Source organism: Sciurus carolinensis, chromosome 3, assembly GCF_902686445.1.
Source record: "Sciurus carolinensis chromosome 3, mSciCar1.2, whole genome shotgun sequence".
Taxonomy (NCBI): domain Eukaryota; kingdom Metazoa; phylum Chordata; class Mammalia; order Rodentia; family Sciuridae; genus Sciurus; species Sciurus carolinensis.
In genome coordinates, this window is record NC_062215.1 from 175257784 (window position 1) to 175329356 (window position 71573).

At 46.0% G+C, this 71573-nt stretch overlaps 1 protein-coding gene and 3 non-coding genes across 4 annotated transcripts; all 4 read right to left on the reverse strand.

Moving 5' to 3' along the window:
* Positions 1–19182: 19182 nt before the first annotated feature.
* On the reverse strand, positions 19183–28977 carry Ncl (nucleolin). The gene is made up of 14 exons (XM_047547319.1): positions 28794–28977; positions 27539–27655; positions 25827–26307; positions 25375–25572; positions 25195–25281; positions 24859–25000; positions 23988–24112; positions 22936–23059; positions 22052–22209; positions 21486–21609; positions 21029–21162; positions 20401–20527; positions 19804–20027; positions 19183–19654 (listed from the first exon to the last, which is right to left on the reverse strand). Exons 1-14 carry the CDS (start codon positions 28809–28811, stop codon positions 19578–19580), a joined length of 2136 nt encoding a protein of 711 aa, XP_047403275.1. The 5' UTR covers positions 28812–28977; the 3' UTR covers positions 19183–19577.
* Positions 20193–20328, reverse strand: LOC124981519 (small nucleolar RNA SNORA75). Its single transcript, XR_007108031.1, has one exon. It is a non-coding gene; the product is annotated as a small nucleolar RNA SNORA75 (small nucleolar RNA).
* Positions 20811–20890, reverse strand: LOC124981531 (small nucleolar RNA SNORD20). The gene has a single exon (XR_007108041.1). It is a non-coding gene; the product is annotated as a small nucleolar RNA SNORD20 (small nucleolar RNA).
* Positions 25077–25148, reverse strand: LOC124981529 (small nucleolar RNA SNORD82). Its single transcript, XR_007108039.1, has one exon. It is a non-coding gene; the product is annotated as a small nucleolar RNA SNORD82 (small nucleolar RNA).
* Positions 28978–71573: the final 42596 nt, after the last annotated feature.

The window sequence follows — 71573 nt, forward strand, 5'->3', positions numbered from 1 at the left end:
GGGGGCAGATCATTCAGGGACGGAACCTTAGCAGCCCAGGCCTGAAGCAAGGTCAGAGGCCGAAGTAGGGAAGATGTTGAGGCCAGAGGGTCTGGTAAAGCTGAAATCCACGAGGGACTGAGGTCAGCTTGGCCAGGAACAAACATTGTGCCAGTGTAGCTGTCCTGTGAAGCTCAGTTCTTGTCCACAAAATAGGACAAAACTCCTATGTTAAGACGGGAGGAGCAGGGCCAATGGAAGGGAACACCATTGAAGGTAAAACGTGAGCTCAGACAGGAAGGGTCAAGGCCAGCCTCATGGTCCAAGGAGGAGGAAGTCCTCTTGCCCCAGAACCTTGAGCTGAAGGCCACTCAGTGTGGTGGCATGGCCAAGAGAGTACACTGGGGTTCTCAGCTCACCTTTGGAGATGGACTTGACCAAGCAGACCAGTCTCATTCTCTGGGATGGTCTGGTGGTCTGAGTGTACTGCCAGAGGGTCATCCCAGATCTACTAAATCAGGGCGTTACTTTGTTTAAAAAAAGGCAGCTGGGTGCTCTGGTGCGTGTCTGCAATCCCAGTCACTTGGGAAACTGAGTCGGGAGGATCACAAGTTTGAGCCAGCTCAGGCAACTTAGAGAGTTTCAAAATAAAGAAAAAGAATGACTGAGGATGTAGCTCAGTGGTAGAGCACCCCTGGGTTCAAGTCCTGCAAAAAATTTAAAAAGGAGTGGGGAGCTGGGGATGGTGCTTATCTAGCAAGTGCAAGGCCTTCATTCCTCAGTGCTGGAAAAAAAAAAAAAGTAAGTTTTTGCAGACAGGAAGAGGGGTTTAAATCACAGGTAGAATAATAAATGAGAAGTATAGAATTACCTAGCCCCTGGCGTATTTGTTCTCCAGAGAAATGGAACCAAGAGAAGGTACAAAATGAGGGGATTTGTTGGATTGGCTCACACCATCACAGAGGCTGGACAGTTCCACCGTGGCCACCTGGAAGACTGAGGATGAGAGACTGACAATGGCGTCCTCAGTCCAAGGCTAAAGGCCCAAGAGAGGCTGCTGGGGCAAGTCCCCGAGTCCAAAGGCTGAAGAACCTGGAGTCTGATGTCTGAGGCCAGCAGAGGCAGAAAACTCATCTTTCCAGAAGGAGGAGCCAGAGAGTGTTTCCTGCCTCTTCCATTTACTGTTCCAGCCAGGTCGCCAGCCAATTGACTGGTGCTACTCGTGTTGAAGGTATAATCTGTGGACCCTGAGGCCAATCTTCTCTGGAAATACCCTCACAGGCACACCTAGAAGTAATGGTCTGCCCATTCTCTAGGCACCTCGATCCAGTCAGGTTGACACTCAAAGTTAACCCCACCCCTGCTCACCTGAGTTGCATCTTCTGAGTTTAGCACAGGGAGAGGGAGGGACCTTGGAGCTACTGGGCAACCCCTCCAAAATGCCTGTTGGCAACCGTTGTGCTTGGATGGATCAGGCTGGGGGACAACTTCAGCTTGAGGAATAGCTACAGGCCATCCTGTTGGGCTGGCTCAGGGCTCTTGGGCCTCCTCACTCTCCTCCAGCCTCTACCACCTGCTCACCAGACGGAGTTCACAAGGGCCCAAGGGGTCCATAGAGAGAATTCAGGGGATCCATAAACTTAGATACACTTGCACTTTATTTTTTTCACAAATCCTTAACTTTCATTCAAATATAAATGTAGGTAACATACCAGAGTGTGTAAGTAGTCTGTGACTTTGTCACGGAATCAGTCTGGGTTCAAGCAGAGAACACAACCAGTGGCAGATACAGTCAATGCCCCTTAGCCGTGGAGCTAGTCATGATCTATAAAGTCACTGGGAACACTGAATTAGCCAACACAGAAGCAATGCTTCTAGGCAAGCACAAGGTTCGGTGCCCACAAGCCTCCGGAGAAAGGAGTTTCATCAACTGATTTATACCCGACCTTTTTTTCAATTTTAATTTTTTTTTTTTTTTTTTTAGTTGTAGATGGAAACTGAAAGCACCCAGAAACCACTCCGGACACAGGAACTCACGCAAGAGATTTTATTAAGCAAATAGGCAGAGTGTCTGCCCACAGGGTGAGAGACAGAGAAGATGAGAGAGAGAGAGAGAGAGAGAGAGAGAGAGAGAGAGAGAGAGAGAGAGAGAGAGAGAGAGAGAATATGTGTAAAAACAAGAGCAAGGGAGGGAGAGAGAGAGTGGTGGTGGAGCTGTTCTTAAGTAGTCAAACTTCACGGGCTAATAATCAACCAATGACAGCCAAGAATGTTCACAAGCTGACCATCTGGACCAATGACTGCCAAGAATGTTCACAGGCTGACGAGCAGACCAATAACTGGCTGGGATGTTCACAGACTGACAATCTGGGTTGTAAAATGATGTGGGGCTGGGGCAGAATACTGGCAGCTAGCTGAGCCAATATTCCTCCCTTTTTGTTTTTATAGACACCGGGGGTGGGACAATGATCTTTCTTCTGTAGCTTCTTCCTGCTGATTAGGGGCAAAGAGTCTCATTCCTGTAAAAAAGAGGATCAGGGAGGGCTTTAGGTGGGAGCAGAGTTTGGGAGGTGGAAGTGTCAATAGTGAATCGAAGGTATCGGCTTTGGGTGTCAAGGGTGGCTGTTAGTCTTGAAGGAGAAGTGGTTGATTGACTGATTGGTTGGAACTTGTGTGTGTCTGTCAGGTCTCGAACTTGTGTATCTGATCTTGTAGGAACTTCTATAGGCAATTTAGGAGGCATGTCCTGTTTAGGAAGATCTGTAGACCTTAAAACGACCAAAAATTTAAGAATCTCTTCTGTAGCCTCCAATCTTTTGTGTGTGTGTGTGTGTGTGTGTGTGTGTGTGTGTGTTCTGGGGATCGAACCCAGGGTCTTGTGCTTACAAGGCAAGGACTCTACTGACTGAGTTATCTCCCCAGCCCCTGAAGCCTCCAATCTTACTTATTCTTGGGGCTAACACAAGTGTAGATCTTAAGTTCCAATAAAGGAACTATTATCTTTCCTTTTAAACCCAGTTATGGCTGTATTGTGGTTATAACTGTTTTTGCTAGGTGTTCAAGACCAAGTTGGTCAAATTGACCTTGTTCCTGTCTGCTGTTAAGGGTCAGTTGAGTTTCCACAGAGGTTACTCATGGGGAACTTAAGAGCAGCTTCTTAGCTCCTTTAGTGCCATTTGCTAGGTAGGGTCTCCCTTTCTCAATGACCGTCATCTTTGCAGCAGATGCACTGATCAGCTTCTCATCCTCTAGTATTCTCATTAATCTCCCTGATCAGGAGATCATGTGGCCCAGAGTTGCAAAGCTCCTTAGAGAAACTCTCCCATTCCCTGGGTTCAGGCTGACTCAGAGGACAAGAGTCAAATAGTGGTTTTCTTGGCCCCTGTATTTTAATCTCAATCTCTAAATTTGATCTTAAACATTCAGCAAGCCAGTCCCACCAGTCATAAAGTAAGAGCTTTATACCATTTACTGGGCTTTATACCGTTATTTACCACCATTTATTTAATCAGGGCCTATATTATCTTATCTGTCCTATAGGTGATGGCTTATTATCTCTAATTTAGGTCATTTGTTCTTGAAGTAGTACTTCTGCAAAACATTAATCAGGCAACAGTTATGGAGTTTACAAGGAAAATACAGAATGGAATTACCAACAATAAAACATTTAGTTTGTGTAATAGCTATCTTGAATTTTGGTTGAGTTATACATTATATCCCCTGCTTGAGATCACAGTAATTTTATGACAAAAAACAATCTTTTGAATATAACTTTAAATAAGCTGAAGTCTGGCTTATTTTGGAGCCATTCTGACATGCAGCAGGGTGGGAGGCAGAGCCTTATCGCAGGTAAGACAGGGCTCTTTACAAATCTTAGGTAAAGTGTTCTAATTCTGAAGTTGATCTTTGCCTCTTTCTTAAATGTCATTTTAAGAAGTTAACATATATTGTTTCCTGAATCTATGTGAATGTTAACACAATGACATTATATCCAAAACATAAATCAAGGAATGGCTCAGAGAGCTTTTAACTTTCCTTTTGTTTGGCAAAGTGGCAAAATGCTTTCATGTTTCAGTCTCTAACAGATCCTGTTATAGAGCATTAAATGATATATATAAATCCCCAATACTATTCTTATTGACACAAAGAGAGGTGAGAGCAAAAAGAAGAGAAGGTTTGAACACAGGGAATCTCTATCCACTTGCTGCTGCAGTGACAGAAGTTGTATAAGTCCCATTCTCCAGCCAAGAGGAGTTCAACTTATATTGGGGCCAGACTGTGTTGCAATGGAAAATGAGCCTGCGAGGTTTGAGATCTGGAGTCAAATGGAGAGGCTGAATGTTTTTGAGGAGACAGCCAAGGGGGTGGGGGTCACAGAGAATTTTAGATTGGGCAGAGCCCATGGCTAAGAGTTCTCAGGAGCCCGGAGAAGGGAAACAGGAGAGGAAAGGTTGCCCCCACAATCTTTTCTCACGCAGAAGCAGGCCATCAGTGAGGGCCATCACTATCCCTGACAGGTCCATGGCCAAAGCTGAAGGAGACCCTGACCCAGCATTGGGGTTTTTGGAGAAAGAGAGAGAGTGAGTTCAGGGCCACTATAGAAGAGCTCTGAGGACTCACTGCCAGTAGAGGGAAGGCTGTCTGGTGTTGAATTCTGTGGTGACCGAGGAGGTCAGCAACAGTAAGAGGCAGAAACACCCTGTGGTGGATCTTGGCTAGGGAGGAGGGGGCATGGTCAGGGCATCTCAGATCCCCATGAGGGGAGAGCCAGCAGGCAATGACCATGGATCCCATCCCAGGATTCATCACAGAAAGACTTTCCTACCCAGAAACATTTTCTTCTCCCTTCTGCCTAATCCAAAGTAACTGTCTTTGAGTGAATGTGTAATGATTTCACAGAAGAGCTACATTCTGAAAAAAAATTTTTTTCTGTAAATAGAGAAAAAGGTAACTTCTACATGTTTTACATTTTAAAGACAGAATTAAGTTTGACCTCATGTTTGAAGCGACATACTAAAATTAGCTTAGGTTTAAATTCTCGATGAACTTGTACACACGCGTCCATTTGGAGTCTCAGGGGAGAGCCAGGAAAGTCTTAAGGCTTTACGGGAACATGCTTTTTTCTTGACAGGTGCTTGATACTAAAGAAAAACATCTTTTTCCCCTTCTATTAAATACATTTTTGTACCTAGAACCCTTTATTTTTTTTTGTTCATATTTTGAAACAAATCTTATGAAATTTAAGAATTTAGATAAATTAAGATGAAATATTTTATTATATACAGTACTCTGAAACACAGTTGAAATTTTTGGATCCCTTTGCATATAGTCCTGTTAGAACTGAAGTCTTAGTAACCTTGTTTTTAGTGATGACACAAAGCAATTTTTTAAGGAGTTAGCATTTTAACTTTGTAAATTAATCAGATGTCTCTAACAAACACATTTGAGTAATCCCATACATGTCAAATCTAACTAAAAAACCAAGATATCAGACAAGTGTATTGAACAGTATCTGCCATCTCTTTCCTGTTGAAGAAAACTCCTAGAAACAATTGATATTAGACATTTTATAGACATATTTTATGAATTTGAGCACCTGGACACTTGTGAGGTAAGTAATTTCAAAGACATGTCACCTTAATTTGTTTACCCAATTTTAAATGACCCTTTTAAAATCACATGATTTAAAGGTATATGGATCCATTTTTTAATTTTAATTCATGAGCACTATATTTGGACACATATATATAGACAGATAACACCATATCAGACAGCAGGATATACACATAACATAAAAGCAAAGGTCTTGTAGCTTTTTATAGGTGACTCTCCACTGCAATGTAACAGATGTTCAAAAATAACTCTAGAGTTGAATAAAAATAGAACTGATTAAAAACCCATTAACCTAGTTATGTAGGATCAAAATTGTGAACTTGGAAAATATAGCATTTAAGAAAAACAAAACAAAACAAGAGTCCTAGAAGAAAAAATGATAATGGCCATTAATTATAGCATGAGAGAACGAGAAAGAAAGAGGCAGGGAGTGGGGTGAGAGGGAGAGAGAGAGGGAGAGTTCTGTGTTGCAGCCCATGAAATTTAAAACGGACACTTTTTTCAGTCTCAGGTTGTTCCCTCGCTGAGCCTGCTAGAGTCTACATTCCAATGCAGGCTTCGGCAAGGCTAGGCAGGGGAAATTGCCGAGGGCTTTTTCACCCTTTTTCCGGTTGGGAATCAGGTATTTTGGATGCAGAAAATTATGAAACATTATCTCCCACTGCTTTTGAGGAATGGGGCTGCTATATCATACTCCTTACTGCGACATGCCACTGGCTGTTGAGCTGGTTAGGGTTACTTCCTCCACACCAGTCACCTCCCATAGTGGGGCTGGAATATGTGCACGGGACCTCCTGGCAGGAGGACTGGGTGGGCTGGGCAGGGGAATGGAAGCAGAAACAGAACAGGGCAAAGGAGATGGAGGAGCAGGGGCCAGAGGGGCCTCTGCTGCAGGGGACTAGTATGGGGGTGGTTTGTTAGCTGAGTTGAAGTCAGAGGAAGAGGAGGGATTAAGAGGGGGAGAAGAGGGCTGGGGATATAACTCAGTTGGTAGAGCACTTGCCTAGCAAGCACAAGGCCCTGGGTTCAATCCCCAGCACCACCAAAAAAAAAAAAAAAAAAAAAAAAAGAGGGGAAGAAGAAACTAAAAGGAGGTGTTTGGGTTTGCAGGAAGAGCAAAGATCAGGTTTAGTGTGCAAGAAAGAGAAAGCTTGAAGATCAGGAATTCCTTTCCATCTGCCCACTGGCGCACAGAAGTTGTATGCCATTGTGTGGCCATTTTGGATTGATTATCTAAAAGATAAGTTTTGGTGGTTTTAGGCTGCGGGTCAGATTGTCTAGTAGATACCCCAGGGGTGAATCTGGCAGAATGGAGGACCCAGATCCCATGGTGGAGACTGATACAGCCGAGTCAGTGTCCAAGGCATGCCGAGGTCACAGATCAGTTGGCTGGAGACAAGAAGGCAGCACAGTGATGGGGTGGTTACCCGACCATCAGTGTGTGCCGGGCAAAAGCCAAGAGAGTTGAGGACCTGACATCAGGATTTTAGAGAGTGAGCGCAAAGAGGAGCCTCAACCCTGAGAGAGAATCTCCATCATAAAGATCAGGGACCCACCCGTCAGATAAGGTCAACTAAGGGGACCAGCTGTTCATGGCTGGGGGAACCCCCACTCCTCAGCTTCCTCAAGGGCACCACACAATCAACGGTCACATCTTGGGTCAGCAGAGGAGTGTTGAAGCCGACCTAGGGGAAAACTCACCAATCAGAAGCCAGTGGTGGATGTGGAAGAGAGCGAGCGTTCAGGCAAATGGAAGGTGAACCCAACATCTGAGGCTCTGGGGTGACAGATGGGATTCCACCCGCCTAAGTGGCAGTAGAAGAGCCCATGCAAGTCACGGCACCAATGAAAGTACCCAGAAACCACTCCGGATGCAGGAACTCACGCAAGAGATTTTATTAAGCGGACAGGCAGTGTCTGCCCACAGGGTGAGAGAGAGAGAGAGAGAGAGAGAGAGAGAGAGAGAGAGAGGTGGTGGAGCCATTCTTAAGTAGTCAAGTTTCACAGGCGGTCCAGTGACTGACAAGAATGTTCACAACTGGCAATCTGGACCAATAACTGCTGAGAATGTTCGCAGGCTGGCGAATGGACCAATAGCTGGCTGGGATGTTCACAGACTGACAATCTGGGTTGTAAAATGGTGTAGGGCTGGGGCCAAATACTGGCAGCTAGCTGAGCCAATACATACAATACCTTTATTTTATGTTTTTAATGTGGTTTTGAGAATGGAACCCAGGGCCTCACACGTGCTAAGTGAGCACTCTGCCACTGAGTCACAACCCCAGCCCCTAACCTTGTTTTATGTGTGATTCTGTTTAAACTCACCTTAGTATATGATTGATTTATTAACCTCGAACTCATGGTTGACAGCAATAAATCTAACGCCTGAGTAAAGATTCTCTAATACATAATTTCTCCAAAATACATATCACAGGAAACCAGCTGCTCTCCAGCATGACATGTGGGGTGTACATTAAGCAGGGGAATCAACAAAAAAATAATAATGCAGGAACTAGAGCTAAAAAGGACACTTATAGGATGAGAGCTGGAAAGGGATGGTAGAGTCATCTTTATCAGACCAAATTTTTTTGCCACTCTACATGCCCCTGAATGACCACAAAAGTGATATGAGTATTAATTTTGGATTATAAAATAAGTTTTTGCAAGTGAATTTGCAAATATGAAATCCATGAATACTGAGGAATATATATAATTAAATTATATATAAAAAATTAAAAGTTTTATATATATATATATATCACTTTTAATTTTTTGGTAGTGCTGGGGATTGAACCCAGGGCCGTGTGCTTGCCAGGCAAGTGCTCTACCATTGAGCCCTGGTGCCTCAACTATATCTGGCATTTTTTGCAAGATATTGGCTTACATGATTATGAGGGTTGGTATGTCCAAAATCCATGCAGGTTGGCTGGAACTCTCTGCAGGACCTAAGTTCACTGGCAGGATTTCTTCAGGGAATCTTCACTCTGCTTGTGAGACCTTCCTGCTGATTGACTCGGGACTTCCGGTTATCTAGGTTAATCTCCTCTATTCAAGTAACTGACTTTGGACTTTCATCTCATCACTGCATGGCTGGATTCATGTTTGATTGAGGAGCTGGGGCCGGGTAGAAAGGCCATCACAGTCACAGAAAGAAATCTTGGCTACCATTACACCACCTTACAGACTGAAGGACAAGAAGTGTGAAGACCTCATCCTAGCCAGTTCTGCCTTTGATAAGTGACATAACAGGACACAAAGGTCAAGTGTTTTGTGCTTAAGAATTCCCTCAATAAAAGGATGAAACCAGCAAAACTGAGAGGACTCCTCTTGCAAATGCATTTAAGGATGCAGGGTGTTTTGTGTAAGGAAAGTTCACTTTAAAAAACCTGGAACACTTGCTTTGCTATTTCATAATGAGCTTTTGTTGAAGCATAATAATGAGCTTTTTTGAAGTGCTGAAGAGAGTGCCAGACAAAAACTTCCTCCCTGAGAGTGAGACAGGAGAGGGGCAAGGGCACATGCGTGGGAGTTATCGAGCTTCTTTTGGGACAGGATCAGAAGAAAACACGAGAAGTTGCTTGTCTAACAATGTGGAATGTTCTAGAACAGGGACATTTAACATTGCGAGGCAGCTTGTGGAAAGGAGTGGAAGCCCCTGCCTGGTGCTGCCCTAGAGCGAGCAGCTGGATGAAGCCACAGACTGTGCTCAAGTGGGCACCACCTTGCTCTTCACTGCGCATGTGCGACGCCATCGAGGAATTCTTGCTTTGAGAGGCGCCTTTGCACACCACAAAGGCTGTGGACATTCGGGAAGGGATTACAGGCCTGTGCTCTCATGAATGTTGACTGCTGAACGTTGATGAATGCTTTTCTACTTTTATTAGGATGATAGTATCATTTTTCTCCTTGCTTCTACAGTGCATAGAAAATACATTGATTTTCACATTAACCAACCTTGAATTGAGGATACGCTTCACTTGGTCAGGATGAATCATCACTCCCATATACTTCTAGACTGATTTGCTTTTTTTCCCCCAGGGTTGGGGATGGAATATGGGGGCTCCCCTGCACGGCCTCCTGCATGCTAGACAAGGGCTCCACCATGGAACTACATTCCTAACCCAGTTAGCTAATATTTTAGACTTCTTTTTCTTGAGAGACCTTCTTGACAGCAGACAGGAATCCGAGGGGTTCCTGCCAAAGAAGAGAAAGAGAATGAGACTTCAGCTCAGCCAGGTGGGTTCTTGACTTTTGCCATTGAAAAGAACTCCAGGATGCGTGAAAAGCAAGGCCCAAGCAAAGCTTTACTTGAGGACGGCGAAGGTGCACGCCCAAGTCCTTGCCTCTGGAGAACCAAAAAGGAAGCACACACCCAGGGTTCAACTCTCCACACCTGTGATATTCCTGAGAAGAAATGTGCAGGTTCTCAGCCAAACCTCTTTGAAAACCAGGTCCCATGACAATCATTCTATATTCGAGGTTGAGAACGGTTCTCTTTGGTCAGTCTAGCCATAAGTCATCAGTCATACGTTGTGTAAGTCTTTGAATCTGGTGATATTGGAATTAGTTATGTTTTGTCCTAGTTGCTGTTACAAGCCTACCATGGAGGTTTCATTTACCTATTTGGCTGAACAAGCATGACATACTTGTAGACCCAGGACTCCAGGCTCAGGGGCTCCTTTTCGCTCTTCCCAAGAGCCCAGCTATCTCAGGTCTTGCTAAATTGCTGAAACTGTCCTTTTTTTTTTACTCCTGAGTCACATCTCTAGCCCTTTTTATTTTTTGAGCTGCGGCCTCACTAAGTTGCCATCCTCCTGCCTTAGCCTCCCAGATGGTTGGGACTACAGGTGTGCTTAACCATGCCCAGTGAGTTTGCTAATATTTTAATGGTATTTTTATGTTTATATTCATGACGAATATCAGTGCTTTTTTCTTGTAACATCCTTATATTTTGGTACCAGCTTTCATAAAACCAATTGGAATATGTTCTCTCCTCTATTTTCTGAAATAGTTTTTGTAAGATTGGTATTATTTCTTCCTTAAACACTTGACAGAGTTCACTCATAAAGCCTTAGGGCTCTAGAGTCGTCTTTGTGGGTTTTTGTTGTTTTTTTAAGGGGTTACCAGGGATCTAACCCAGGGCCTTACACATGCTAGATCAGAAAGCTATCTATCCCATTTTTAAAGTACGAATTAAACCTTGAATTCCATCCAATATGAATTTCATCAGTGCATGCAGTGTTCTTCAGATCCTCCATTTCTTCTACTTTTTTTCTTTTTGTACTGGGGATTGAACCAAAGGGCACATAAGCACTGAGCCACATTCCCCACCCTTTTTTGTATTTCATTTAGAGACAGGGCTTCTTCACTAAAGCTGAGGCTGGCTTTGAACTCACGATCCTCCTGCCTCAGCCTCCTGAGCTGCCGGGATTACAGGAATGCACCACCATGCCCAGGCCCTTTTCTTCTTGTGTCAGTTTTTGAAACTTATTTTTTTTTAAAGAGCAACTCATTTCATGTAAGTTGTTAATTTTTTAACAGCCGGGCACGGTAGCACATGCTGCAATGCCAGCACCTTGGCAGGCTGAGGTGGGAGAGTCACAAGTTCTGGCCAGCCTCAGCCACTTAGTGAGACAAGAACCCAAGGTGTAGTTCAGTGTAGAGCACCCTGGGTTAATCCCCTGTATCACACATGAAGTCGTTCGTGATGTTTTCTCACATCTAACATCTGTGGTATCTTTCACTTCTACTATTTGCTTTTCCTTCAGTCTTGCTAAGGAAGGCGCTATTACAGAAATCCTTGGAGTCCTTTTTGTTTCCTACTGGGAACTGAGCCCAGGGCCTTGCGCATGCTACGCAGGAGCTACACCCCAGCCCTCCCTGCAGTTCTTTCAATGAACCAACTTTTGCCTTTATTTTTAATATCAATTTTCATGCAGTTATCATTTCCTTATTCTACTTATTTTGAGAAAATTTCTTTTCCCTCTTTTACCTGCGTAAGCTGGTAACCTAAATCATTATTATTATTTTTCTTTTCTCAAGCATTTTGTTATGAATTTCTAAGGATGACTTAACCTGTGCCTCAAAATGTGTTTTCATTATCATTCATTTTGAAATATTATCTAATTTCTCTGAGTTCGGATAGAAGGAATAAGAATTGGTAGAAATGAGACTATCAGGGAAAGGAAAAGAAACTAACTTTAAAGCTAAGAACTGCAACGAGCATCTTCCTTTCCACTCCTCATGCCTCTGGGACTGAATGTTGAAAAGACCCACAGTGCTTAGAGTATTCCGTGGTTATTTTTTTTTTTTGGGTGCTGGGGATCGAACCCAGGGCCTTGTACTTACAAGGCAAGCACTCTACCGACTGAGCTACCTCCCCAACCCCTAGAGTATTCCGAATACAATTAATGCCGATCTATATTGCCAGCTTACACATTTTTTTTTTTTTTTTTTTGGTACTCGGGATTGAATCCAGGGTTGCTCCACCACTGAGTGACATCCCCAGTCCTTTTTTGTTTTTCATTTTGAGACAGGGTCTCACCAAATTGCCCAGGTTGGCCTTGAACTTGTGATCCTGCTTCCTCCTGAGTCACTGGGATTACACACCTGGCTCACAATGTGTTTTCTTTGGATTAAATAAAGCCAAAGGGAAAATACTGTTAGAGACCCACCATGTGCCTACATTTCAAATACTGTCTGCTGGGCCTGGGGTACAGCTCAGCGGCAGAGCACTTCCCTAGCACGTGGGAGTCCCCAAGTTCAATTCCCAGTTTTGCGAAAACAAACCAAATACTAGAATCTACACAGCGTCCATCTAGCCATCCCACAAAGAACCAAACCACCATGACCCATTCTATGCTCTAAAATTCAACATTCCCCCATACATCTTATGCTAGTGAACTTTGTGTTCATGAAGTTTCCTGTAAAAGTAGAGGAGGTGGAGGGCGGCCCCGGGAGGAAGCCGACCAGGAAAGTTCCCCTGTGCACAGGCCTTGGCTGCTGGGATGTAGAGGCAGAGGGATGACCAAGTGAAGAACCCAGAGTGAGGTGGAGGGAGGCAAGAATGCTGTGACCCAGAGCGTGGAGCAGATCCTGGCACACGGGCCAGCCTCAAACCGTCTCCACAAGGAGAGGGCCTGGAAGCCAGGGTGGAGCACTTCCAGATCACACCCTGGGTGGTGGCGGAATGTGCCATGACTGTCCTCCCCTTCGTGGCTGTTCATCTTCACCCTCCTCATGCTCCTCGGTTTTGGCGCCAGGTGTCCCCACTGTGCAGCCCACCTCCTCCACAGGAATGCTTCTGTCCCCAAGGCCCCTCAGCCACCCCCAGGAGCACCTTGATGCCCGGGAAGGACAGAGCTGGGCTGGTTCCTAGAGTTGAAGACCCAGAGGACCCTGCATGTGGCTGAGAAACCGAGTGGTTATGAGCAGTAAAGACCTTTCAATGTCACAGACAAAAAAAAGTGAGAGGCTGAAGCCAGACCTGGTGGTGCCCACCTATGTTCCCAGCAGTTGGGAGGTGGCGAGAGGAGGATCACAGGTTTGAGACCCACCTGGACAACTTAGTGAGACTCTGTCTCAAAACAAAAATAAAAAGGAATGGGGATGTAGCTCAGTGGTAGAGCACCCCTGGATTCAATCCCTGGTATCACAGAAATAAAAATAAGAGCCCAAGACCCCAAAAGTGCATCTCACTCTCAAGATAGCCCACACTGTCCCTTCAAGTGTGTATTCCTTGCTTTCCTAAGTAAGTCCCTGAGTGTCTCTGAAATTCTTTTCTGTGGTGTGTATCAAGAATCTAAGAGCTGGCCACGCACGGTGGTGCATGCCTGAAATCCCAGCAGCTCGGGAGCTTGAGGTAGGATGGAGTTCAAAGCCAGCCTCAACCACATAGCAAGGTCCTAAGCAACTCAGTGAGACCCTGTCGCTAAATAAAATAAGACTGTGTAAATAAGATGCAAAAATAGGACTGGGGATGTGGCTCAGTGGTTAAGTGCCTCTGGGTTCAGTCCCTGGTACCAAGAAAAAAAAGAAGAATCTAAGAACCAGGTTGAGGTTCCCTTCTCTCCTCTGGAGGACCTCCTTGGATCCCTATCCAGTGACATTTTGAGGCATTCATAAGTGGTTTTCAGATGTAAACTTAATGCATAAATCCTTAGGGATTTTTTGATGTTGTTAATGTTTAGGGATTTTCTATTGTTAATGGTTTTTAATTTATTTCTGACAGAATATACCACATACATATTTTCCTTTTTTTTTTTTTGTTACTGGGTACTGAAGCCAGGGGTGATTTCCCACTGAGCCACATTTCCAGTTCTTAGTATTTTTTATGGAGATACATTGCTGAGGCTGGCCTTGAATGTGCACCCCTCCTGCCTCAGCCTCTGAGGCCTCAAACGAGCACCACCCCAGCCTTGGCTCTTTTTTTCCAACTTTTTTTTTTTTTTTTTTTTTTTTTTTTGTGGTTCTGAGGATCAAACTCAGGGCCTTGTGCTTGTGAGGCAAGCACTCTACCAGCTGAGTTATCTCCCCAGCCCTTTTTTCAATTTTTTAAAATTTCATAGCACACCTTTACTTTTATTCCTCAGATCTGCTGGTGGTGGTATTCGGAGTAAAGTCAACAAAACTTAACTGGTAATTTCTGGTGACTCAACCTCAAATCCTGGCTCAGTACCAAGGACCAGCTAACAGTCAGTGCTTGGCCGTGCGGCCTCATCTGGAAGCCATCCTGTGACACCTTCACCATGAAGTCTTTTCCTGGAGTGAGCCTTCTTTGGGTGAGCATCCAAAGGAGACTCACTTCGGCTCTTTCTCTTTGCTCCTGACAGCCTGCACACACCCTCAACAGGGATTCCACGTTGTGGTCACTCAGGATGATCCTAATTGCACATCACTGCCTGTGGTCCGACAGGGCCTTCCCAGTCTTTGAAAGGTATAGCTTCCTGACTGACCTGTTCCTTGGTGAGAGCAGACACCGGAGGAAGGAACAGTTTACAGAACCAAGCCCTGCAGCACCACAGGGCATCCCTCCAGGGCCCAACTTTCTTGAGGTTAGTTCTGTGGCGGAGCACTTTGGTGACTGTTCCGTGTGTGTTGAGAAGACTGTCTTCAGCTGAGGTCTAACTGACCCAGTTTTTAATTCACCTATATTGTTACTGATTTGTCTACCTGCACGCATGTAATCATAGTGACTTGGGAGACTTAAGTGGGAAGATTACAAGTTGAAGGCTAGTTTCTACAACTTTGGTAAGACCTTATCTCAAAATTTTAAAAAATGAACAAGGCCTGGGGCTGTGACTCAAGGGTAGAGCACCCCTGGGCTCCACCCCCAATACCACAGAGGGGGGAAAAATAAGTTCCTTTGCATGTAATAGGCCTTTTTGCTTTCAAGTCTTTTCTTTTGGGATGAGGGAGTGCCTGGGAGTGCAGAGACACTCAACCACTGAGCCACATCCCCAGTCCTATTTTTGCATCTTATTTACACAGTCTAAATAAGCACACCTTGCTTTCGCTGAGGCTGGCTTTGAACTCTTGATCCTCCTGAGCCACTGGGATTACAGATGCACAACACTGTGTTGTTCAAGTTTTTAATCTTGGTTTTCAACAATTCAGATGTGCTGAGGTGTGGGCTTTTTTTTTTTTTTTTTTTTGCATCTGTAGGTGATCAAATTTGAGAAATTCCTTATCCACTGTTTTTCAAATAATTTTCTACCATCTGTTGTCTCCTTCCTTCAGGGACTCAACTATACACGTTAAACATTTTGAAAGCCATTGAGACTCAGTTCACTTTTTCCTAATCTTTTCTCATTGAGCTTCAGTTTGGATTATCTGTTGATCATCTTCTGGTTCACTGATCTCTAAGCCCTTCTAGTAAACTTTTCAAGTATTCCACTCTGCAGCTTTAGAATATATTTGGTTGTTTCCCCATCTCTCTAGAAACCCCCTATCTTCATTAAACTTTTTCCTGTTACTTCCTTTATGTATCTTTAATCGTTAAAAGTCCCTGTGTGCAAATTTCCTTACAGTGCCAGGGACTGAACTCAGGTGCTCTACCACCAAACTACATCTCCAGCCCCTTTTGAAACAGGGTCTTGCCAAGCTACCCAGGCAGGGCTCAAACTTGTTCTCTTGCTTCAGCCTCTCTAGTAACTGGGATTACAGTCATGAGCCAACCCAGCCCAGTCCTTGTGCACAAATTGCAACGTTTGCCCTCGTTCAAATTTTCCTTAGTTGTGTGTCTAAAACTAGACATACATTTTATTTGACTAGATTTGTCTTGATACTCTTCCTGTCACTATTTCATTCTAACAAGCAATTTTACTGTGTGGAGGTGTTGGTTTTAGGCTTGCTGGGGCAAGATCACTTTACCATTGATTTTTAAACCTTGATTGTGGTTCTTTCTTCTAACATACGATCCTTAAGTGAAGAGGTTGGTGTTAAAGTACCTCCAACTGGGCAGAACCTCAGCTCCAAACTCTATGGCAGCAGATGGCTGCTGAAATCTTTGACTTAGCTCCTTAACTTTTTCAGCTGTGGTTTTTCTGGGGCTCAATGTAATCTTGCCATGCATGGACAATGTGGGAATAGCCATGAATTTGAACACAGTCATTGTTTTCTCCTAGGTCTCATATTCACACATTCCCCTGAACTTCCAGACTCAGGAAGCTAAGGCAGGAGGATCAAAGTTCAAAGACAGCCTCAGTACTTAAGACAGACCCCTGTCTCAAAATAAAATAAAAAGGGCTGGGGACGTGTTTCCAGTGCATCTGGGTTCTGCTGCAGGTCCCCTGCTTCCCACCAGCCTCCCACTGCTCAGGTAATTGTGGGGAGCTGCCCCAGCATCCTTTCTGAGCTTATGGGATAGCAGAGACTAACAGGAACATTGTTTTTCTCCAAACTGAGGGGTCAATCTCGAGGCATCCCCTCCAGCAACTCACCCCTCTGTACTGCATTGCTAGACTGGCAGAAACAGCCATTGGTTCACTTATTAAAAGGCTAATTCAACTGGATGCAATGGAACACACCTGTAATCTGTTACTTGGGAGGCTGAGGAAGGCAAATCACAAGTTCCAGGCAAGTCAGAGCAGCTTAGTGACCCCGATCTCAAAATAACAGGTTGGGGATGTAACCAAGTGGTAGAGCTTGCTGGGTTTGTAGGAAAGATGAGATGGGTAAAGGACAGGCCCTAATTCTTGGGGATTTGTTCTTTTCCATCCTCTTCACTTGTCCCTGTTACAGAGCTACCCCACTAGTGTCTGCATAACTTTTAAGGTTTGAGGCATTTCAGGAAGGAGTCTCTCAAATGCTAAACAGGTAAACCAAGGCATGATGGACTGTTGGATTTGGCAGTCTCTAGTCAGAGACTTTTAGCACAAAAAGGAAATTGAATCACAAAAGCCATACTGCTGGGAGGCTAAAGCATGGTCAACAGGCAGAGCAGTAGAGTCAGAGTGAGAAAGGGTGAGAAAAGCTTCACGATTTCTTCAGGCTGATGGAGACTACATGGAGATAAAGGGAAAACACTGGAGAACAGGCATGGAACAGGCACACAGGAAGCTGGCCCTCTAACTCACTTGGAATCGAACTCTCCAGGGTGCTGAGCAGGCTTCCTGCAGACTCGTGACTATCCTTTAGCTCAGGGTGAGTTTGGAGTTGGGAGATTCAATGGGCTAAAAAGTCAGATGGTTTTCCCCATTACCTCAGAATACTTCCTAGAAGCTTCCTTATCCTGTCTGTGGACTTACACTGCCACCTGCTGGAAGGTGACAAAAGTGGTGACAACCATTTGCTGTAGGCAACTGACAGCTTTTCTAAAATGGCAGCAAAACCCACCAAATTGAAAAACCAAGGCAGACACCCAGGAGACCTGATTGCAGTTGCAGGATTTTGATCTGTAATTGCAAACCCTGGCATCTTTTTGGTCTTGCAGGATAATCATCTTCTATGCTCATCCCACAGCAAGGTAGCACATGCCTGATGGGAACCACTAGGGCTGGACCATTTCTGTCCTTTACTTAAGGAATGGGATAAACACAGCAGTTAGAAGATTCCTGTCTATGCCTCAGTTTTAGGGGTTGATGTAAATGTCCAACACACACTTTACAGTCAGCAACTTAGTTGTTAAGTAGCAACCATAATAGTTCAGACATGTAAAATCCTTAAAATGTAAGCCATCACTCAGAATGGAAGATATGGTTTCCTGTGCAGTTGGGCTGGCACCTAAGTCAAATCCAAGCCCTTCCCTCGCCACAGCAAAGGAACCCACCAAGACAGTAGCAGTCCTAATTCACAATTCTAGATGGGCAAATTACTTTTAAGACTTAGGCCAACCAAGGGCCTACAGAAGAGCAGTCATAGCACACACCAACATGAGAGGCTTCAGGCTAAGGGAGGGGTCATAATGTAGTCCTCTGACAAATTCCAGATCTTTAAGTGTTTCCTGGAAAGGCATTTTGGACACCAATGCACGGCCATTAGATTACTAAGTTCATACACATTCATTCCATTCTTACCCCTGCTGTATTTAATGGCAGACTTTCATCTATGCTTTTAAAGACTTCAATTTTCATGCCTTCTAACTTCTACACTAATATAACCCTAAAATTCCCTTCTGTTCTTAAGTTTACCTGATCAGAGACCTTCCTGCCTTTTCTTTCAGTTGCACCCCACTTCCCTTGATATATACAGGACACAGCCGCCTATATTTGCCCCCCATTTTGCAGGAGCTGGAACAAGACCAGCAAGTGGTGGGTGGTAAACATTTCCTTTTCCCAACAGTGAAAAAAAATCAAGGCAAACCCAAGTAGTCATTTGTATTATTTGGGCTGCCTTCTGAATACCAACTTCCCCCACAATATCCCATTTCATTGAGTTGGTACCTTTAATAGTCTGATCAGGTTTTTGGACTTGGCTGCTTAGGTTCCTATTAAAGCTATCACTATGTTCACCATCCCCTGACCTGACATGGCTTTTGACTTCTACTAAAAGCAGAAATGGGTTGGGGTTTAGCAGTGTGCACCTGTAACCCCAGATACTTAGGAGCTGAGGTGGGAAAATCGTGAGTCCATGGTCAGCCTAGGCAATGTATCAATCAAGACTCTGCCCGTTGTTGGAGAGAGGAGGAGACGGCAGCAAGCAGTGCTTACTAAAACCAGTGCCTGAGCAATATAATATGCACAGTACCAGAATGAGGGTTAGGTTAGTGTAACATGTTGGCAGTTTTGCCCCACCCTGAGTTCTGAAGTCTACTGGTCCACTTGTCTAACAAGAACTCATCAGTTACGGCCAAATCCAGAACTGATGCTCTCAACTGCTGATCTTAGGAGATCTGAACAATGAATGTACTCTTGCACTTCTTTCCAAAGAACTTACTCAGAACACGATACTCCGCCTGGGACAACTGGAAGAAGCCACTGCAGTCTTGGAACAAACCTCGCATGTCAGCACTCAAGAGCTGCAGAAGCTGGTTACCTCCAGTCACTTTATCCACCTCTGTGGTGGGATACTTGAAAGCACAGAGCCTTTGTTACCAGGCTCTTCAGTGACGTTTCAAGAGAAACATGATTTTAGGAAGTACAAGTCTGGAACCAGAGTTTAGGACTTTTAATTTGTCCTAAAGTCACTGAAGCAAAACTCATAAAACATTCTGCTTTCCTTTATACCCCCCAACGCAAACAAAACAAAAAACTATTTGTAGGAAAAAAAACAGTTTTGTACATGGGATGAAACAATATAAATTCAAAACTTACAGATAAGGGTTAGCTCTATCACTCATCTCTTTAAAAAGTTTATATGAATATCCAGTCAAAACCAACAGGGTATCTCCTTTGAAATGTCACCTATACGATTTCCAAGTAGACCACAGGACCATATACTGTCTTGGAATGTCCTCAGAAGGCTCTGTCATTGAACAGGTAACAGAGTTTAAAAACCCCAGAGTCCTTTCTTTCAAATGGAAGAGGGAAAGACAGGGACAGAAGAAACTATTCAAACTTCGTCTTCTTTCCTTGTGGCTTGTGGTCTCCTCCTCCCCCTCTGCCTCCTCGGAAGCCTCCTCGCCCTGCAGGAAGGCAAAACACGGTGAAAGGATGGGGCAAAGATGCCCAGAGTCCTCCCCACAGTGACCAGAAACCCAACACAGCACAGGTTCAGCAGTCTGTGTGCCATGTGGGGAATCAATACAGGCACAGGCAGCCCCATCTACTTTACCTCCAAAGCCTCCCCGGCCTCTGCCGCCAAATCCACCTCTGCCTCCTCGGCCGCCACCTCTGCCTCCAAAGCCTCCTCTTCCTCCACCACGACCCCCAAAGCCACCTTCCCCTTTAGGCTTGGCCCAGTCCAAGGTAACTTTGTTTCCATCAATTTCACCATCTTCCATGGCCTCTTTGGCAGCTTTGGCATCTTCCTCACTGTTGAAGTCTACAAAACCAAACCTAAAACACCAAAAGAAATCACCCATTATAAAGCAAATACATACTGAATAAGTGGCCAGCCATCCTCATAGGTCACCCCACAGAAAAGTAGCCTTGTTCAACTGAAAAGATCTGAGTTCCCTGAAGAAACTCCTAACTCATTTAAGCCAGTTTAAATCTTCAGATGTCTGTCTCACAGAACAACCAAATACACCTCTGTAGAAACAGAAGGTAAAGTAATGCTGTTCTGTGAAATGTCTCTTCTTCTCGTGCGAATCCATAAACTGCCACCAGTTGACAGAAAGGAGCTCAATGAGAAGACATCAAAAAATTCTCCAACCAGGACATATTTATTGGAGAACAGAAGCAATGCTGTCCATTTCCCATGCCTTACCCTTTGGAGGATCCGGTTTCCCGGTCAGTGACTATCCTTGCACGGACAGAGCCGTCAAATGATTCTTTTAAGGTTTCTTCGGTGGTATCTTCAGACAGACCTTTGACAAACAGAGTTTTTGATGGCTCTGTGGAAGAAAGTGTTCAATCTGAAGTCACATTCATAATGACACTAATTTTGCACACTATCCAGTCTGCTTGTTTTAGTACAAAAGGCGGATAAAAGCAGTTTAGCCAACTAATGTTTAATTTAAGGTTCATATCAAGTTTGTTTTGTACTACTTATGCGTAGTCAAGTTTCTGCCTCAGGTCTTTTATGGAAATCAGAAGTAAATTAAACAAGTGTGTACAGCCCACCAGGCAGAGCAGTCAGTCAACCAAAGGCAAATTTGCTGTTCTGAGTTGACATAGCTGGATCAGAACTTGACTATCTAGAGGAATTTTCTTGACATTTCATCAATTATTTCTCAGGTAATCAGTCATCATATCCAGCTGTCATTCACTCAGTAATAAAAGAAAAATAGGATCATCTCCAGATGTGTGAGAAAAGTAAACAGTGGCATTAAGTTCATGCAAAGCACCAAGAAGACACCATTGTCTAGCCATACCACCCTGTCAAAAGGACTTACGGCTTCTTGCGTTAGGCGATCCCCTGGGTCCTTGCAACTCCAGCCTGATTGCTCTGCCCTCAATTTCCCTTTTATTACAGGAATTTAAAGCTTCTTTTGCATCTTCAAATGAAGCAAACTCTATAAAGGCATACCTGAGAACGGAGAGTCAATACTTAGAAAGCTAGCATTTACATTGCTCCTCTGCTATCAGACAATGCCACTGAGTCTTATCCCTTAAGTGGGTACTTCATTTTATACTCATTTGTGCAGCTAAAACCCATTCAGTTTCTCTGCTGACAAGCTACCTTATTTTTTTATACCTAAATAAAGACACTCTTATAGCTTACTCCTGACAACATACTTTTTTCTTTGTGGTGCTGGAGGCTAAACTCAGGGCCCCATGTGTTCTAGGCAAGTGCTGTATCACTGAGCTACACCCCTAGGCCCCAAGCCTAACAACATAAAGACATTTTACCCTTTAGATTTGCCATTTTGGTTCTGGGGTACTTTGATAAAAGTTGCCTTCTCAAATACTTCCTGAAGAGTTTCTTCTGTTGCATTGTAAGAGAGGTTGCTTAAAACCAGAGTTTTTGATTCACCTGCAAATAGAGATGCCACATTCTTAAAGTAAAAGTGGTTCCCAGCTAAAATAGCCTTGTTTCTGAGGAGCAACACTTAGGAGTGAATGCACCAATGCTAATGCAAGTGTACCCAGCATTCATTGTCTATGGTAATACCCTGCTCTAGTACATCCATTGTTATTTCACATCTGCATAAAATAGTGATATTTTTGTAATACACAGGCTTAAATTATTTGAAGCACAAAATATACATAACAAAAGAAGCTAGATTGGCCTACCATGTTTCAATGGAAAATTATTTCAGAGTTCTCAGTGGTTTAATGAATAATAATTAGTATTACAAATAGCAATATATTTGCTTGATCTTCACTTATATCTAATTATGCAATATTTATAAATTTACTAGAAAATGCAAATCATTTCCTACCCTTGATTCTATAATAAACCTATAAATCCTTACCACTCCAAGTGCTATTTTTTCCACCTCTGTAGTCTTGATTTTGACCTTTCTCTCCAGTGTAGTAGAGGGAAACAGATCGCCCATCAATCTCTGTTCCCTGCTTTTCTTCAAAGGTTTTCTCTGCATCAGCTTCTGTCTTAAATTCAATATAAGCAATCCTGCAAGGAATTGAATAGGGGACATTATTAACACATTATGCCCTCAGCAACACAGACCTTCCCCTTCAGATCTGAGTGGTAATGTCATTTCTTAATTAGTGACACACTGAGAAATGCATTAAGGTGATTATCTGGCAAATACCAGAGCATACACAGAATCACAACAAGCAATTTTAAGGGACCACTGTCACATGTAGCTCACATGCTCTTGAGGACCTCAATACTTAGATCCATACCAGTGTCAATACATCGTTATGTGGCACATGACTGCACTTAACACAGAATAATAAATTAGGAGCACTTCTTACTCCTTTGTATATATATTACCTCACCTTTGAAAACTGCTACAAACTAAGTATGTTATTCTTACTTTATAGACAAGAAATTGACCCATGTTTGTAGGTTAAGCTTGCTCAAGATCACACATTTACCAAACTGGACCAAGACTGATTTAAGCAGGGAGGTGTCTTCTTTTTGGTACTGGGGATTGAACCCAGGGGAACTTAACCACCAAGCCACATTCCCAGTCCACTGTTAATATTTTATTTAGATACAGGGTCTTGCTGAGGTGCTTAGGGCCTCACGAAATTGCTGAGGCTGGCTCTGAGCTCATGATCCTCCTGCCGCAGTCTCCCAAGTTGCTAGGATTACAGGTGTGTACCACCGCACCCAGCTGAAATGTCAATGTTAAAAAAACTTTTAACATTCTAAGAGACACAAACTTACCCTTTACTCTTCCCATCCTTGCTGACTAATCTGATCTCCATGGCATCTTCAAACACTTCTTTTAGTTCATCCTGAGTGACTTTGTAAGGGAGATTTTTGGCCAAAAGTGTTCTTGCATCTCGATCTATTTTAAGAAGAAACCATAAAAATAAACTGTATGACCTAACAGATCACAGGAGAAAAAAACAAAACAGAAATAACAAAAAGAAAACAACAAAACAGAAAAAAATAAAAGTTTGTTGCATACAACAAACTGAGATATTATTATAGAAAGTATTGTTCTGAGTATTAATGTGCTTCTGTGGCAAAATACAAATCCCTCCATGCTATCACAGCTGACGGTTATCTACTAAAATATTTAGAATACTAAACCTAGTTACATGCTCACTCTTTAAACTAAAATTTATGAACAATCTATAACACATCCAATCCATAAAGAAAAAACAATTTACAAAGAAAATAAGAACCTAATATAGTTAAGGTCCTTACATCTACTATAGGTTGAGCACCCCTAAATGAAAAAACTAAAATGTCCCTCAAATCTAATTTTATGAATGTTGACATGCTGCCAAAGTACAGAATACACTTGACCTCATGATGAGTCAGTCAAAATTTAAGTGCACTAAAAATTACCTTTTTAATTCATCCTGAGTGACTGACTCTGTAAGGGAGATTTTTGGCCAAAAGTGTTCTTGCATCTTGTAAAGGTGTATATGAAACATAAGTGAATCTTGTGTTTTGAGACTTGAATCGCACCCCTCTACCAGACAATATGACCCCTCCCTTCTGAAACACTTCTAGGTCCCAAGCATTTCAGATACGGGACACTCAAGTGTAATTCTTTTCTGAGTTCATCTTGCCTAAGTCAGGAAGGCTTAACACCAAAGGAAGTGTACTACGCACACTTGTCAACACTCAACACATTTAATTCTCACATTAGAAAGAATTTAAGGGAAAAGGGGGGGACCTTTCCCCCTGGCAGTCTAGTTCCTGAATCTACATTTGACTTCCTAGATACATTTGGAGAATATCATCTCCAAAGCCTTACATACCTTTCTTACTGTCTTTTCCTTTTGGTTTCTCTAGTTTAATTTCATTGCCAAAAAGTTTTAAACCAGTGAGTTCCAAGGCTTTTTCCAGATCTTCAGCAGATTCAAAATCCACATAGCCAAACTTCCTTTTAAAGTAAAAAACAAAATTTCAAGTGAAGAGAGGGAAAAATAAACCACACACATGTGGATACCAACATTATATAAAGCACCTACAGTGTTAACAAAATAAAGTGAAGGCTCTGCAAATTTCAGCTACAGAACAAGGTCTAAATGCAATTCACCTTTCACGTCTCCCTAATGGGTTACACTTATTTATTACAACACACACAGTATTAGCTGACAAAGCAACCCACTGAACACTAAGTTTGGAGAAGCCTATCTGGTTAAAAGCATTCAGCGACAATTAGTCAGGTCTAATATTTTTTTAGGCATTTCCAAGAACATAAACATCAAATATCCAGTACTATTCTTAAAAATTATTTTGAAGCAAGGTATGGCAGCACATGCCTATAACCCCAGATATCCAGGAGGCTGAGGCAAGAAGATAGCAAGTTCAAGACCGGCCTGGTCAATTTATTGAGACCCTGTTTCAAAATAAAAAATAAAAAAGGGTTGGAGACATAGCTCAGTGGTAGAGTATCCTTAGGCTCAATCCCTAGCACTACAATAAATGAAAAATTTCAAAAAATTTTTCTTAAAACTCATGACTCATGACTTAGTCAATTTGTAGACTTCAAACTTGGGGTTCTATAATTGGATGATCTAATGGTTTAGTTCGTTAAAAGTATACTTTTAAGATATTTACTAAGAGTACTAGGCTAAAGTAACTGCGAAAAATCATCCATGTGTAACATTCTTATGTAGCATTTACCTAGTCGTTCCAATTCTGACATCCACAGCAGCCAGATCATTTTTTGCAAAAAGTTCACTGATACCAATTTTTAGTTCAGGAGCAGATTTGTTAGAATTCAGGTTTCCAACGAAGAGATTAAACGATGTAGTTGGTTCTGTGCCTATACAGAAAATGAACTCTTATTAGACTACAAAGTCTGATACAAATCAATTTCCAGCACAAAATTTCTGCATAGAGCACATCAGCATATTGCAAGCTAACATCAGGTGTTTCAGTATTAAGTCCCTTTATTGTTCATCATTTGTGCTATTACTACTTCCTCTCCCCCGCTCCCTCCTTGTTCTGGTCAATTACCTTCCACTTTCTGTTTCTTGGCTTCAGGGGCTGCCTTCTGTTTGGCCATTTCCTTCTTTCGTTTTCCAGGCGCTTCTTTGACAGGCTCTGGACAAGATTCCAAACAACATGCCACATACACTTAAGTACTTTCTTTAAACATAGCTCAGGTCAATGTACTTCAGAACCTAATTTGATTACCTTCTTCTTCCTCCTCCTCTTCCTCCTCCTCATCATCTTCATCTTCCTCGTCCTCATCCTCTTCATCATCATCATCTTCGTCCTCATCTTCCTCCTCTTCATCCTCCTCAGCCACACTCTTGGCTTTCACTGGTGCGGCTTTTGCAGCAGCTTTCTTTCCTTTGGCTGGTGTGATCTCCATAGCTTCTTCTTCAGAGTCTGAAAGAGAAAGAAACCAGTCAGAAACTCTGGAAACCCCCCACACCATGAGTTCTGGAAAAGTGAAGGAAAGGAAGTGCTACCTTGCCACCATGCTTAGTTCATAGTTATGGCAAGAATTAAGAGCCCAAAGAGAGTACCCAAGATTCAACAGAATCCCTAGGTAGTCATGGAAATAGCATGCACTTTTGCTTTCAGCACCTCATGTCAAGGTATTCTACAACAGAACCCCAGAAACTAGAAAAAGCACGTACCATCTTCCTCCTCCTCATCCTCGTCCTCATCATCTTCGTCGTCATCCTCATCATCATCCTCATCCTCTGAGGCAGGGGCAGCAGCTGCTGCTTTCATCACTGCTGGTTCAAATTCATCTTCATCCTCATCCTCATCATCTTCATCATCATCTTCCTCGCTGTCATCATCCTCCTCCTCATCGCTGTCTTCCTTCTTGGCATTCTTGCCATTTTTTGCCCCCTTGGCTGGGGCAACAGCTCCCTTCTTACCAGGGGCTGCTACCAATGCTTTACCCAGAGTGGCTCCCTTCTTGCCAGGTGTTGTAACTGCTTTGGCTGGTGTAACTGTCTTCTTGGCTGGTGTGGCTGCTGCCTTTTTGCCTGAAGCGACAGCTGCTTTCTTGGCAGGTGTGGCAATTGCCACCTTTTTTGTTGGGGAAACTACCACCTTCTTTGCTGGAGTTGCAGTAGCCTTCTTGCCTTTCTTCTGAGGAATGACCACCTTAACAATAAACAAAACACTAAATATTTCCGTACATCCAAACAGCCATGGTCCTGAGGAGTGTTGTTAGATCCTGGTACTGCTTATGGTTCAAGATCATACCCACGCTAAACTTTACAGTCAGGTTAAATGCGTTATATTCCTGTGATGTTAAAGTCCTAATCATCAGGTAAGATACTCAAGCATAAAGAAACCTTCCTAAAACTTGAAATATTCCTGAACCAGTCTAATTTCTGCATCTTGTCTTTTAAATCTGAAACTTCTCATTTGTAAAGGGTAATGTAAACCATAGTGGATGTTTTTAAGGATTATGGATGAATACACCCAATCATTCAAAACATTACCCACAAGAGATCGTTAATAAACTGTTTATTAACTTAGTCATTTGGGACTCCCATAGTGGGTGGTGGTAATATAGAGCTTAATTAATGAAAAGTCTAATTCCTAAGGTCACAGATAAATGACAGACTGAATAACCCTTGTAAATTATAGCACAGCGAGCAAACTATCATTTATCTAGTCTTACAAGATGCTTTTTGTTAGTTTTAGCAGGTAATTTGAATGAGTACTTTTATTAAATTCCAAACAAAAATGGAAGCATAACTGTAGGTCAGTTTTCTATACAGTGAGCAAATAGGCTTAAGAGTTGAAGAGGACCAACTGTTAAGACAAAGGGAGGTGGTTACCCTCCACCCAGAGATACTTAGTGGTTGTCACAAAGTTTATACATAATGGGATAGACCACTTATTCTTGCTTGAAGGCTGGGAATCTGGAAAAGTTATCCTCAGATATGAATTTAATGTTCAGTTTGACCACTTTCAGGATATTTTCCCTCATTTTAGCATGTGATGCCAAGATACCACATTAAAACTGGAAAGTAATGATTTAACATAACATGCCACACAAAACCCTGAAGAGGGAACTTAAAAGAAGCCCCTCCCAGATAGTCTCAAATTTGCATTCATATACATACCCAAATGACAACATGCCAATGAGGAGCTTGTGGCTCTGCAAATTCTTCTATTTGCCAATAACTTCAGATATCCACCACCACCTGCTTTAACTGTTCAATTTTATGCAATTATCTTTTTGAGACAGTACCTAAGTTGCCCAGGCTGACCTCTAGCTCAGGATCCTCTTGCCTCAGCCTCCCAGGTAGGTGGGATTATAGGAGTGTGCCACTGCAGCCTTTAAGTTTACACTGTTCTGTATTATGCTGGACACAATTACCTCCTCTCCACTGCTGTCATCTTCTTCATCTTCTGACATTTCCTCATCTTCACTATCTTCTTCTACCTCCTTTGGTGGAGGAGCCATTTTCTTGGGGTCACCTTGATTTTTACCGGCCTAGAAATTAAAACATTACACCTCCAGTCACATTTCAAACGGACACTTACTGGAGATTGAGCCCAGGAGGTCTACTTGCTAAGCTACAACTCCAGCCCATCTGGATTTTTTGAGACAGGGTCTTGCTAGGTTGCTGAGGTTAGCCTCAAAATTGCAATCCTCCTGGTCCTCAGCCTCCCCAGTCGCTGGGATTACAGGCCTGAGCCACCCACCCTGCTTCAAGTCATTCCTATTTTTGCCATCCTACTCCACAGTATTGCAACCAGCTCCTCCCTTAGAACCCACTTTCCATGCTGCAGAAGTTCACACTTAAGACTAGCACCGCTGGCAGTGCACTTTTCCTGTCAGGTATGCAAACGGAAAACCAATCGAAGCTAGAAAGGCAACTGGAAGAAGTCTTTCTTCCTTTTACCTTAGTTAAGCCCATTTGTTTTAAAAAGTCAACTAGTTATGCATAGTCTTTCGGTAATTCTGAACTTAATTAAATTTTATTTTGAATTAAGATGTGAAGGCATCTTGGGGGAGGGAACCTCCCTTTAACGTAACAACTTGGGTCTTCTCATAAACTTTTCCTTTCCCAGACCAAGCGGGACCACGTGGGTGTACAAGCCACGCCACCATGTGCCCGCAGCCCAGCGCCTCCTGGTGCCCACCACGTGTCGGCCCGCCCGGCCCAGGCGGAGAGATGCGAAGGCCGCCGAGCCTCCCACCAAGGCCAGTCCTGCTGTTGCCCGCCCCAGGGCCCCGGCCCCCCTGAAGACTCGGGGCCCACGCGGCGCGGCCCACGTGGCGGGCCGCGAGCCGGGACACGTGCGCCAGGAGGCGGGGCCCCGCTCGCTGCCGTCGCAGGAGTTTAGCTTCATCCCCACGCGCCGAGACCCAGCGCCCCCGCCCCACGCTCCGCCGAGGCGTTCCGCCGCCAGTCAGTAGCCTCCCGCACCTGCCTAAGCTCTTCACCTCGCCACCCAGTAGCCAAAAGCCGCGAGACCTCCGACCAGTCGCGCGAGACTTCCCGCAGCATGGCGCCCTCGAACGCGCCCGGGACTGCGCGCAGGCCCTCCTCCCCGCGGTGCCGCGCGCGCGCGTTCTTCGGAAAGCAGGCCGCGAGACGTCGCTGTTCCTGCGACAGGCCTCTTACCTTTGCGAGCTTCACCATGATGGCGGGTTATGACGGCGGAGTGTGTGGCGGGCGAGTGGCGCAGATGAACCTAGAGGAACTGAAGCGACGTCGATGGCGGCCCTCGGGTACTGAAGATGCCGGAGCACGTACGCCTGGCGGCCAGCTACAGCTAGAGACTGAGGCGAAAGACTGAGCCTGCCCAGTAATCGCCCCTGGAAAGGCGACGACGGCGCCCTCGTGACTCCGCCTCGACCAACCACCACTCGCGCCTGTCCTGTGACCCAATCGCGAGCCTCTAACCCAGGACAGCGCGGGGCGGGGCGCGGGCGGAGTGGGCGGGCCGAGGCGGTCAGGGAGGGGGAGGAGTTTGGAGGGGGCGCTCTGGGGGCGGAACCCGCTTTGTGCAAGGCCAGCGCTGATTGGCCGGTGGACGCGCGGGTCCCAGAGTGTTCCTGCGCGGCCTGCTCTTGCGGCGCCTGCGCCCTGGGACAGGAGTTTTTGGCGCCTGCTGGGCCCAGAGAGCGGGGGCGACGGAATCGCGCGGTCTTCTGTTCCCGGATGCGGCCAGGTCCTATAGGCTCCGTCGCCTTTGGCGTTCACGCGGACCCCATGCGCGGCCCCAGCCTGCGCTCCACGCTGGCCTCCCGGAGGCCCCGGAGAAAGGAGTTCGCACTGTGCCTGCTGATGAGCCCGAGAGCGCCGGAAGTTTAAGGGCCTGCAGAGTTCTCATTGGCCTTTTGGGGGGCCCTCCCCAGCCCTGCCCGCGGATGAGCTGGGGGCCTGAAACAGCCCCCGGCTGCAGGTGATTCCCTCCCGGGCCTCGCGCCTGAGCTGCGTCCTGATAGCCGTTAATAAAGGCGGCAGTGTCTGTTTAGGAGCCGTGCACAAGCAGCCCATTTCATACCACCGTAACCCGTGCGGTGGGTTTTCTCCCGATGGGAACAAACTCCAGGAGAACTTTGTGGAGGTGACAGAGCGATTGGGGCGGGAAGAGTGACGGGCGGACTGACCACAGTGTAGCCTTCGGCCACTCACACGTTCCCTCTTAGTCATTTGGATTAATGCACCCACTAAAATACTGTGACTGCAAAGTCATTAAGTCAAAAAATCCAAAGGAACGGTTCGCTGGATGGAGGGGACACAGACGATTGTCTTCTGAGTTGTGCTTTTGCGGGTTGCACAGATAGGCTACCTTTGGGAAACAGCAAACCAGAGCACTTCCTTCCATTTCTAGATTATTTCCTGGGCATCTGATACCTATTTGTCCCCTCCGAACCAGGATACCTACAGCTATGATGGTATTGGTTAAAAATCGCCTCTGGAGGACTAGGGGTGTAGACCAATGATAAGCACTTGCCTAGCATGCGGGAGACTTTGGGTTCAGTCCCCAACATTGAAAACAAAACATCTCTGGAGATCTTCATTCAAAAGGGCTGTGTTGGGTTCTTTGATTTTGTATTTTAACAAGGACCCATGGGGATTCTTAAGAGCAATTAAGTTATTTTGCAATTTCTACTAGCACACTCCTGAGACTGTATAGGAAACCCATAGCTACCCACTGGGATTTCTAATGGGGGCTTGAGACTGGGACCAGTTCTGTGGGTCTACACCCTATCTTCTGATGGTCTGTGGAGAACCGGGGAGGAAGTTCACACTTCGAGCTCTGTGGAATAGGGGCCAAGGGAATATTGCAGGTCTGGGGAGGTAGTGGGGTGGGGGGGACAGAGAATGTCTTGAGTCAAAATGTGGAATAAGACCATCAGTATTTCCAAGCTGAGCAGGCTCAGGGCACTGTCGGAAAGAGGCAGGCGAGATGAGCAGTGGGCATGAGGAAGGGTTGGGGGTGATCTAGCAACACAGGCTTGGCTGACTCCTAAGTCATCCAGAGCTCAGTTTACATCGCCTCCTGAGGGGCCTTCTGCAGCCCTCAGTGAAGAATGCTGCCAGGAGACTCACTATCACACCAAAATTGAAATCTCTTAGGTACTTATGACTTACCTAATATTTTCTTTGTTGTTTGTTTGCCCCTCCCCCTGGTGAAAACTCTGTTCTCTGCTATATTCCTGGTGGCTAAAGCATTGCCCAGCACATAGTCATGTTGAAAACCGCTTGCTAAATGCACGAGTGAAGTAGGTAGAACAGCAGGGAGAGCCCTACAGCTTGGAGTCAAGTCCAGTGTCGAGTGAGTGTGGGGCATCAAGATAGCAATACCTAACACTTACATAGTGCTTGCAAGTGCCAGGCTGTGTCCTAGCTCTTCAGAAATTATGAATTTAGGGCTAGGACTGTAGCACAGTGGCAGAACACTTGCCTAGCATATGTGAGGCACTGGGTTCAATCCTCAGCACCACATAAAAATAAATAAAGGCATGTTGTCCATATACAACTACAAAACAAACATAAATTTCAAAAAATTATGAATTTACAATTTATTATTCAAAACAACCTGAAAATGTTATCACTGTTTTACAGAAACCAGGACATAGAAAGGTAAATTAACTTAGTCCGGGGTCACATATCTAGTAAGTGGAAGAGATAGGACTTAGATCAAGACCCTGATAAAGCAAAAGAATAATAAAACTTCTAGATCAGTTTCCCTTCATGAAAGTTCCTGCCCTTATGACATTCTTTTGTTTACCTCTGTTGTCACAGCACCTGGTACAGTACTGAACACACAACAGATCTCTGCAAGTATTAGTTGAAAAGTCAGTTACAGATATACCACATAAGACTTAAAAAAAATAAAAATAAAACCAACTGAGACACTGCTCTGTCGTACCAGTTTCCTTGTCTATAATGGGGTGATAGCGGTGCTGGGCTCTCAGGTTGTGATGAGTGTTAAGTGCTTGCTTTTGCTGGTACTGGGGATTGAACTAGGCTCTTTACCACTAATCCGCACCCCCAGCCCTTTTTATTTTTTTTTATTTTGAGACAGGGTCTTCTAAGTTGCCCAGGCTGGCTTTGAACTTGAGATCCTGCCTTAGCCCCAGAGTAGCTGGGATTACAGGCATGTACCACCTTACCCAGTTGTGTTTTATTTTTTCATAGCATACAATTTGTTTATTTCTTTCAGTTGGTGCTTTTTAAAAATCTTTACACAATTTTTAAACTTTTATTTGTTCTTTTTAGATAAACATAACAGTAGAGTGCATTTTGACATTTATACAAACGTGGAGTCTATCATATTCTAATTAGAACAATTTATTTCAATCCACTTTTTTTTTTTTTTTTGAGAGCACATAATAAGCGCAGAGGGAAGATTATTGTAGCCTGTGGGAAAGGAAGGAGGGTTTGAGAGAGAAGAAATGAGAGAAACTTGAGTGAGGAAGATTTCCTGAATGAGGGGTCTCCCTGTCCCAGGCCAATTCTAGAATAAGGGTCAAGGTGGACAGTGCCCGTAGGTTCTGGAGAGCAGGCTTCTTGTCTGGCTCTGCCAGTGTGCAGGTGTGCAATGAATGGGGTGCACAGGTGAAAACTGAGGAAATGCCCGTCTGCTCTGCTGGTCTCTGGTGCAAGAGTAGGCTTTCTTCCAAGGGAAAGGGAAAGAAGGCTGGATAGGAGTTCAATGGGCAGAGGCAGGAGAGGAGGAAGGGGCAGTCTCAAACTCCAGAGGGTTGAATTGTTAAGTAAACAGCAGACAGGAGTTGCCTTCAGCAAGAATCAGGATGCACGACTGGCTGCTTTGAACATGAGAATGCCTTTGGGGTGGGCCTTCCTTATAGGGTCCACAGCCTCCATCCTTGGATGAGTGGAGATTGTAAGATAGGAACCTGCTTGGCCTAAATGAGCGAGCAGAAGTCAAATACTACCTCCTTCCACGTGACCTTGGACCTCAGACTTTCATCTTTTAAGTAAAGGTAGTAACTGCTTCTCCTCTCTGCCTAGGCACTACGAGGGAGGCAAAGACGATCTGGCCCACATCCTTAGATTCTAACTCCCAGAGCTGAGATCCTGGAAAGGAAACCATCACTGGGCTGCTCAAATGCCCAGAAACGTAAGGAAAGCCACCTCAGCTTGATTCCCTTGCTGCCAGGGTCTGAGCACTACCCCATCCCCAAGCTATGGCTGATAAGACAGTATGGAGGGTGGGGAACTTAAGGTGGTCTGTTTGTTTCCAAATGCTGCTCTTGATTTTGAAAACACAAAAAGGTTCAAAAAGATGCACAGTAAATAAGTCTCCCTCCCGTCCATAGCTCCTAGTAAGGCAGTGCCAGCAGCCGTATCTGTGTGCCCTCCACCATCAGTCCATGCATTTACAAATAGCTGTATTTATTATTTTAATACAAATGTTATACTACATACACTGTTCTGAACTCTCTCTTCTTTTAAAATTAACTATATCTTGTAACCCATCACACATCAGTATAAGTAAGAGCTGCTCATTCTTTTTAAAAGCTACAAGGTGTTCCTTATGTGGAAGGATCACTGTTTATTTAACCAGCTGCCTCACTGCAGGTTTCAGATTGTTTCCTACATTTGGCTGTTACTACAAACTTCTCTGGCAAGTAACCCTTGTATGTGTGTGCGAATCACATCTGTTGAATGCTTAAATGTTGCTGGATCAGAAAGACCTTTTATGTTTTGATCGGTGCTCTCCCAAGCACAACCTTTGGTTGGGGTGTTGGGTGGCAGTTCCAATCTAGAGTGAGTGCACCTGCTCCCACCAGCTGGGATTATCTGCTGTCCCCAGAGCTGCAAGACTAGGAGACAGTACCTTGACTTTTAGCAGAGGAGGAACCAGTTAGGGGAAGAGGTATGACTTTCCACGTCCTTTAAGGGCATGACTTAATTCTTGGGAGTTTGACCAGTCTGACACCAACGCAGAAGGCCCTGGCACAGCTCTGAGCAGCCAACAGTAACCTCTTCAGACCTGTGTGGAGCTGGCCTGACTCTGCCCATTCCCTAGCGTGGCCCTGCTGCCATGTCCTTGCTGGCCACCCCCACTACCCACTGTGCCTGTCTATATAATGCACCTGGGGCATCCACAAGTCCTTTTAGACCTTGAGACCCAGTTGTCCACTATGGGCCTCCTGTGTGCAGGGGCCTGGTGGCCAACCAGGGGAAGTCTGGAAGATTAATCACAATTCCTACTCCAGGGCTCTAGGAATAAGGTGCCTCAGGCTCCAACCAGCAAAGAAATTTGCAGGGGGTATTTAATAGGGAGTTTCACACAGGGAATTGGTTACATAAGTGATAGAATTGCAGAGAAACCAAAGCAGGAAGCTTCTGGCACCCTCTTACCCCAGGCTGTCCCCGAAGGTGGAGCCATAATGAAGGGGCCAAGCTGCTACCTGAGCAACTGCCTGACAGGGTCGTGAGGTGGGCTGTACCCTGTGTCTCCCACGCACCAGTCTTCAGCTGCCCAAACCCAGCCGGCATCCAGCTAACAAAGCCTGCAGGGTGAGCCCCGGAGAGCATATGCAGAGGAGGGGGCAGCAGTGGGCTCCCCAGCTGGCCCTGTGAGGAGGGCACAGCCCCAGCCTGTCTGCAGTGCTCCCGTCCCCTGAGCACACAGCCGGGTGTCTGCAGTAAAGATGGGCAGGCCCGAGTGCCCTTTAACCTGCCCAGGCTGCTGCTGAGTTTTAGGTGCTCTGATCTTTTCAGATGCTGTCCAGACCTTTCAGCCAGTGCCTGTGGGGCATGCTAAGCCCCTCTTCCCTTGCCAGGCCTAGCTTGGCACTTCAGCCACTCTTCCCTTGCCAAAGAAAACCTGCCCTCTGGGGCTCAGAGGCCAGAGTCAAAGATGACAGCCTTTGTCTCCCGCGGCAACCTGAAAGCCTTCACCTGCCGGCTGGGGTCGGCGCTCCAGCTACCACTTGCTCCAGTAGCATCCTTTCCACTAGCCCAGATGGTCTTCCAGGAGCTCCTGATTGGCTTCCATTTGCACCTCCCAGGATTTGTTTCAAGTCTTTCCTCTCCCTTGGGGTCCCTAATTTCTGTCCCCTCCTTGTCAATACTCATGACATCTTCTGCTTGACAGGGAAAGGCCGACCTTCCTTAGGGATTCCCACTTCTGATTCCCAAGTAGTAGCAGGGGTCCTTAGTCCTCTCCCCAACCCTGGTCTTAAGGAAGCCAGGAGCTTTCTCTAAAACAGTGCTGCTTCTGTGCCAGGGAGACTGCTCCTCTGGTGGTCCCAGTCTGGAGACGTCAGGACCTGCGATTTTAATCCCTCCTTTCCGTTGCCCTTCCCAGGAGCAAGCTCCTGGACAATAGAAGCTTCCAGCCTCCCTCAGTCCCTGCAGGGTCCCAGCCTCACTCTCTAGGGGGGACCCTAAACACACTCTTTGTTGATGGCAGAAGAACGCTTTGTAGACCTTATCTTTCTTGACCCTTCTGCATTCTCTCTTAACCACACCATCCTGGGGACTTCTCTTTTCTGGCCTCCTTCCTCTTTGCCTGCCTTCTTCCTCTCTCCTCCCTGAGCGTTCTCTCCCTGGAGGGTGTTCTCTTCACGCTGGTCTCAGCAACCATTTTTATATACTCCTGCCTGCTGCCCACCACTCGGGGCAGACTCTCTGGTGGCAGCTGCAGTTCCTTCACTGTGACTCCATCTCCGTCTGATGGCACCCGGGTCATGGTCCTCCAGCAGCTTCTTTCTGCCTGGGCTTCAGACTTGCTCACCTGGCATCTTGCCAGACATCTCTCCACAAATCGTCCTCCACCCCAGACTGCCCCTTACGTGCCCCAGTGACACGCTGCCAGCTTCCTGTCCTCCTGCATCCGGGCTGCCAAAACCAGTTGCCCTAAACTGGGTGATGAAGAAACAGCAGGAATGTATTGCGCTCAGTTCTGGAACCCAGGAAGTCCAAGACCAAGTCACTGGCAGATTTGGTGTCCATGGGGCTCGTTCTCATAGACGGTGCCTCTTTGCTACATGCATCCTCGTGTGACGAGGTGAACAGCCTCCCTCAAGCTCCTCACAAAGGGTGCTGGTCCCATTCCCGGGGGGGCGGGGAGGAAGCCCTCACTGTCCAACCACCTGATGGCCCCGTCTCTTAGCACCATTGTCTTGGAGGTTAGGTGTCAACACACGCACCGCAGGGGACACCAACACTCGGCCTGTCGTGCCCTTGGGTCTCTACTTCTTTCTCAGCCAGGTGCTTCCCAAGGCAAGGGCCACAGGTGTCTTTGGAGTCGACCCTCTTCTCTGCCCACTGCTTCTCTCTTACTTCAGGTCATTCCATCTCCTGCCAGGGTTAACGCCACACTTCTGAACTGGCCTCCCGGACACTAATCTTACCCCTAACCTGCTCTATTACACCGGAGCAACATCAGGTTTTCTAATTGACAGATGCAAAGGTATTCTTCTAGTCCAGAGATTTTGATGACATTTAGTGAGGGAGAAGGATAAAATTCAGGTGCCCTAGCTCACCAGTGAGACCCCTTCCCCACTGTGGAGAGGGGATTCGGGCAAGGTGGAACTTAAGGGACCCAAAAAAACCTCAATCATCAGATATTTCAATGCATCTGGGTGTGCTGGTGCATGCCTGTAATCCCAGGTACTTGGGAGACTGAGGCAGGAAGATCCCAAGTTCGAGTCCGGCCTGGCAAATTAACAAGAATTTATCTCAAAATAAATAATAATAACCCAGTGCAATATTTTTATTTACTGATTTAAACATATATATATGTTTTTAGAGACAGGGTCTTGCTAAATTGCTGAAGCTGACTTTGAACTTGTGATCCTCCTACCTCAGCCTCCTAAACCACTGGGATTACAGGCACCCAGCCAAGTATTCAGTTTTAAAAAGAAAGGAAAGGTGACACATGCTACAAATGGATGAACTTCTAGGACGTTATGCTAAGTGAAACAAGCCAGCCACAGAAAGGAAACACTGTAGCTGGGCGAGGTGGCGCAGGCATGCTTGCAATCCCAACAACTCAAGAGGCTGAGGCAGGAGGATTGCAAGTTCAAAGTCAGCCTCAGCAACTTAGGCTGTAAGCAACTTAGCAAGACCCTGTCTCAAAATTTAAAAAAGTAAGGGTTGGGGATGTGGCTAGGTGGTAATACCCCTGCGTTTGATCCCCCATACTAAAAAAAAAAAGGAAAACAAGAAGAAAATACTGTATGGTTCCGCTTACAGACATCTAGCAGAGTCCACCTCATAGAAACAGAGAGTAGGTTTGTGTTGCCAAAGGCTGAGAGGCAGAGGATGGGAGTTGTTCAACGGGCAAAGCATTTCAGTTTTGCAGGATGAAAAAGTTCTGGTGATTAGTTGCACAATAATATGAATACGCTTTAAACTAATTGTACACTTACAATGGTTAAGATGATGCATTTTATATGTGTTTTATTGAAATTTTAGCAAGGTAGTTTAATTTTTTGAATAAGAAATACACTCAGGAAACCAAAAACATTTAAAATGAAAGACAATAAAAAGTCTCTCTTATACCCCTGCCTCCCATTTTCCAGTTTCCTACTCCCTCCCCTGCACAGGTAACAGCTTCTAAAACTGTGTTAACCATAAAGGACAGAAGTCACCTGATCACCTCAATAAATGCAAAAAAAAAAAAAAGCATTTCACAAAAGTTGATATCCTTTCATGATTAAAAAACACTGAACAACAGGGAAGAAGGGTACTTCCTCAATCTGATAAAGGGTATCTACAAAAAGTCACAATGAACCTTCTGCTCACTGACGAAAGACTGAGAATCTCCCCTTAAGACCAGGAATAAGACAAAGGTGTCTACTCTCACTATTTCTGTTGAAATAGTACCAGAGGACTATCGAAGGCAATTAGACAAAATAAAAAAGAAAGAGAAGACATTCAGGGGCTGGGGTTGTGGCTCAGTGGTAGAGCGCTTGACTAGCATGTGTGAGGCTCTGGGTTCGAATCTCAGCACCACATATAAACAAATAAAGGTCCACTGACAACTAAAAAATATTTAAAAAAAAAAAAAAAAAGAGAAGACATTCAGATTGGGAAAAGAAGAAGTAAAACTATATCTGTAGATTGATAGAATCCCGTAGAAGGAAAATCCAACAAGGCACACACACACACAATCAGAGCTAATAAGTTCAGAGTTGGGCACTGTGGTGCACACCTGTAATCCCAGCTGCTCAGGAGGCTGTTGTACGAGGATCCCAAGTTCAAAGCCAGTCTGGGCAACTTAGCAAGACCCTGTCTCAAAGCAAAAAATAAAAATGGATGGGGATGTAGCTCAATGGTAGAGAGCCTGTCCAGCACCCTTGAGACCCTGGGTTTAATTCCTGGTACTGCAAAAAAAAGGTGGGGGCAGGGAGTCTTTTTCTACCCACATGTAGTAGGGTTGGAGTGTATCCGTGAATTACTTAAGCAATTTAAACATTTTAAACGTATTGGATTATTATTGTTGGGGTTTTCTGTTGTTTCAGGGGAGGGGGAACAAACAGGTTGCTGAGTAAGTCTGTCACTGTGGTTGGAGTTTTGGTTGAAACTATCTGACAACCCTGTTAAGGCCTCTCCAGTGCATCGGTGGTCAGCTGCTCCCAGTCCAGCCCCCTATCTTCCTTCAGGCTCCTCCCCAGAGCTGGGCTGGGATCCCACAGTGGGAAGCCCAGGCAGCCAAGTGGCCATTGGAACACAAAAGAAAGCGGAAGCACTGAGGCTGTGCGGTGTGCTGGGGCTGGGACCCACACAGACGGGGTGTCCTAAGCCCGGTGTGTGTACCCACCAGTGTTAAGTGGAACCACAGTGCTGCTCCTGCTGGGCCCCACCAAGTCCCACTCACCAGCACCTTACTGTCTTGTGCTGCCAGGCCACATGGCATGTCCCAAGTGTTCAGGCGTGCTGGCAAGAGAGAGGTCTGAGCCAGGGCAGGTAGGCCTAACAAGTGGGAAAGGACCCACGGTGGGGACGGGAGTGAAGACAAACCTTGCCCACTTCCACTTTTTGTCTGGAGCTTCTCCTGAGGGAAGTTGCTGCCTTATTTTCTGCCTTAGTTTCTCTATTTGTGCTCCCAGACTTTTTTTTTTTTTTTTTTTTTTTTTGAACTGGGGACTAAACCGAGGGTGCTCTACCACTGACCCACATCCCCAGCCCTTTTATTTTTTATTTTGAGACGGGGTCTCACTAAATTGCCCAGGCTGGTCTCAAACATGTGGTCCTCCTGCCTCAGCCTCCCAAGTGCTGGGATCACAGGGGCGTGCCACCACACAGGGCTTCCCAGACAATGTTTAATCTTACAGACAACAGGTGATGTGGGAGCAAGGCTATTGCCTTTGCAACTTCCAGTCCTGCTCTCATCTGAGCGGCTTCTGCTAGCACCCTGCTCACAGCGACCTCAGGGTCGAGGGAGCCAAGCTCGCAGCATTGCACAGCCCGACCCCTTGGCTGGCCCCGCCCAGCAGCCACACATGTCACGGCTGTTTCTTTCCCAGCTTCTTCATGTCAGCTCCTTCTCAGGCCAGCTTCATCACAGCGCCAGAATGTCTCTCGGGGGGTTCAGGCATGTCACACACCTTAGAGTTCAGAGAGAGTTGGAAAACCATCCCAGAAGTCTCGGGCCAAAACCGAGTTCCCTCCATAGTCCTTGAACACAGGCCTTGGACCCTGTGACCAGGTAAGGTACAGGCACGGTAGGGTGAGCGTGCCCCTGGGCCACCTCCCTCACCCCTCAGTCCAGGGGCCAGCGCTGGGGTGGAAGGAGAGGCGGGCACGCAGAGAGTGATCCAGGGTGTGCCTAGAGGACAGAGGAGGGTCACAAGAGACCCCCCACAGCCACTGCACCAAAAAACTCAAGTCATTAAGTCCCTTATGTGAAGTGGGAGTCGTCATCTTCCTCTGCTGTGGGCTGTACAGCACGGAGCCGTTTAAGTGTGACAGTTAGTGCTGCCATCATCACCGGGTTTCTGTGGTCACTGTGATCTCGGCAGAAGGTCCCCTGGGTCTGTTTTCCCTTCTGTGGAAGGAAAGGCTGGCCACCACCTCGCTGTTTTCCAGTCTGGTCACGGTCTTCTCTGAATGCAGGTGCAGTGGCCAGTGGTGGCCAGCAGGTGACAGCACCGAGGCACATCTGGGCTGGAGTCCAGAGAGCTTGTCACCTGCACCTAACAGGGCCCTGGGCTTAGTCGAAGGCTCAGCTGCTGCCACCTTGGAATCTCCCTGTTTCCAGCACTGAGCAGGGGTTCTGCATCTTTATTTCGCACTAGGCCGCTAGTCCCGGGAGCAGGACTCGTCCCGCCTGGGGATCCCCCATCGCTGTTGCTTCCGAGAAGCACACTGGGCCTTTTGCTGCCTGGGCTCAGCCTTTCCCAGCCTCCCTGATCATGCTGTCTGCAGCAGTTCTCCTGCTGTGGGGAAACCTGGAGAGAAGGGGACCCCACGTGCAGAGAGAGGGACTCCACGTGGAGAGGAAGAAGGCCCTACACAGGCAAGATGGTGCCCCCTCGTGGGAGGACAAGGCCCTGCATGGGGAAGGGAGGACCCAACATGAGGCTGGGGCAGGGCTGGCAGGCTGTGGCTGCTGGGCTCTGGCGGAGGGGTGGGCAGGGACCCCTCTCTTGGCCAGCAGACAGAGACTAGCTGGACTACAGGCAGCAGCTCCCCATGGAGAGCAGGCAGGTGGGGCCGCCAGGACAGGACAGGACACCAAGGTCTGAGCCTGGCTGCACTGACTGTGCTCTGTGCACCCCCTGCAGCAATATCCTGGGGGCCGGTGGGAACTATGTCTGTGGTTCAAAGGAAGAGCCAGAAGTCTAGAAGCTTCAGTGGTTACCCAGATAGGCAGGCAAGACACCGTCAAGATTGGGCCCAGAAGCCTCACCCGGCTGTGGGGACCTGAGCCGGGAGGATCAAGGGAAGAGCAGTGGAGTGGAGGCCTGGGGCCTAAAGGAGAAAAGGAGGGGCAGCCTGTGCTCTTGGGGAGTCCTGCACCCAGCCCTGCGGAGTACGGTCCTGCCGGGGGACAGGGTGACTCGGCTGCCGTGGGAAGATGCCGGGTCTCCTCCAGTCCAGCCTTCCCCCAAGGCCCATCAGAGGTCAGTGCTGTGCCCGTGGTAGACCTCGGCTCACGGGTATCCGCTGCGGATCCCTGGCTCCACCTGCCCACACGTAGCTACCTGGAGACCCTCTGACCCTGATATGTGTGGGATGCTGTCTCCAGGCCGGTGCCCAGGCTGTCCCCACTCCAGGCCTGTTTCTGACAGAGCTAGGAACCAAAGACAGTGGGCATGTCGAGTCTTCCCAGTTGCTGTTGTCTTCTTGTGGTCTGGACATGAAGCTTGAGGACCCAGGGTGTGGCATTGTGGGTGACAGAAGGTGGTGGGGCAGGGGCTGCTGGAATATGTCTAAGACACAGGACGGGGAAGAGCTGTCTGGTACTGTGGCTTCCTAGCTGTGTGACCTCGGGAGGTTGCTTAGCCTCCCTGAGGCTCAGGCCCTCATATAAGGTGTGGAGGTTTCTGTGGGGATTAATGAGATACAGAGCACAGGCAGATCTTCCACAAGAGAGGGGTGATTTTCCAGCTAGATTTCTAAGTTTTACCTTTTCATTAAATTGACTGTCTAGATGTCTCCTAATGAGAGTTCTGCTGCCCTCAGAAATAGTGACCTATGACATAGTCCCTTCCGTCCATGGCTTTGAGCACTGATTAAAGCACAGGTGACAATCTCCCGGATCCAGTCAGTGGCCCTCCTCTCGCATACTGGGGAGCATGGGCTCTGGGGGAACCTGGCTGGTTTCTGTCCTCCCTGCCACTGGCCTGGGGTCAGATGCCCACCGCTTCTCAGGGCCTCGGCTCTTCTGTAAAGCGGGGATCCTGGATTGGTGGTAGCAGCGACAGGAACGGAGGGTCCAGGGAGGAGCCTATCCTGGTGATATCCCCACTCACCAGCCGCACAGGGGCCTCCATGGTGGGCTCCCTGTTGCTCCCGAGCCCTCTGATTCCTCGGCTGACCTTCTCCTCCTATTCCATCTAACCCCCACCTTCCCTGGCAGACGCTGCCCCTGCTGCCCTCCTCTGGCAGGGACACCTACACCACCTGCATCCACATGAGGACAAGGGATGGCCATGTGAAGAGAAGGGAAAGACAAGGATCCGGTGTCCAGCTAGGAGGCCAAGGCCCCAGGAGTACGGGCAGAGGGAAGGCCTTGAGCCAGGGGCCCTGGCCCTTAAGAGCACCAGACAGAGGTCCAAAAGGATGAAGCTGGGCAGGGGAGGGTTGCAGCCCGCAGGCACGAGACTCGGCAAGGCCCTCTCTGGACACAGTGCTTGGACTCGGGTGTGAACAGGGCTGAAAGCGGAGCTCAGGCCTGGCCCTCACCCACCCGGAGCTGAAAGGCCTCACCTTTTGCAGGCCCCCTACTTGGTCAGTCTCCCCTTCCTTAAGCCCTGCCCGTCACGCCCCAGAGGACCCTGCCCTCTTCATAGCAGCTCTGCAGCCCTCGTCACTCAGCCTTTCCCCTGGAAGAGGGCACCTGGTACTGCCGCCCTCCCGCCCCGGGCACGCTCTCCACAGGCCGTGCTCGTCAGGCCTGGGCTCCCTGGCACCCTGCTCCTTGTGTGCTGCCGAGTCTCTCACACTGGAGAAGGGGTCTGCTGCGGGTCCGTGGGTGTCGTCTTTCTCCAAGGCCACCAGTGCCCAGCAGCCTTCTTGTCTTGAGGCCCCTCTGCCCTCCTCCCTGCTCCACGGGGCTACTTGGGCTCCGCTTCCTGACGCTCATTAGTGGACCCAGGACTTCCGCTGTGAGGCCTCCTGAGGGTCAGCAGAGATCCTCCCTGGCAGCCAGGACTTCTCCAACCTTCTCAGAGCCTGGCAGAAAAGAGGAGGAAGCCCAGCCCTGGAAACCAACCCCAGCCATGGCTTGTGTGGTGCCAGAGAATGCTCTCTGCTCAGCACAGCTCATCAGTGCTCATCTGTGAGTCAGATGAACTTGACGAGGACTCAGGACTGACAGGCATTAGGCCTGGCGGCTGAGTGTGAGCAGGAGGCTGGTTATGAATGGCCCCTCCGCAATGCGTTCACCCACGTACAAATGATGCGGAGGAACTGAGAGAGACGTCCCTAAACACTTAGTGCAGTTCTCTGTGCTCATTAAGATTACAGCTTTCAGAAAACACATGGGTTTCTGCTAGCTTCCGAATATCATACAACAAGTATGTATTACTTTTGTAATTAGACTAATTTTTTAACAACCAGTTTCTGCAATATCAGGAGCCCTGGCACAATATTACGGCGGAACAACACCTTTGGGTCACAGACCTCTTTAAGACCATCCTAGCAGCTGTGGGCCTTCTCCACGGAAACATGCTCATATGCTCTTACACATGATGACATCCATTCTGCATTCCCTAGGGTGTCCCTGGACACCAGATCACCGGTCAGAGGCAGACACTCCTGGGTCAGCCCTAAATTACTAAGCCGGCCAACCATGCTGACATTTCCAAAGAAATGTGCAAATCCAAAATGAAGTACCAAAACAGAAGCCTCTGAGAGGGCAGGAGCAGATAGGCACCCAGCCCGGTCCAGGGAAGGGGGTGGGCTGCCCTGGCTGTGGCTGGTCTGTTGTCCTTGGGGACAGGGTTGCACTGAGCAACTAAACATTGTCCTCCAGCTGACTCCTTGGTGTACATCCCAGGCTCACAGGTGCCTTTCAGAAAAATGTGACCTCTCTCCGGGTGGAGGTTTTAAACCTGGATGATTCTAAAGGCCAGAAATGCGATGTGTGCAAAATCACCAGAAGTACAATCAAACTTTACTTCATATGGCATCAGGTTTAGCAGACTGCACTCTAAATACGACTCTGAAGAAATACCATCTGAGAATTTAGTACACCCAGATTTGAAATCTGAAATCTGACCTGCTTTTCTTATGGCCAAGTGTGTCAATGTCAGGCTGTGAACCTTGTGTAGCAACACACAGTAGGGAATTCAACTTTGGAGCCTTTAATGGGGAGCAATATTTAGTTTCATAACAGAAAATAGTTGCTCAGAAACATAAATACTTCCAAACATGGACAGAATCTGTGCGCATGGTATTTATATTTAGGGTAAGCAGCCCCAGAGTATTTGTAGAATTCTGGGATTCCAGCATGGTCATATTTGGTTTTTAGTATCATGTTACACTGCCATTCGATAGCTTCCATCTGCAGCTCTTCATTCACATGATTAATACTGAGCAAGGTGAGCGGCACATACCATATCCACCAGCACTTCAAGCACATCAAAGGTTTCAATACCATACATGTACCCAGCTAACGGGGGGGGGGGGGGGGGGCATTTCCCACATATACTGTGACCGGTGATAGGGAAAGGCACAAATAATTTCCCTTATTCTGGAAACTTCTTATTAGGTTCTCAGCCACATCGAAGACACGCTGAGCCACTCTGTTACTAGTTAGTCTTATATGTGCTAATGCTTGTCTCTGTTCAGGGCACATAATTTCTGCTGCACTCAAAAGACACTGTTTTATAAACTCCCCATCCATACAAGATTGTTGCTTTTTATTGTTGTTGTTTTTGTTTTATTGTCCCAGGGATTGAATCCAGGGGTGCTTAACCACTGAGCCACATCCCCAGTCCTTTTTGTTTATATTTTATTTAGAGACAGGGTCTTGCTGAGTTTCTTTGGGCCTCCCTAAGTTGCTGAGGCTGGCTTTGAACTCACGATCCTCCTGCCTCAGCCTCCTGAGCTGCTGGGATTACAGGCCTGTGCCATTGTGCCTGGCCATACAGGGTTTTAAGCTTTTTCTTATGCATCTTGTGGTACATCCACCATGGGTCTCACAGTAGGGTCACAGGTTATAGCTGTTAGACAGACTTGGAACTGTCTTCACCTCCACAAAGAAATATGCTCTCTCCCATTTTTCTTGAAAACTGTAGCTTTCTTGTCCTATCTTCCGTTTTTCCACTTTTGAAAGAGATAAAAGCATAATATGTAAATGTCATCTTTCCTACAGCGGGGGGAAGTACAACTTGTAAAACAAACAGCATTAACTATTTTTCAAAGTGCAAGGGTGCTGTCCGTGCCTTCAGTGTTGGGGAGGTGCTCAGCAGTGGCGGGTTATCAGCAAGCAAGAGCAAAAGCCACCCCTGAAAGGAAGCGGTTGCTCCCCTTCCCACTGACCACCCAGAGGAACGCAGCCCGCGGCCGTCAGATTTTCTGATGTAGCCAGTGAAGCTGGAGATCCAGGTTGGCTGGACCGGTTTTGCAGTGCCGAGGACTGAATCCAGGGGTGCGCGAGGACTAAGCTACATCCCCAGCTCTTCTTGTTTTTTTGAAACAGTCTCACTAAATTGCTGAGGTTGACCTCCAACTTACAATATCCTGCCTCAGTCTCCCGAGTGGCTGGTATAACAGGCAGTGCCACCATCCTGGCAAAAACAGGCTTTTACATGAAATTTGTTTTATGTTCATAACAAATTATTATTTTTCTATTTTTTTATGTTCTTACTATGTAAACCAACAATCGTATCTGCTTATCAAACTGACTGAGGCACATTAGCAACATTGACTTGAGGTCATTGGTTTAAATCTGACAAAAATACCACTTGTAGAGAATTAGTCTCTGAAGAGATCTGAATCTCATTATAAAACCACAGGATGAGAGCTTGTTCAAACAGAATCCAAGAAGGTACTCAGAAAGGGAAAGCAAGCGGACCCCCTGGGCGCAGGCGGGACACTCCTAAGGACCAGCTATATGCTCAGTCCTGGCAAAACTGCATTTTTTTTTTTTTTTTTTTTTTTTTTTTTTTGTGCTCAGGATCGAACCCAGGGCCTTGTGCTTACAAGGCAAGCACTCTACCAACTGAGCTATCTCCCCAACCCCACAAGACTGCATTTTAAAGAGCCCCTAATCTCACACCAGCTGGGACCCCCAGCCGGCAGCTCCAGGAACTCCATCTACAGAGCACTGGCACCCTGACCTCTCCAGACACTGTGCTTTCCAGCTCCATTTTCTCAGGTTTCAGTTTTCTGTCTATTATGGTCCAGAACGAGGGCAAGCCCCACGGTCTCTGCAACCATCCTCTCTCTCGTCCAAGGCTCTCTCTGCATCAGCTTGTGACTTGAATTCACCATATGCAGCTCTGCACTTGTGGGATGGGGTGGGGTAAAGAAGACACAACAGTCAGCATTTAGCGCCATGAATTTTCACTCATTTGTCGTATTTTATTTTATTTTTACTTTTTAACAAGGCAGGGTCTCCCTAAGTTGCTCGGGCTGGCCTCGAACACCTGAGCTCAAGCAATCCTCCTGTCTCAGCCTCCCAAGAAGCTGGAAATACAGACAGGCACTGCTGTGTCCACTTCACTTATGTGGTTTTTTTGAACAGTAATATATATATATATACAACACTCAAAATTAAAAAGGTAAGAAGGATATAGTGAAGGCTCCCTTCTATTCCTACCCTAAGTCACCCAGATTTCTAACCTCAAAATTCTATCCATATAAGTCCAAAAAAGTCTTTTTTTCCACATTTAACTGAAATTTTGATCATATTCCACCCCACACCACTTGAAAAAAAAAATGTGCTCTACAGGGGTTATTTTTTTCTTTTTTCTTTACATTTTGACATCATTTCAAACTTACATAAGTTGCAAGAAGAGTATGAGAACTTCATTGTACCCTTCACCCCGATTCAATGATTAAGTTTCTGCCACATTTGTGTATCTTACTTTTTAAAAATCTCTTTTTCTGTTTTGTTTTGTTTTTTGTACCAGGGATTGAATCCAGGCCACTTAACCCCTGAGTCCCGTTCCCAGTCCTTTTTATTTTTTTATTTTGAGAGCTTGCTAAGTTGCTGAGGCTCCCCTCTAACTTGTGATCCTCCTACCTCAGCCTCCTGAGTTGCTGGGATCACAGGTATAATCCACTGTGCCCCACTACATACACTCTTATTACTTTTCTTAAAAAAAAGCTTCATTGCAATATAAATTACATGTTAAAATCCCACTTAGCGGTTACAGGGGTATCTAGTGTGTCCACAGAACCATCCAACCATTACTGAAATCTAATTTTAGAACCCTACCATCCCCCCAGGTCCCCTCGGCTGTCACCCTCTTCCCACCAGGCACTCCTGCTGCAAGTCATAGCAACCGCTGCAGTGTTTGCACTCTATGGACTGATTTTCTCCAAACATGTTAGACATGCGTGGAGCTATCATTTTATTAATCTATCAACTGATAAACATTTGGGGTTGCTTCCACTTTTGTGTGTATGTTTGGTACTGGGTATCAAACCCAGGGCCTTAGCTATGCTAGACAAGCCCTCTACCACTGAGCTATAACCAATTCCTTTATATTTATTTTTTACTTGTTTGTTTTGTTTTTTTTTTTTCTTTTCTTTTTTTCCCCATTTTTATTTTTTTTTTATTTTTCATATATATATGTATATTTTTTTTTTTTTTCCATTTTTATTTTTTGAGACAGGGTCTAAGTTGCCCAAGCTGGCCTTGAACTTGTGATCCTCCTGCCTCAGCCTCCTGAGCTGCTGGGTTTACAGGTATGCGCCACCGTGCCCAGTCCTCCATTGTTTTTTAACATAAAAGGCAGTATGCGCTGCACACTGTTGTAAACTTTGCCTTTTTTTACTTAATAATGTGTGCTGGAGATTGCTTCCCATCAGTACACAAAATCCTGGCTCAGTTCTTTCTGTAGCGACATGGTACAATATCTCATAGATCTGCCAGAAAACGTCAGCCAGTCTCCCACTGACAGACACTCATGTTAATTCTAATCTGCATCCAATAGCTTTGTAATACATTATTTCGCTTGTCTGAGGCTATCTATTCTTGGACGTGGAACTACAGGATAAATAGTATTTGCAATAATCAATTGATCCATCGATAGATCAGCTAAGTAGCTAAACTCTACAGACTCCACCAATTTTATATCCACCCAAAGCATGTGCCTGCCTTTCTCCAAAACCTCTTCTCTGCTAGACTAACAAACTGTTGGATCGATGACCACCTGGTAGGTAAAAAGTTGTGACAGTGCAGTTTTGTTTTACAATTCTTTTTCAATGTCCGAGGATAGATATCTCTTTCTATGCTTGGAAAAAAGATCTTTCTCTGTGAACCTTCTATTCACATTCTGCCTACGTTTCTCCTGGACCACTGTCTTTTCCTTATTGATCTGTGAGGTGCATTTCATATATCAGTGAAATTGGGCCTTAGTCTTGGTATGAATTACATATATTTTTCCTGATTTGTCACTTCTCTTTTGACTTTGCTTATGGGAATTTTTTATTCCTACATGTAAAAATCTCTTATATTTATGCTGTCAAGCTTGTCTCCCTTTTCTTTTAGGACGTCCAGGATAAATGTCATACTTAAAGAGGCTTCCCTCTCCTGCAGATCATTAAAAACAACAAAAACATCCTCCAAGTCTTCCTCTAGTTCTTTATGGTTTTCCATTTTATATGAACTCCCTCATGAACCTATAATTTTTAACTCTGGTGGGTTTTTTTTGGCGGGGGCGGGGGTACTGAGGATTGATCCCAGGGGCGCTCCACCACTGAGCTACATTCCCAGTCCTTTTTATTTTTTTATTTTGAGACAGGGTCTCAGTAAGTTGCTGAAGCTGTCCTTAAACTTACGATTCTCCTGCCTCAGCCTCCAGAGTAGCTAGGATTATAGTTGTGTACCACAACAACTGCTCCTGTAATTTATTTTGGTGCAAAGTCTGAAGTAAGAATCTGTCAAGGAAGGATCCTGAAGATGATATGCCCTGCTCCTGCCTGACAGCAGGTAACCATGCTTATTTCAAGTGGCCGTGGATTCCCTGGCTTCTCCAATCTCCCCTTTGCAACAATTCTTCATGCAAAGGAATGATTTTAGAGATTTAAGAATACTTAATTATAATTTAATTAAATAAAGTTAGAGAAATTATATGCTTTTGGCAGGAATTTCTGTTTTGTTGTTTTTCAGAGACTGCATGGTCAAGTGCCTTCTAATCTTGTAGTAAACACCAATAAAAATTTGGAATGTATCCTTTCAGTTTATTTTCCTATATCTATGACGGTTTTCTAGGTCAATACATAGAGTTCTACCTTATACTTTTTAGAGGATTCTTTTCCAGAGATGGTATTTACCGGAATATACCCAACAGATTATTTGAGAGTTCATCTATATCAATATACTTGGCCTGAATAAACCTATAGCCGATACCCAGTTTTCCCGGAGCGAGGACCCCATGGCACTGATCCGCTCCACCCCCTCTAATCCCCACATTCACCCCTTCACTGCAGCAAGGCCTCCATACCCAACGGTGGCTGTTTCAGTAACGGGTCACCTTACCTAACATTCAACCAGGTGTTCTGTTTTGGCATCTGTCCAAACAAGTCACCACCCCAGTTATTTTATTGGGGTTAAGAAATGAAGAGAAGAAATGAAGACAAAATCTGTGAAGGGGTTCTTCAGTCTTCAATCTTGAACAGTGTTTGTTTCTCTGACATCTCTCCACTTTCCTAGAGGCTTCTGGCTCTCTCCTTAAGAGGCCCCCTGGTAAAATGCTGGGTAATTACTCTTTCCTTCTCTAAAGTCGTGCCTGAGTGATTTGTGAGAATGTATTGAAATCCCATTATGTCGGAATCTGACGTAAATTCTCATTCAGTACAAGGTGCGAAGCAGGCCTTTCCTTGCTCACTAATCTGATTTGATAAGCATCCCAAACACTCCTTTCAATCCATGCTAACAGACTGTGTCCTGCAGGTTCTGGATGAAAAGTGTTCGCATTTTGATCTACATAAACACAAAAGCATATTTTTGGTCTGAGATTAGATCTAGTAAGCACCAAAAGTATCCTAAACAGAAAAAAAAAAAAAAAAAATACTCCTCAAAGAGTTGAAGAGTGGAAAAAACAACACATTCACTTATTTAACAAATATCTGAATACATATTCTGGACTAGGGTCTGTGCTACGTGCCCGTATTGAAAATCCAGACAGTCTGCTCCTGGGACTGTGGTCTTGCTGGAAAAAAGTTTGATAAACAAAGTCGCATAATAGAAACTGTGATCAGCACCAGGAAGGAAAAGTAAAAGGGGAAATGGGAAAGTCTAGCAGAGGAGACTTCATCTAGTCTGGGCCCAGAGAAGTGACCTTTTTTTGAGGGTGGGGTGCTGGGGATGGGACCAGGACTCATGCGCACCAGGCAAGTGCTCTACCACTGAGCTGATCCCCCGACCCAGGAAGTAAGAGTGAAGCTGGGACCAGACAAGGGGCTTCAGGAAGCCAAAGGAAGAGTGTGAAAGACAGGAAACAGCCAGCAGGGGAGTGGGCGAGGTGCTGGGGCAGGAGGCCCCTAGGAAACAGGCCAACCTGCACAGGATCAGGAAGAACGTGGACGTTCTGCCCCATCCAGACTCTGCAGAGCCCGGAACCTAGGAGCAAACCACCTTGTCTGCCTGCCTTTATCTCCTTTCCCTGTGTTTTCTTTCATTTCATTTCATACCTGAGGACCTCTGTATCACTAAGTTCCAGAGCTCTATCCTGGTTTAAAATCCACAGATTTAAAATCCACCTAACCAAATCTCCTGCAGAGATGCAGAAGAAAGATAAAAACACACACACAAGTAAGACGAAGAACTTTTACCTCCTGGGCAGCCAATCACAATGGATGCCATGGTGGAAATTAGCACTAAATAGAAGGCAGCAGCCTAATTAAAAAAAAAAAAAAGATGGGGGTGTGGCTGGGACTGAACCCAGGGCCTCACGCAGCCTCGTCGAGCAGTCCACCACCGAGCCACATCCCCTGCTCCTAGTTTAGGATTTAAAACCAAAGCTCCACAAACTGGTAGCCAGTGCTGTGAAGTAACCAAACAGCAGTGGTTCCCACCCTGAAGGGGGGTCTGACAACGTCTGGAAGCATTTTTGGCTGTCCTGACCAGGGGAGTATGTCTAGGGCTATTTAGTGGGAAGAATCCAGGGATGCTCTTTCACATTCTGCAATGAGCTAGAAAGTCCGCTACAACCAATAACAATCTGGCCCCAAATGTCAACAGTGCTGAAGTCAAGAAACCCTGTTCTAGAGCAAGGACCGCATCTCTCTCTGTCTCACTCCATACATATATTGGTACTGGGATTGAACTCAGGGGCACTTAGTCACTGAATCACATCTCCAGCCCATTTTCTTTTTGATTTTGAGACAGATTCTCACTAAGTTGCTTAGGGCCTCACTAAATTGCTGAAGCTGACTTTGGACTTGCAATCCTCCTGCCTCTGCCTCCTGAGCCACGGGGATGACAGGCGTGGGCCACCACGCCCAGCCAGGACTCCATCTCTTGACCTTTTTTTCCTTTCGCGGTGCTGGTGCGCACCCAGGGTCTCGCACATGTGAGGTAGGGCACCACCACCTAACTGCTCCCTAACCCTGCTGCCTTCATCAGCTTAGTGCTTAACACAAGAAAAATCTGGCCAAAAGCTATAGAAAATGCCACTGGAAATTAGGTTTTTAATATGTTTTGAGAAATAGCATTTTGCTTTGCGGCTTTGCAAACTGGAACAAAACACTATTCCTAATGTGAAACGTTTTAGCAAACCCAAAGTTTTACAGTAAGTTTTTTTGTTGTTTATTTAAGTATTGGGGATTGAGCCCAGGGTCTCAAACAAGTTAGGCAAGCCCTTTACCTCCCCAGTCCTTTTTATTTTGAGATAAGTTCTCACTAAATTTCCCAGGCTGGCCTCAAGTTTGCAATCCTCCTGCCTCAGCCTCCTCAAAAGCTGGAATCACAGGTGTGTGTCAATGCACCTGGCTTACTGTAAGATTTTTTTTAATGCCCAAAGAATCTTTATTTACTGCAAATGCAATAATCTTCCAAATATAATAATAATGGTAAGAAGAACAATGTGAGAAAGTTATGGCACACTGTGAAATTAGTGATTACAGCACAGACTCAGGGTCTGAAGCCAGCATCCAGGGCTCAAATCTTGGCTCTGCCACTTTCTAAGAACGTGATATTGGGCATGTTGCTTAACTTCTTTGTGCCTTGACTTCCTCCTCTATAAGCTGGGGATAAGAACAATTACCACTGAGCACTGTCTTACAGATTCAATGAGTTAATAAGGAACTAAGAACAACACCCCATACAATGAGTGCTCGATGAATACTAATCATTATCATCATCTTTTCATTTGTACCTAGGAAATAATGGGTACTATAAAGTACACAAACACCCAAGATACATTTTTGATGAGGAAGCAGTGAGAAAAGATGAAATTCAACTCAGTAAAAGAACAGAACTGATACAGAGCCTGTACTTACCACCGAAGCTACCGATGGAATTTGTGATTCACTTAACTTGCAAGTTAGTATGTCTAGGAAATAATATTGCTTATGAAAATATGTTTGCAGCTGGGTGCGGTGGCACACACCTATAATCCCAGTGGCTTGGGAGTCTGAGGCAGGGGGAACTGAGTTCAAAGCCAGCCTCCGCAACTTAGCAAGATCCTAAGCAACTCAGTGAGACCCTGTGTCTAAATAAAATATAAAAAAGGGCTGGGAATGGCTCATTGGTTAAGAGTCCCTGGGTTCAAATCCTTGATACCAAAAAAAAAAAAAAAAAAAAAAAAAAAAAAAAAATAGAAAGAAAGAAAGAAAATATGTTTACAAAGGTTGGAAGTTATTGAGGCTATTTTAATATTTTGGTTGGGAAAATGAGGAAGAAAAGTTCATTTTAATGGGTTTACTAAACAATGAAGCATATTCTGCAACAGACTAAGATAAAACTGTACCCAAGTCAAGACCAGGTAACAAAAGGATCTGACATGAAAGAAGTCTACTAACCTGCAGTGAAATATCACACAGCTACTGGAACTGCTGCATTCTCCAGGATTAAAAAGTGCTGGACTGATAAACTCTTTTTTTGTTTGTGGGTTTTGGGGTTTTTTTTTTTTTTTTTTTTTTTTTTTTTTTTTTTTTGCACTGCTGGGGATTGATGATAAACTCTTTTTGTTTGTTCTTTTTACTAGTTTATAACAGCAGAATGTATTTTGATATATCCTACATACATGGAGTACAACTTCCCATCCTTGTGGTTGTGCATTGCGGACTTACACTGGTCATGTGTTCATATATGAACATAGGAAAATTCTGTCAGATTCAATCTACTGTCTATCTCATTCCCCTCCCCTCCCTTCTCCTGATTCCCCTGTGTCCAATCCAGTGAACCTCCACTCCCCACCCCCACCTACTGTGAGGCAGAGTCCACATATCAGAGAAAACATTCAACCTTTTTTTGGGGGGGATTGGCTTATTTTACTTAGCATGATTTTCTCCAGTTCCATCCATTCGTCAATTGAAGGACATCTAGGTTGGTTCCATAGCTTAGCAATTGTGAATTGAGCTGCTATGAACATTGATGTGACTGCGTCACTATAGTATGTTGATTTTAAGTCCTTGGGGTACATGCTGAGGAGTTCCAAGTTTTCTGAGGAATCTCCATACTGCTTTCCAGAGTGGCTGCACCAATCTGCAGTCCCACTAGCAATGTATGAGTGTACCCTTTCCCCCACATCCTTGCCAACACTTATTATTGCTTGTTTCTTGATAACTGCCATTCTGACTAGAGATAAAATCTCAGTGTTGTAGATGGACACAAAATCTTTATTTTATTGTTTACTTGTACGCAGTGCTGAGGATGAACCCAGTGCCTCACGCGTTCTAGACAAGTGCTCTGCCGCTGAGCCCCAGCCCCGGCATTCAGTGCAGTTTTGATTTGCCTTCCTCTAATCGCTAGTGATGTTGAACATTCTGTCACATATTTGTTGACCATTTGTATTTTCTTCTTCTGTGAAGTTTCTATTCCTTTGCCCATTTATTGACTGGGTTATTTGTTTCTGAGGTGTTAAGTTTTTTGAGTTCTTTTTATATCCTGGAGATTAGTGCTGTATCTGAGGTGCAGGTGGCAAAGATTTTCTACTCTGTAGGCTCCCTCTTCACATTCTTGATTGTTTCCTTTGGTGTGAAGAAGCGTTTTAGTTTGACACAATCCCCTTTATTGATTCTCGATTTTACTCCTTGCACTTGAGGTCTTGTTGAGGAAGTCAGTTCCTAAGCTGACATGATGGAGAGTTGGGCCTACTTTTTCTTCTAGCAGTTGCAGGTTCTCAGGTCTAACACCTCAGTCCTTGATCCACTTTGAGTTGAGTTTCGTGAAGGGTGAGAGATAGGGGTCCAATTTCATTTTGTTACATATGGATTTCCAGCTTTCCCAGCACCATTTGTTGAAGAGGCTCTCTTTTGTCCAATGTATGTTTTGGGCTGATAAACGCTTAACAACATTCTTAATCTACTGGCACTTACCTGGACAAGCCAACTCTGACATCAACAACTGCAAGATCATTTTTAGAAAAAAATTCACTGAGACCTGTTTTTGGTTCAGTAGCAGTTTTGTTGAAATTCAGGTTTCCAACAGTTTGAAAGTAACAGGTGGCTCACCTGCCACATAAAAAGGCTTTAAAAAAAAGAATTCAAATAGTTCAAAAGAGTGACACTAAAATGATGTCCCTTAAAGGCTTTGTGGCATACCATAATGCCAGGCTTCAATAGCAAATCCTGTTGCTCCTTGACTGGACCAACAGAGAGTTTTAGCCAACATGGTATTCTCTCTGTGTCTCCTGTGCTTTAAAATACAGCAAAGAGGAGCCGGGGCTGCGGCTCATTGGTAGAGCATTTGTCAGGCATGCATGCCGCCTGGGGTTCAATTCCTGGTACCACAAAACAAACACACAAACAACAACAAAAACAGTAGTCAGGTGTGGTGGCTCAGGTCTGTAATCCCAGTGGCTCCAGAGGTTAAGGCAAGAGGAACACAAATTTGAGGTCAATTTCAGCAACTTAGTGAGGACCTAAGCAACTTAGAGAGACCCTGTCTCAAAATAAAAAACAAAAAGGGTTGGAGACGCACCTCAGTGGTAAAGCACCCCTGGGTTCAAACCCCAGTGCCCCTCACCCCAAAAAAAGTGACAAACTTCTTTTAGAGAAACTACTCATAAATCTAGCTATATACAAAAATCTAAAAAAAAAAAAATCAAAAAATTGCCATTATAATTTTTTACTTTGAAATAATTTTACATGTATTGCTGTTGCATTTTAATAAATAACAATGGTAAGAATTATTGCTTTTCTTTTTCCAGTACTGGGGATTGAACCCAGAGCCTGGTGCATGCTAGGCATGCACTCTACCACTGACCCCCTTATTTCATTTTAAAACAGGGTCTCACCAAGTTGCCCAGGCCAGCCTCAAACTTGGGATCCTCCTGCCTCAGCCTCCTGAGTAGATGGGATTACAGGTGTGGGTCACAACAAGCTAGAAATACTGCTCTGGAAGCAATACCACTTAAAATGTTACGTAGATCCCACTGAGGCAAAAAAAAAAAAAAAAAAAGATGAGAATTAGGTTTGAGGGATGATTTACCTTCCTGGCTTATATGCACAAAGAAACAAAGAATTATGCATGATATTCAAAGAGAAAACCTCTGGTCTGGGTCATGGGGTTAGTAGAGGTCCAGCGTCCACTGAAACTCCCCATCAAGGAAACGCAGCTGGAAGGCTTGGCCAGGCCTGGCAGGGCACTTCAGAAGGACCGTATTCTCACAGGTCCCCACAAACCCTGTGGAATGACATGCAGGACGTGCTCTCGTTATGTCCAGTCACCGGCCAGGCACGGCAGAGGACACGTCCCTTCCTGTTCTGGTCCACCTCACGGTTCCTAACCTTTGCTGTGCCCGTGGTTCTCAGGGTCTCAAGCTTGGTGCTCCTCCTGTCCTTTGCCCACTTGGTCCTTCCTGATTGGTGAAATTTATTTCTTGGCAAACGTGGGAACCAGACGCTTTCCCTGCTCCTTTTTTTACCCTTCCTGTCATTCTCTGAGGGATGACAACCTGGAGGAGAAACAGCAACAGTGAGACACCCTCCCCTATGCCCCTGCAAGGTCCAGGGACACACGCCCACATGTATGTTACCTCTTTAGGACGAGTTATTCGACAGGTGGTATAAGGGCTCCCAGCACCAGAATCACCCGCTGCACTTGCATAAAGGAAAAAGCAAAGAAAATTCTTGAGGTTCACTTACTGTTATCAAACGAGGACTTCTACAGGAAAGGATCTAGGTTTTTAAAAGTATGCAGCTACAGTCCTAGGAAAATATGTCAAGTCAGTTACTACCCTAAGCAGAGGACCCATGCAGGGGACGTCATGGTCCGTCTGACACCATCAACTCCCACCCCATAGGTAATAACTAGGGATGATATGACAAAACTAAATGACCAAAGATGAAAATTTTAGCAGAATGTGAAATGAAGTCTCATCATACACAAAAGAACAAAATGGAGAAACTGCGGCTGACAGAGTAACTGTCTTTACCTATGGCCAGTGTTGATTAGGATCAATGTCAACCTGGAGGGAAGCCACCACTGGTATTACAGGCTCAATTGTGCCCCACCTCCCAGTTTCTATGGTGAAGTCCTAAGCACCAGTACTTCAGAAGGTGCCTATATTTGGAAATAGGGTTTGGGTTTTTTGGGGTGATTTTTTGGTACTAGAGATTGAACCTGGGGGCAGGCACTTAACCACTGAATCACATCCCCTACTTTTTTTTTTTTTTTTTTTTTTTTGAGACAGGGTCTCACTAAGTTGCTTAGGGCCTCGTTTAGTTGCTGAAGCTAGCCTTGAACTTGCCATCCTCCTGCCTCAGCCTCCTAAGCCACTGGGATTATAGGCATGTGCCACCAAGCCTCATAAGAGATTTGGAAAGGACAAAAAGAAAGGATAGGACACAGATGACAGAAAGATAATATAAAAATACAATACACCTGCCAACGACCAAACTTCCAGCTCCCAGGACTGTGAGAAAAGAAATTTGTTGTTTCAGCCACTCAATCTGTGGCATTTTGTTATGGAAATACAAGCAGACTAACACCTGGTATATATGCAGCACCCAACCCACATCACAGGAAGAGACGACTTATAATACTCTGTGATTCATTATTGCTGGTTATGAAAATTGGTAAGCAAACAGTTCACTAGGCATGGGAACGTGGGACCAGGGAGGCACTGTAAGAGAGTTGCATTTGAATTAAATAACATCAATGAACCAACATTAAGATTATAGTTACCCTAACTGCCAATTTAACTGTGATAGTTCTACTATCTGCTGTACCAAAGTAAACCATTTTAGGCACCACATTTTAAAGAGGAATGATCCAGAATTACCAGCGTTAACCACTTAAAATGATCTCACCTGCAGATCAGCTTTAGGAAAATAGACTGTCACTACTTCTGCTTTCCTCCAAGCTACCAGTCTGGGTTCCAAAACAAGAGGTGTATTCGTCAAGAATTTGTCTGGCCTCCAGTAGGTATAGGAAATGAATGCAGTGCATTATGGACATCATAGTTTATACACGCTCTCTTAACTGTGGTCAACTTAACCAAACGGCTTTATTAAATGGCAGTCTCAATTCCAAACAGGACTTACTAACTTGATTCTTGTGAAATGCCAACTCTGAGCGGCGGCCACTCCAGCGCTCCCACGTATGCCTGAGCATTTGTTCCCATGAGCTGAACCACGTTTTAGTAAGAATTGGTTACATTGTTCCAAAACCTATGTATGACAATTTACTTGCAGTTACATTTACATTATTAAGTAAACATCATATAAACCAATAAAAGGAGTGCAATAAGTAAGTTTTTGAGTCTATGAAAACAAAGTTGAATGCTTTGGAAACACTCAATGAAGCTTAAAAACTAGTCAAATTAGGTATGGGTGAGAAATCATAAAAGAATGGGAAAACAGTAAAAACGTACGTGTCTGTCTACAACCCGCTTTACTAGAGTGTTGGAATTATGATTTTCTTTATTTTTTTATTTTTATTTTTTGTAAATTTTGGGATTGAACCCCGGACTTTGAACATGCTAGCCAAACTACCACTGAGCTGCATCGCCAGCCCAGTCTGTTTTTCTTTAAAGAAACAAACTTGAAATTGCAAAAGATGCTCTACGGGTGTACTTCATGCAAGGAAGCTAAGCTACTCCAACAATGAACCCAGTCAAATACAAAGCCTTGGTCCCAAAGAATTATCAAATTAACATATATTTGGCATGTTTTAAATTAAAATCAAAAGATATCTATCAATATTTTTGAATCCAGGAGCACTCAATCACTGAGCCATATCCCTGACCCTTTTTATTTTGAGACAGGATCTTGCTAGGTTGCTGAGGCTGACTTTGAACTTGTGATCCTCCTGCCTTAGCCTCCAGAGCTGCTGGAATTAGTACAGGGCACCATGCCCAGCTCCACTTTCACCTTTGATGAATAAAAACCACCACCAGACAGAACGGGGTTGAAGAAAATTTCCATTGTTCAACTGGATGCTCAAAGTAGACAATGAATAATGCTACCTGCCACTCAGAAACAGCTACTTGGAGGAAAACTGAGAAATGAACAGGAAGGAGTAGAGGCTTTGGATTCAGCAGATCTCTGTATGATCCTGGCTCTGTCACTTATTAGTTGGGAAACTCAGCAAGTTAGCTAATGCCTAAGCCTACTTTTCTGTCTATAAAACGGAGCAAATGATGCCTACCTAATATGGCCACTCCGAGGATGAAGTGATATAATACTTAAAGCCCTACCACAGAACCCCACCTAAGAAGCACTCAATATTCATTAGCTGTGTGTCCACTCATCCACCTGAATTCTTTTGGGATTCAATTTAAACCTATCCACATTCAAATACCACCACAAAGTCTCCCAATCAAAGTGCAACATACTAGGAACTTAAAATGTTTGCCAAAAGAATAAATATGGAAAAAAGTGTTTGGGAGGCACAGAAACCAATTTTAATGAAGCAATTCTAAGAATCAAGACTTTGTATCAGACAGTATTTCCAGACAACCAGTATCACTTTTCAAACATAAAACTGTTAGGGCAGTTCAGGGCGGCTGGATGGGGGCAGGGCACCAAGCAGCCTGCGCCTGCGCAGAGAAACAATGTAGCCTGCTACGAAGGAGCAACCAATCGGGGGCTGAAAAAGGGCCCCAGCCAATCCCAGGAGGACACGGAGTCCACAAGCTTCCCCTCCCCCACCCCGGGTTATAAAACACCGCCCCATCAGGGCCTCCTGAGACTTCTGCCCAGTACCCTGGTGGACCTGTGAACCTCTCCCAAGAGCTGTCCCAATAAAGTTTTCTTTCTGATTCACACCTGGCCTGTCTGTTCTCGGGTTACCATCATATGACAAGCGTATCCCATTCTGATCTTGCATTTGATTTTGAAACCCAAGAGGGTCCTCTGGCCTCCCCCATCAGGATTGAGGTCCACCCTCTCCCTCAGAGGAACCAGGAGACTCCTGCACCCCTCTGGTTCTCTTCATCGGGGTCACAGAAGTGCAGTAAGTTCCCTTGCATTTCCCTTGGCCATCTGGTCCTACTCTCCATTGCGGAGGTCCGTAAGTTGCGAGCGCCACAGACCCCCACCCGTTCTGCTTGGGCCCTGGTAGACTGTGGAGATGTCCTAGCCTCCAGCTAGCCCCTGTTTTTTCCGTTTGGGCCCTGGTAGGACGAGGAGATGTCCTGGCCTCCAGTTCGCCCACTTTCTGTTCCTTGGGTGAACACGATCAGAATTTGGGAGGCCTCTTTCTGCTCCTGTTCACCCCCTGATGTTATGGGGCGCATTTTAAGAACAGATTGAGGGCTGGGGAGATAGCTCAGCTGGTAGAGTGCTTGCCTCGCAAGCACAAGGCCCTGAGTTCGATCCCCAGTACCAAAAAAAAAAGAAGAACAGATTGATCACTACTGAGAAGTTCAAATTTGAGAGTCTTTATTAGGCTTTCTCACACAATGCCCAAAAAAATGGCTGTTGGGAGAACAGCCCTGACCACAGGGTTGTAGGGGTTCTTATACCAAAAATCACATCAATCATAAGTGTCTGTGGCTATGATTCGAAATTACAAACTAACATCATGAGATCATCAACAGAGGGGGAAGTGGGTCAAAACGACCCTTACCTAGGTACAAACTAAAGATGGTTACTAACATCCACACAATCACCGTTCACATGGTACATTGTTTAGCAGCAATAGGAATCAAAAGAGAGCAATTTTTCATTACATAAGAGTTGTCATTTTGTATTGTTAAACATGTCACGCTAAGTAACTGAGGATGGGTACAGAGGCGGGGTGTTCCCACAGGAGAAGCTTATTTCCTACATAACATGGAGTCTCAGAGCAGAATGGAGTCTGTTTAGTCATTTCCCTTAGAGTCTGGCCTATAACATTCTCATGAAGCCAGATCTGTTAGCCCATCACACCCGGGAAATACTGAAAGGCCATGGGAAACACTGGGTCCTCCCTAGACCCCAAGACTCCTTTGGGCTGTCTGTACCTTAATTAGGACTCACCCAAGACTTACACCGTCAGTGGCTGGCCTTTTACTCATCTGTGGCCTGGCCCCAGTATGTTTTAGACAATGACTCAAAATGGCCTCCAGAGGGAACCTTTGATTTTCAAATCCTCACTGATTTGGACAATTACTGTTGTGGGACAGAGAAATGGTCACAGGTGCCTTATGTCCAGGCCTTTTGGGATCTGCGCTCTTGCCCCTCCCTTTGTTCTACCTGTTGCACTGCCCAAGTTCTCCCCCACTGCTCTTCTGTGTCCTCTTCTTTGATGGCAGATTCACCCACTGGAGCTGCTCTCAACTCCAGCCACCCGACTCCCCCTCCCCTTCCCCCCTCCCCCTCCCCCTCCTCCTCCTTACTCAGGGCAAACTTCCTCCTCTTCTCATCATACAGTTACCGCTCCTCCCTCTTCTCCTCCCCCAGCTCCTCCTGCTTCCAATCCTCCCCTCAAGATCCCTCCTCCTCCCCATCTCTCTCCTCTCCTGTCAGCGCTCACACCTGATCTCATCAGCCCCTTCCCCACCCCACTCGGAACTCCTTTATCCTCTCTGGGCAGTAACTGGTGCGGAGGGCATTGTGCAAGTCCACCTCCCGTTCTCACTTCAGGATCTTTCCCAGATGGAAAAGCACCTAGGGTCTTTCTCTGCTGATTCCTCTACTCACATTAAGGAATTTAGATATCTTTCTCAGGCTTATGATCTCACCTGGCATGATGTTTATGTCGTTCTTTCTTTCACTCTCACCCCAGAAGAACGGGCCCACATCCAGAAGGCAGCACAAGATCATGCTGACCAAGTCCACTTAAGGGACATAACTCTACCCACAGGGCAGCTGCAGTCCCAACAACCCAACCAGGTTGGGACTACCAAGAACACCAGCAGGGTCGCTGCCATTGTGTGATCCAGTACCTCACAGCCGGCATGCAGGCAGCATCCAACAAAGTGATTGACTTTGATCAGTTGAGGGAAATTACCCAGGATCCAGATGAAAATCCATCCTTAATCCTTAATCATCTCACAGAGGCCCTTAGCAAGTATACTAAACTGGACCCTGAGTCTCCCTCTGGGGCTACAGTGCTAGCAACCCACTTTATTTCTCAGTCAGCTCCTGACATCAGAAAAAAGCTCAAACAAGCTGAGGAGGGCCCTCAAACCCCTATCTGAGACCTGGTAAAAATGGCCTTTAAGGTCTATGATGCCCGAAAGGAATCGGCCAGGCAGGCTCATTTACAGAAAAAGGTGATACTCCGATCCCAAGCCTTGGTAGCTGCCCTATAGCCTGCGGCTCCAGCAAGAATTTCAAAGGGGGACCAGCAATCCTTTCCGCCAGGGGCTTGCTTCAGGTGCAGTCATGAAGGTCACTGGGCCCCAAACTCACGGCCCCCCTCCAGGCCGTGTCCCATCTGCAAACAAGCATGACACTGGAATGGCGACTGCCCTATGGCCAGTCCCTCCCCAGCACCTCCACCCAGGGGTGTGACCAGTCAAGCGGTCCATCCCTTGAGCTGTGGGGATTCACGGAAGACAGAAGGAGCCCAGATTTGAGGACCCCACCACCCTCTCCGAGCCCAGGGTAATGCTCCAGGTAGCGGTTAAGACCATAACTTTTCTTGTGGACACGGGGGGACTACCTATTCTGTCTTGCCTGCCCACTCAGGTCCTTTGTTTCCTTCCCCGGTCTCCATTATGGGTATTGATGGGACACCCTCCTTCCCAAAAAGGACAGCAAAATTAGCCTGTGCCCTAGAAGACACCCTCTCACACACTCTTTTCTGGTCATCCCCTCCTGCCCAGTTCCCCTCCTGGGCAGGGACATCCTCCAACTCCCAGGGGTTGCCCTACAACTTCTCCCCAGGGAGCCTACTACACACCTCCACCTACACTGATCCTCACACTCTCTAGCATCCTACACCACCTACTCTACCGCTGCCCCCAGACCTAGTCAACACCCTAGTCTGGGTCACCTCCAAGCTGATCATAGCTTCCCACCGCAAGCCAGTCCTCCAACTGAAACAGACTAAATTTCCTTCTCGTCCTCAGTTTCCTACTTCCCGTGCTCACAGAGAAGGACTTAAACCCATCATAGACCGGTTGCTTAACCAGAGACTCCTCATTCTTACTTATTCCCCTGCGTACCTCCAACTTGCCAGTACATAAGCCCTCAGGGGCCTACCACTTGGTCCAGGAACCCGCCTAATTAACGAGGCGGCCATTCCCCTCCACAGAGTGGTTCCTAGCCCTCACCCTCTCCCTTCTCACACTCCCCCTTCCACCTCTCACTTCACAGTCCTGGACCTAAAGGATGCTTTCTTCACAAGGTCTCTCCACCCTGACTCTTAATACCTCTGCCTTCACATGGGAGGATCCTACCTCCTTTAGGTCTCGACAGCTGACACGGACAGTCTTACCCCAAGGCTTGCGGGACAGTCCTCACCTCTTTGGACACGCCCTGGCTCAGGACTTGGCTTGTGCCTTGGGAAATGGTGTTCTGCAGTATGTGGACGACCTCCTCTTGTGCGGCTCCTCCCTCCAGCCCTCCCAGGCTTACACTGCCCAGCTCCTTAACTTTCCAGGATCCCAGGGCTACGGGGTCCTCAACTTTCCACCTCTTCAGTTACATACTTGGGCAAACTCCTCACTCCTACCTCCAAGAGCCTCAATGCAGACAGAATCCAAGCCCTCCGTGACCTACAGCCGCCCGAAACAGCGGATTACATTCTCTCCTTTCTGGGTTTGGCTGGCTTCTTCAGGCACTGAGTCCCCAGCTTTGCTCTTCTTGCCAAACCCTTGTACCAGGCAGGGAAGGAGACCCCTCATGGCCCCCTCACCTCCCCCAATTTAGTAGCTAACTCTTTTTACAAGCTCAGAGTTGCTCTCATATCTTCTCCCCCTTTCTCTCCCTAACCCTAACTGTCATGTTCATCTCTTTACGGATGAAAGACAGGGGGTCACCACCGGCCTCCTCACACAACTAACTGGGCCCTCCTGTAGACAGGTGGTGTACCTCTCCGAGCAACTTGATTCTACGCTGATGGCTGCCATGCCTCCAGGCACTGGTGGCAGCAGCTAAGCTAACTAAGGAAGCCGTAAAGTTTACCTTACTCCAGCCGATGACGTGCCCTCCACCCACCGGCTCCAGGACCTCCTAGGTCATAAATCCCTTCCCTCCTAAGCCCATCATGGATTCAAGAATTACACCTCCTTTTTATAGAAAACCCCTCTATCACTCTCTGCTCTTCTCTTAATCCTGCTACACTTCTGCTGTCTGCACCCCCTTCAACCACCAGCCATTCCTGCCCACAGGTGCTGGAGGCCCTGCGTTCACCCAGGAGGACCTCGCTGATGACCCACTCCCCTCACCCGACCTGACCATTTTTGTAGATGGCAGTTCTATGCTGGATCCTGACAGTCACTGTAAAGCTGCTTATACAGTAGTCACCACCACCTCAGTTCTGGAAGCCAGCTGTCTTCCAGAAGGCACTTCCTCCCAAAAGGTCGAACTTTTTGCTCTCATTAGGTCCTTTACTCTATCCAAAGGCAAACAATTTAATATTTACACGGATTCCAAATATGCCTTGATTGTTCACTCACATTCGGCTATTTGGAAGGAACATGGGTTCCTAACCACAATGGGGTCACCCGGTAGTCAACGCCTCCCTAATTCCAAACTCTTTGAGACATTTCAGCTGCCATCCTGAGTCACCATCATCCATTGCTGGGGACATCAAAATTCCTCAGCCCCTATAGCTATGTGTAACAGCAAGGCAGATTCTACAGCGCAGGGCCTATCAACAAAGTCCTCAACAGCTCCCGTTCTGTTCCTATCCACTTGAACCAAACCCAAATATTCCCCACAGGAGCAGGAGGACCTGCTAGCTTGGGGTGGCCAGTTCGGGGGAGGTGGCTGGATTTTCCTAGGGGAGCAGATTGCCCTTCCTAAGCAGCAAGCTTACAACCTACTGATGGACATTCACATCTCCCTTCATACTGGGCCCAAGCCTCTTCTTCAGTTTCTCCAACCTCTTTTATCTCCCAGGGATGAGATGCCCTCCACCTTCTGTGTTCCCTCTACTTTGATTCCTTGGCTAACACTGTACAGTGAAGCTGAACTGGCCTGGCTTGCTCAAACCTTCCTTCCTAGGACAAAACAGGCTATTTTCCTACTGGTAGTGGTAGGACTCTCCCTAGCCTCCTCACTCTCAGCTTCTGGGTTGGGGCAGGGGGACTTGGTTATGCAGTCACTGCCAACCAGAAGCTAGAACAGCAACTCTAAGAGGCAGTAGAGGCATCTGCTGCCTCCTGGCCTCCTTACAAAGACAAATCACTTGTGTTGCCCAAGTTGCCTTACAGAACCATCAAGCACTAGATGATCTGACAGCAAAGGGGGAACATGCCTCTTCCTAAGAGAAGAATGTTGTTACTACATCAATGAAACCGGTCTGGTGGAAAAAAATGTTGAAATCCTCGGGCATCTCAGGGAAAGACTTAAACAGCAGCAATTGGATGGTCCTTGGCCAGGATGGCTAAACTCCACTCTTGCCACCTGGCCAGGCCCCATCCTCACTCCTACATTAGTGGTAGGACTCCTACTAATGATCACTCCACGTCTCCTCAGGTTTGCCGGCAACCGATTCGGCAAGGTTGCCGGAGTCACGATCAACCAGATGCTCCTGCACTCCTACAGCCACCTCCCCACTGACCCTACTTCTGAGCCCTTTCCCCATGACGCCCCTTAATAAGCCGGAAGTAGCCAGATGGACTCTGGAGCCCTATATCATCAAAAATGCCAGAATGTTAGGGTGGCTGGATGGGGCAGGGTATCAAGCAGCTTGCACACACACAGCGCATGCCCTAAGGAGTAACAAATCAGGCGCTGACAAACGACCCCGGCCAATCTCAGGAGGACATGGAGTCCTCAAGCTTTCCCTCCCCCACCCAAGGGTTGTAAAAACACTGCCCCGCCAGGGCCACATGCGGCTTCCCAGTTCCAGCACCCTGATGAACAAGCAAACCTCGCCCGCCTGAGAGCTATCCCAATAAAGTTTTTCTTTTTGATTCACATCTGGCCCGTCTGTTCTCCAATTACCACCATCTGATCAGGTTACCCCAGTCTGATCTTACAAAAAACATCTTTGCATTCCCACAATAAACCACACACATAATGATTTATTATGATTACTTTTTACATAACATTGATATTCAACTTGCTAATATTTTGTTTGGAATTTTTGCATCTTTTCTGAGAGTGGTGACTTATCAGGATGACCTTCTCAGATTTTGGTATTTAGTGTGGAGTCGTAAAGCTAGTTAGAAAATGCTCACAGTATCATTTTTGAGATTAACCAACACAGCTGAACTACTTTAGTCTGGATTTTGACTGCTGACATTGTCATGCTCAAGGCTGCACGTGTCATTGCCTCATCTCTACTGCCGATCTTCTTATCTTGCCATTTGCTATCTCCTCTGGGGAAAGACCCATTACTTTGCAATTTGCCTTGACTTTTCTTCTCTTAAAGGCTCATCAGAGCCTTCAAACCTCCATGCCATGCATGCTTTGCCTTTAGTATTTGCAATAGTTAAGTTTGCCTTTGTAATAAACTCATTTAAGGCCTCAGTCTAACTTTTCATTTTCATTTTGGAATGTTTTACTCACATCAGCAAATACCAAGATCCAGAAAAACATGACAACCTTTGGTGTATATTGCAGGTCAGGTATCCCAAGACATCTTCTCTACTGACACAATCTAGAAATAACTTCTTGTTAGATCCTTAGGCCAAAGTAACTCCATTTCAAAAATAAGCACCTGCCCACCCAGGCATGACCTTCCAGTAGGCCCACCCCCAGAGTCCCTAACTACCCAAACCACAGCAAAGATGCCAAATAACAATCCCAGGGTCAGACAGGTGGTTTTTTAACTACTCCATTGTATATGACTATATAGTTAAGAAATTTCTACCAGCAGACTGCTGGGCCTTGAAGAGGGGCAGCCTGGCAGACTGTCAATAAAACTTTGCTTGAACTCAGAGCTGATATTTGCACCAGGCGACCCTAGCATTCTGGTGCCCAAACCCGGGAGGGGGTTCACAATCATTACCTGCTGGCTCTCCCTTCACAGGGATCTGAGCCACCCTTGAGGGAAGAAAAGCAAACCTGTAGGAGTACTTCTCTTTCTCTCTCTCTCATCATGTGTTTTCACAAAACTCTGATGTTTTAAAAACCTAATTCCACTGCCAGCTACCCAAATGGAGGCACGCAGAGCCAAAACAGACTTCGTACAGGTACAAAAAACGGTACCTACAATTCAAGTGCCTCCACCTCTCAAGCCTGCACTCAGACTCACTGAGGCAAATTCCACCAGGCCCAAAAGAATTTAGAACACAGTTACGAGTCTCAAGCCTCGACTCGCACAGTTCAGTCCCTAACGGATTCTCCTCGTTCACGGCCATCACTGATGGTCGCAAGGCCCCGCCGTGCGACCTCCACAGGCAGGACAACCCTGGCAGAGTCTGGAGGCTGCAGTGAGCCCACACGGTCAGGTGCACGCTCCCTCCCTGCAGCCGGCAAGGCGCGCAGCCCTAGAGGAAACGACCCGGGGCAGCGAGGGCGCCCTCGTGACTACGCCTCGGCCAATCAGAGCCCGCGCCTGCCAGAACCAATCACGAGCCACGTCCCGGAGAGGGCTGGCGGCGCGCGAGCCCAAGGGCGGGGCCTCGAGCCAAGGCCGCACACGCTGCGCCTGCGCACAGGGCCGGCGCGCGGGGTCCAATTGCCGTTGGTCGCCTAGTTGTGGGTCCACCCGGCCGGTCCGTGTGGGATTCAGGTGTTCGCGCCAGGTTGGCGGAGGTGGGGCGCAGTCTTCGTCAAGCCTGGGACTGGCGGCCATCCGGCGGCCCCACGCTTCCCCGCCAGCGGGACCGTAGGAAAGTAGACAGCGGCCGCCAGAGCTGCGGCTGCCTGAGCGCTCGCGGGCCGCGCCGCTGAACCGCCCGGCCTGTGACTCCGTGGGGCCGCCCGCCGAGCGGGGTGGACGCCGTTGCCGTGGCCGGTAGCCGCGGTTATAGCGCCGTGCGGTGCCTCGTGCTGGTGGCTGTACCATGTATTTTGTCTTGAGACTTAAGTGTTAATAAGGTCAGTCGACATGTAAGGAAACGCTCCTGGTGCAAGCCGCCTCCCGTGTAGCCTCCTTCTCGGTTAGAGCGTCCCTAACGTGCTCTCGCAGCGCCCCGTGGCGCTCTGTCTGCATCCTAGGAATTAGCTCCACCCTGGAACCTGAAAAGAGGCATTTGGGGAGGGGGTGTGTCTTGTGAGGGGAGATGAAAAAGAGTGATCTTGAATAAGGGGGCCTGTCCTGATCCAAGCTTCAGGAAGACCCGAGTTGTTAAGGAGATTAAGAAGAATTTGCCTACCTATTGATTTGGTACTAATCACTTTTACCTAATTTTATAAGACTAGCCCAAATGTTTTAAGAAAACACCAAGTCAAAAAAGGAAAAGCCCATTTTACTTATGCAGAAAGATGCAAGGTTCAAGTAAAATATCAGCAAATGGAGCAAGTTAAATCAAGCAGTACAGGAAAAATAAAACAAAACCAAGTAGCGGGGTTGGGGTTGTGGCTCAGTGGTAGAGCGCTTGTTGCCTGGCACGTGTAAGGCCCTGGGTTCCAGCCTCGGCTGTACATAAAAATAAAAAGATACTTGTGTCCATCTACAACTAAAAACAAATTTTCGTTAAAAAAGGTAGGATTTACCCCTGGAATGCAAGGTTGTGTCAAGGTAAGGAAATATGTCAAACTAACAGACTAAAGGAAGAAAAACTTTCTGGGAAAATGGGAAATAAACATTTGATGACAAGAATTAATCAGTATTCTGGGCTGGGGATATATTTCAGGGGTCAAGCTATTGCATAGTATACTTGTGGCCCTGAGTTCCATACCCAGCCTCCTTGGGGAGCAGGGGGGGGATTACAGGCATAACAAGAACTTAGGCTATGAATGTCACTCGTTCATGGGGCAAAATCCAAAAATGACAGATTTGACTATAATTTACAATTTCCAGATACAAGAGTCTCTATTTAAAAAAGGAACAAGTTGGAAAGAATATTTGTAACATAACAAAAATTGATTACAATTGAAAAATGAAAATAAGGACATCAAAATGAACAAAACATGCGAAAAGCAATTTTCAGAAGAAATAAAAGAATAAAAGAAGAGGTGCTTGACTGTACAACCATCAGTGAAATGAGACTTAAAACATTTTTTAAAAAACGTCAGATTAACAGAACATCAAATAACAAAGCATTTTGGGATTGTAGGGAAATGAGTAAAAGGACAAACTGTCACGTCTGGAGAGAAACTTGGCAGTTTCCGGTAAAGGTAAATGTTAGCACAAAAAGACCGGGCAGGACACAAACTTCAAGAATCGCCTCAGCTGTTCATTCGGGAACAAAATTTCACACTGGAACAGGGGTTATGGGATGAAATGACGCCAGTGGACCCATTTTCCTGGTGAAAAATGAGCCACTGAACAAAGAAAGGGATGGGTTTATGTAGGTTATTTTGAGGAGTGGTCTAGTAAGCAGTTTTCTTGGGCACTCAGGAATTTGAACTTTTTGGGTCAGTGGTCTGTGGGCAGTGTGTGGATTTACTTTGGAGGAGACTAACACCTCCTAGAGGGGTGATAAAACACGTCCTCCCTGTCTGCAGCCGGCCCCTGGGAAACACTTGTCCTGGGAGATGACAGCTGTCCGTGCACGGCCTTCTTTTTCACTCCCTTTTCCCAGGCCACCTTATCTTGGGGATTTTTTTTTTTTTTTCATTTTGCATATCTATTACTAAAAATACTCTCATTCCTTACTTTAGGAATTCCACTTACAGGTGGAAGTTTTCAGAGTTCTCTGACGGAGAGACACATAAATCTATTGTATACTTTTAAAAAATATTATTATAGATAGTTCCAAAATACATAGTAAAAATGTATAATGAATCCCCCCTTTTTTCATCTATCCCCTGACCTACTTTTCTCCTCTTTTTCTTTTTTTTTTTAATATTTTTAGTTGTAGGTGGACACGATATCTTTATTTTTATTTTTATGTGCTGAGAATTGAACCCAGGGCCTCATGTGTGCTAGGCAAGCGGGCTACCACTGAGCCATGACCCCAGCCCTCTCCTCTTTTTCTTTTTCCCCCCTCTTGGTTTAAGTGTTTTTGTTTTTCTGTGATGTGGGAACACTGAGCTACAGCCCTAGTCTGTTTTTTTTTTTCCCCCAAGCCTTGTTCTGCCAAGTTTTCCAGATTGGCCTTGAACTTGCAATCCTCCTGCCTCAGCTTCCCAAATAGCTGAGATTGCAGGTGTGCCCTATACCAGACTTCAAAATGTCTTTTTATTGTTGGTTTGTTTGAATTCAGATTCAGAAATTTTCACACATTGGATTTGATTGATATTTCTCTTAAACTTTTTAAAATGTTTATTTTAATAGAGAACCCCTCCCCTTTTTAAATGCCAGTTATTGTTGAAAGGGGGTCTCTTGTCACATAGAATTTTTCCTTACTCTGGATGTGGCTGACATCTTGAAGTGTCTTTTAACATTTCAAGTGTCTTTCATCCTTAGAGTTCTTGTAAACTGGTAGTTAGATCTGGAAGCTTCATTAGATACAGTCTCAAAAATTTTTTTCAAGACTTGTTTGGTGCTGTATACTTTTTTTTTTTAACTGAACAGCTGGTGGTCCCACTTTTGGTGGTGCTTAAACTAATCAGATAGCTTGGGGGTTGTCAGTCCGATCCATCCATTATAACCTTCAGCCTTCTGCCTGACGGTTTTAGGTTGTGTTGTTTTCTGATGCAAATGATTCAGAACCATCAATTATATGGGGGGTGAGAGATAATATGTAGAAAATGATAGGAATCAGATTGCCACAATGTTAATAGTAGTTCATTTGGGTGTTGGGAAATTATATTGTTTGTACTTTTCTTCATTTTTTCAAATTTCCTAAAGTGAACCTGAAATTGTGCCTGTGCACATTGAGTGGAGGTGAGACACAGGGAGACCAGAACTCAGGTTCCAGACCCAAGTTCCAAAAGTGGCAGCCAGAGAAGTCCGAGGAAGCCCATAATGAAACCGGACACACCTGACTTTGCCTCCGTTTTCACCTGTCCAGTGTCCAGTCTGCCTCCTGAGTGTCTCCTTCCCCTCAGAGTCTCTCCTTTTCTCCCCCAGATTCAGATTTGGTGTAACTGGCATTAAAGATGCTCCACCCTACCCTGGCCAAAGCTCAGAAGCCAGGAGGACCCTTGTCCCCAGACTTGCTGCATCCTGAGCAGCATCTTGTCCTCCTGGAAGCCCTCCCTCCCCTGGGCAGGTGCCCCTCTTCTGTGCCCAAGTTCCAGCTGTCCAAGCACTTGTTTGCCAGTGTGTGTGTGCCCCATCCCCACTCCCTGCATGACACCTGGTGCGTGGTTGGTGCCCAACAGGTGTTATCTGGATGACACCCACATGGCTTCAAGCCAACACGGGCTACATATTAGGTTAAAAGACCAAGACACTCTTGCATATGGTCCAGAGAGTATGGCTGCAGCTTCAGGCCCTCCAGTGTGACCCCAACCCATAGCACCTTTTCTGAATCAGTACTCCCACCCAACCAGGTAAAGCCTTACCTTGGTCCCTACTGCCACCAGTGGGGCCTCAGCCTCCCTTCCTGCCCAGCCCGCACCTTTCTCTAACCTGCCCACTGCAGAAGCAAGAATCAGAACAAGGTTGGATTACTGCCGTAAAAGAAGCCACATGAGGGCTGGGAGATAGCTTAGCTGGTAGGGTGCTTGCCTCGTAATCACAAGGCCCTGAGTTCGATCCCCAGTACTGCAAAAAAAAAAAAAAAAAAAAAAAAAGGCCACATGAGGGCATTTACCTTAGAGAGCCACTGCCACCCTCAGAGTAAACCTTGACACTGGTAGGGTAGGGCCACTGTCAGCATCAGCCTCAGGGTGCTTAACCACTGAGCCACATCCCCAGCAACCCCCCTTTTCTGTAAAATATGTTTTATTTTGAGACAGGGTCTTGCCAAGTTGCCCAGGGTCTCGGTAAGTTGCTGGGGTTGGCTTTGAAATTTTGATCCTCCTGCCTCAGTCTCCAGAGTTACTGGGATTAAAAGCATGTGCCACCACATCCAGTTGTGTGCAGGTAGATCACACACTCTTTATTTAGAAATGTGGATACCTGTCCCTTCAGTCTTTGACCTAAGGCCATTCTGACTCACCACCTCTAACTCTACAGCTCTGTCTGTGGAAACACGTGGAGGTTCTTTTCTTGTGCTATGAAGGTTTAGACTCAGAAAAATGTAAGTATGCATCGAAGATCAAATTCCTTAAATCTATCTTATTGTTCATGCTTCTTTAAAATATTTTTCCTATCTTTTAAAAACAGAGAGGGCTGGGGGTGTGACTCAGTTGTAGAGTGTTTACCTAGTATACAGAGTGCCCTGTATTTATCCCCACCAC

Bases quoted from the DNA above. Each gene is read 5' to 3' on its own strand.
- Ncl (XM_047547319.1), bottom strand. The intron at 21,610-22,051 runs GTAAGGATTTAT...CTCTATTTGCAG, and splicing joins AAAAAATAGCACTTGGAGTG to GTGAATCAAAAACTCTGGTT. The intron at 20,528-21,028 runs GTAAGTCCTTTT...TTTCTTCCACAG, and splicing joins ATCGCCTAACGCAAGAAGCC to AGCCATCAAAAACTCTGTTT.